Source organism: Aulonocara sp. 'chitande type north' Nkhata Bay, linkage group LG10, assembly GCF_057382095.1.
Source record: "Aulonocara sp. 'chitande type north' Nkhata Bay isolate Kocher_YH1m ecotype deep benthic linkage group LG10, A_spYH_male_GT1.1, whole genome shotgun sequence".
Classification (NCBI taxonomy): Eukaryota; Metazoa; Chordata; class Actinopteri; order Cichliformes; family Cichlidae; genus Aulonocara; species Aulonocara sp. 'chitande type north' Nkhata Bay.
This window is the reverse complement of record NC_141353.1, coordinates 10,450,632-10,521,265: the sequence shown is the minus strand read 5'-3', so window position 1 is coordinate 10,521,265 and position 70,634 is coordinate 10,450,632. Positions and strand designations below refer to the sequence as shown.

Here is a 70,634-nt window from a genome sequence, read left to right as displayed (position 1 = left end):
TGTATTTAGAGACCATTATATCCGCATTTAGAGAGAGACTAGGATACCAGTCCTAAAGTAAATTTACAAACTATAAAAATATGTCGACAATCTGTCCCCCAACACCTTCCTATAAATATATCAAACATAGAAACGTCTGAAACTGGCTCATCCAAGTCAGGAAATCTTTGTTTTCCTCCTTTTTTTCCATCTTTAACACATTTCATCACTAAATTATAGAATAGATCTTTATTGTCACAAGAACAACGAAACAGTTTGGCATCTCTCCGTAAGCAGCATGTAGATTTTTTACAGTAAAATTCCTTTAGAATAAGAGAAACCAAAAAATAAACTTAAAGTTCAGTCTGTAGGTACATACATACCTAAACAGCGAATGTGTGTAATGACGCAAGTATCTACACAGATATGTACAAGTTATATATGCCATATAAAAGAGCAGGTGCAGTGTAAGGAGCAATATAAAAATCTTGGAACCAGTTCAGGGAGGAAGCATCAGCACGTCCATAAACCAGAGGCTGTAAACAGCCTCCTTTACAGGCTATGGAACAAATTCAAGGACAAATGTGCGGCTTTAAAACCTTAGCCTGATCCATCCTCCAAACATTCATTCACTCTCAGAGACAAACATCAGCAAGCTCTTCATAGAAGAGAAAACCCACCAAACCCACAGTCTTAATTATTCTAATGAACATCGATTCTTCCAAAATGAGTTTAGTTCCCAAAACTCAGACCTGCAGATGTCAGATGCCGTTCTCAGACTTCATGTTTGCTTTTAACGCGTTTTTTTTCCAGTATATAAAATTTAATTTACTGGCAGATTTACTCTACATGTACTTTGTGAATTTTCAGAGTCACAGAACCTGAACCTTCTGTGTTTTTTAAAACACTGTGGCGGCGAGCAGACCTGAAACAACCACAGTGTGACACAGATAGCAGCGAGGGAATAACAGAAACTCTGAGAGTGATGATTCAGACATGATCTGTGATACTCATGAGCTCGTCTGTCACGCTATACATGAGTCGTTGTGTCCTTGGGCAAGACACTTCACCTGCCGCCTACTGGTGATGGCCAGAGGGGCCGATGGCGCGATATGGCAGCCTCGCTTCTGTCAGTCTGCCCCAGGGCAGCTGTGGCTACACCTGTAGCTGCCTCCACCAGTGTGTGAATGTGAGAGTGAATGAATAGTGGCATTGAAAAGCGCTATATAAATCCAATCCATTATTATCATCATCATCATCATCGTCATTATTATTATTATTATTATTATTATTAGGGCTGTTTGATATAACGATATATATATCGGATGACGATATAAAAACATTTATCGTTTCATTTTATGCTATCGTTTGTTTCGTGGTGTCACAAAATAAACTGTTTACGGCAATATTTTTTCACACGCGATGGTTTTACCGCGTGTCCACTTGTTTATTTTCCCCATGAACCTTTCACAATAATGCTCAAGATCCTGTTGAGACTTTTCAAAATAAAAATAATCACGTGAAAGAGCATGCAGAGAGTTTACAGAGGAGAAGCAAAAAAGAGCCGTCAGGTGCTAAAAAGTAAACATTAGACTCAAACGTTAGAACAGGCTTTTCCCTGCAGCACGCCGTGTAATAAATACTCACAAAGAAAAAAGCGGTCATATCGCACAGCCCTTATTATAATTATAATTATTATTATAATTATAATTATAATTATAATTATAATTATTATTATAATTAGTAGTAGTAGTAGTAGTAGTAGTAGTAGTAGTATCATCCACCCCGAGAGCACCTGAAACTGATATCACTTCCTGGAAAGTCAGAAAGTCATTACATAGGAGGGAGAAGAGCACTGGAAGCAACAGCGACTCAGAGTGGGAGGTGAGTGAGTTCCTGTAGTGGTGGTAAAGGTCAACGGTCTCATCTAAAATATCAATAAACACTCCAAATATAATATTGACCTCGAAGATTAAACAGACAAAGCTGCCCCTCCCTCCTCGACCGATGCATTTACTGGGAACTATTTTCAATTTTGGATGAATCCACATGTGGTCTTTCCATGAATACTAATAGCATCAGGGCTGAGCCCGGATAAACCTTATAAGTCAAACATCAGAAACACCTGACTCTGCTCACCTGCTCTGGTGTGTCCGTTGTTGGCCAATCGGAGGAGGGCTTTCTTCTTGAGAATGACACTCCCACCAATCAAGAAGGCCGACAGCAGGGCGAGGGTCAGGCCCAGCCACAGGTTGTAGGTGCTGTTTGACTGTACATCTGGAGACAAACACGACATCACTGAGTGTGTGTTTATCAGGGTGTGTGTGAACCTCAGACTGTGTGTTTATCAGCGTTACCACACCACGCAAATGCTGCCCCACACATACAGGTCTGAGGTAAACTGGCACCACAGCTGGTGGGGAAGCCTCTTGAATTTCCAGCTAATAAACTAGTGGTGGCTGTCCAATAAGAAGTGGCCCTGGGGTCATTAACCCACTTTACCCATCAGACCTCTGTGACACACTGCCCCACTCCATCATGTGAGCACAACAGGATACCTTAGCTCATGTGACGAGCTCCTAAGCCTGGCAGAGTCATATTATCCGAGCAGAGCCCGCCGTCTGAGAGAGCAGCGCTTACTCACAGTTCCTGAAGTTTCTATAGAAACGGAGGCAGAGCCTTCAGCCGTCAGGCCCCTCGCATGGAACCAGTCTGGATTCAGGCGACACCCCCTCCACTCTCTGAGGCTTCATTGTTTTATAGGCAGGGCTGAATCAGGTGACCGTGAACCCTAAACCAGTTATGCTGCAGCGGGCTTAGAGTGCTAAGGGACCTCCCATGATGCACTGGGAATTTCTTCTACGCTCCTGTCTCTTTGTCCCCAGGTGTTTTTACGGCGCTTCGCTCTGTCAGTAAGTTTTGCATCTCTGTGCTCTTCATTCCCCCCGCTCACTGAGCCTGGCTCTGATGGAGGTCACCGTCACTAAAAGCTGTTGCTATTTCAGCTGTGAGGTGACTGAATGTTCAAAGATGAAGAGCTGACACTGATGCTATTGTTTCATTTAGAAAAATAACCTGTACCGCGCACACACACATACAGAAAGACACCCCACCCCCCAACCACCGATATGCATATGTGGCCTCTGCTTGTGCACCTGATCTCGCTCACAGCGGTGATGGTCACGCTTTAGTTCACCTGAACGAGTCTGTGCTGCGTCCGACTTCCTCCTCCATTGTCTGTACTGAGGAAGTGTGGAGTAACCTTCCTCTCTCTGCTTCTCTCTTGCTATTTGATCTACTCCATGTTTGGTCTGCTCATCATCTTCAACTGTGCTTCGGTGTGCTTGGACACATCCTGCCTGTCAGGCTACCACGATACCAACACTGACGTGACAGATACAGTTACACACGTCCTGTGGAGTTCATTTCCTTGTTCCTCGTGTTACATCTGATCTGCTACACAGTTAACCCTGATAGTGCGAGGAACCGATCACTTCCTGGAAAGACAGTTTCAGGAACTCGTCTCCAGAGACACGGAGAACAATGGAGACAACAACACAATCAAACAGTCATTAAAGTTGCAGCTCATTAGCTTCCTGTAGGGGAAACTTCTAATGACATCATCCACAATGTCAACAAATAAAGAATGATTTTTTTCTTTCCCAATAAAGGTTTTTCATCTTGGAAACACTTGTGCATATAAACATTAACACAAGCATTGGCCACTGCATCCTTCGAGTCTGTGTGTAACCTGAAGTCTGTCAGCAGTAATCAGGATTCTCATACCTGAACTTATTTGGGCTTGTTAGTTTATCATGTTTGCTAATACTCATAAACTAACAGCGTTACAGCTAAATACATAACATGACTAAACATGGAGGCTTTACCCTTTTTAAACAGATTCTGATTCACTCTAGACAATGATAATATTTCCGTGGTGGGCGCAGCTCTACCAATCATTGGGTTGGTGGTTCGGTCCTGTACGTGCTAAAGTATCCTTGAGCAAGCTGGTGAACCCCGAGTTTCTCTCCGATGTGCTCGTCAGAGTGTGACTGGGTGAAGGAGGCGTGTCGTATAAAAGACTGAGTGCTGAGGTGGAAACGCTACAATGAGAAAATAGTGCATTTTTATTTTTCTCACAAAGAAAAAGGCCGACGACACAGAGTGTGTTAACTCCTTTAGACAAACAGATTATTTGTGGACCCCCTCCCCCCCTTAAACATTGGCTGATGAGTGGAAAATCCACTCATCAGCGCCTCATTCGGCTAATTTAACCTGCAGCTGTTGTTTACCTGTTGTCTCAGGTTTCCGGCACAGCACTGCTGACTCAGCAACACTGTAGTCATGGGCAACTAAGAACTATGTGAAAGTGTCAGATATCAGATTATTATTCTGAGGAAAGACTCGATGGATGAGACTCACGTGAGCCCTGACAACCATCAGGGTGGGGTGGCTGTAGCTCAGGTGGCAGAGCAGGTCAGCCACTAATCAGAAGGTCGGTGGTTCGATCCCAGGCTGCCTCCTGGCTGCATGCCAAATATCCTTGGGCAAGATACTAACCCCATGTTTGCCTACTGGTGGTGGTCAGAGGGCCCGGTGGCGCCAGTGTCCGGCAGCCTCGCCTCTGTCAGTGCGCCCCAGGGCAGCTGTGGCTACAATGTAGCTGCCATCACCGGTGTGTGAATGTGTGTGTGAATGGGTGGATGACTGAATGTAGTGTAAAGCGCTTTGGGGTCCTTAGGGACTAGTAAAGCGCTATACAAATGCAGGCCATTTACCATTTAACACACAACAACGAATCTTTAAACACACTGATATTTAACCCTAAACAAACTCCTCGTGCCCACTTACACAGGAGAGTGTGTGTGTGTGTATACCTGTCTGTGTGCCATTGCTCAGGTGTGTGTTAATCAGCGTTTCTCCAGTGACCAAACACACTGTGAACTGAGAGCCACACCACAACCTCACCGCCGACCCTGCAGAGACACAAACGCGACACATTTTTACATCCTTTATGTTTCAGCTAATTATTTATTTTTTACTGATTACAGCCGCGTCCATGGAAGCACTCTCGTTAACCAAAGGTAGTTGAAGCAGGAGCGTCCTGTTGAATTTAGCAACAGTGACATCATTAAAAAGACACTCAAATGCGTTTTATTTTGAAGATTTAAACACTGCTAACAAACATTGAAAACAACTTTCCCAAAGCTCTGGGAGCTGCACGACTCTGGGGTAAAACACAGGCGTGACTTTCACCAGTCCAAGATGGCGGAGCTTGACTCTGTCTGCGTGAAAGACTCAGCGGAGACGTCAGCGGTGGGACAGTATGAGACAGTCTGCTCCAGCACCAGCTAGTCGGCTGTGACTGAACTTTCAAAGTAAAATTCTTGGATAAATACAGAGTCTCATAAATACAGAGCAGTGTGCTCTGAACTTCAATTTTCCACATGAACTCCTCAAAGCATGTTTCAAACATAAAACAAGACGGTGGACAAAACACAGCAGAGAGAGGACGCTGCTGTGTCTGAGCTGAAGTGTTCAGGAAGCTGTGGAGAAATGTATGACTCCCCAAAGAAAGACTGTGACAGCACATGACCCTGGGTGTTTCTATCACTGGATCGATTAGTTTTCATCATAAATAAATTTAATAAATTAAATGAATTACATTTTAAAGGCAAAAACCAAACAGGGGAATTTTTCAGCAGCAGAAGAAAACAGATGGATAGTGTGAATAATCGGGCACTCCTTACAGGACAACAGGAGCTCTGTTTTAAACAGCATTCACATCAGGAAGCGTCTCCGGGGCGTATGGTTCGAAGACGCAGCTGCAGGCGTGTAACACTGACCCGACCGTTGTGCTGCTGCAGTAACAACACGCAGCGGAGAGGACGAGTAAAACCAGGCAGAGCAGTTTAATATTTACACTGTCAACAGTGAGCGCTCGTACACGCGGGCCACCATAAAACACACCCCACAGCAGTGTAGGGGACAGATCAACAGCAAGCGCAGAAAAACAGTGTTTGGATTTTAGACTCAGGATGTAATTAAGAGACAATTAAATACAACAAAATCAAAAATACTGAGAGGGAGAAACACGGACGTCAAGGTCAAATCCTCACAACACACTCGGGCCAAATTATGGAAAAACGGAACTGATTTTGAGGAAAGAAAGAAAAAAAAAAGGCAGAAATTTAGCTAAAAGCCACACGAACATTCACATTTCCCTATTGGCCATGAATTAAACAAAATAATTGTCCATCTTACGATGCTTTTACATGATGCCAAGCTGTCTGTTTCTATGGCGCTTCCTCAAAACAGCAACTTTTATCTAATTTGGCCTGAATTACAGGAGCAGGCCAGCATCCCTGAACAGCAGCCGGCTGCTTGGATTTTAAGGTCCGGACTCTTCTACTGCGAAGCTGTGTGGATTCTCTGTCAGCCCCATGGCTTCACAGTAGAAGAGTCCAGATGTTGGGCCGGGCTGCCTACGGCTCAGCGCTTTCGCCAACATCTGGAGCATGACGAAACCCAAAATGTAACAACGATGAGCCGGGACTGCCGAGCAGCTAGACTCCTCCACCACACAGGAACGGGACAACATTTACTCATAAAAGTCCAGCAGCTGCTCTCCTCAGCTACAGCTGTTTATGGGCTGATGTTAAAAGACCACACAGTGGGAAACATCTACTATCTAAAATCTATCATAAGATAATATCCATCTGAATAGAGCCCAGAGAAATGTGTGAAAACAGCGAGATCAAACCGAGCTGCTGTGAGATATAATCAAAGAGTTTCATCAGGAAATACGAGAACATAAATTTCATGTTCATCAGAGCAGGTGCGCTCAGTCTTCCATCATATTTCTGAGATTTGCATCATAAAAGCTCAGCACGGGCTGGAAATCATTAACAGCAGCCTCCATGACTCAAGCTGAACATGATGATGGGAACTAAGCTGAGCTGAAGCATAGAAAACAAACAGAAGTACAACTGCTGCTTGTTTCTGTGCTGATTATTACCCAGCTAACACACAAAGTGTGTTCCTGCAGTGTTGTTAATGTCAGTTATTGCCTTCAAATATATCTGTGACCGAGTATCTCCAGGTCACTAATCCAAGGAGCCGGGAAAGAAAAGCGATCAGATTCTTTAAGTTTGTTGGAGATGCTTCATCCCAGAAGCTTCTTCAGTTCTGAAACCAAATGGAGCAGAGTCCCAGGGACTTAAGCCTGAGTGGGAGTTGACCCTTAAGAGTGATTCATCAAATGATTCAATGTGTGAAAATGGGTGTGGGTCATTGTCAGCAGAGGTTTCAGGTGAAACTATTGTGAGACCTTGCCTCACTCTGTCATGTGACTTATTGAGAACACTTGAGCCAGGATGTGAGTGGGCGTTAAGGCGTCTGGGAGGCATCTCAAAACCACCTGTCTTCTCTGTCCAAAATGTGAACATCCTCGTAGAGTGACCTTTGACCTTTAGATGTACAGCCGAGGTGGCTCTTCTAGGTTCTCCCATGTGTTTATGAAGTGTTGGGTTTCTGTAGAGGTCTGAGCTCTCCTTGCTGCGCTGCACAGGATACTATTGCTGCCACAAACGATTATTTTGATAGTCGACTAATCAGATCATCATCCATTGTACTTAAAACGTACAGCTTATTGCACCAGCATGTATCTGCTCTTATATAACCATCACTAGCTTACAGCTTGAAGTGTTTAAGGTCTGTGCTAACTAAAAATAAAGACAAGATGGTAGTTTATTAGATTTTAATTAAATGTGCAGATTGTTTCGGTGAAGTTTAATAAACTCACCGGTTTACTCAGGAACAAATAAAATACTGAAAAAAAGCCAAACAATAACATGTTTAAGTTCTCTAAGTGACTTATATATCATGTTTAACCTGAGTAGCGAAAGACGGCGGTGGGTTTGAAAATGATTTGCGGGGAGTCCGGTGTTCTCACGGCGCTAGTGACCTAGCCCCCGGCTCGCTATCGAGCTAGTGGGTAACAGACGTCTCCGAAAACGTCGGAGCGCTTTTGAAAATATGTGGTGTCCTGATAAACTGAGCAGATATTTGAGGTTTACACAGCTACATTCTCGCCTGAAAATATGTTAAACGTTTATTTTGTGACCCAGAAAGAATAATAAGAGTAATATTAAAACTAACTAGCTGCCGCCATTGTTGGAAACTGAGCTGGGCTGCGCTATGAATTCTGGGACACAGCTTCTTCTTCTTCTGGGTTTAACGGCAGCTGGCATCCTTGTACATGCAGTGCTGCCATCTTCTGTTTCAGTCCGTTATTACACTCTTAAATCCTGCTACTCATTCCTGCGTCTTTTGCGATCTTACAAAGCTTCAAACGACGCGTCGACTATTAAATCAGTCGTCGACGATTTTGATAGTCGACGTAATCGTGGCAGCCCTACAGGATAAACCACCAGCTCTGGTCTGAGGGTGTGGCTGGGTCTGAGGTACACTGGGATGTCGTGTTTGGAGAACACTGAGTTTCTCTGATTAACCTGCTACATAACATATGATAGTGCTGTCCCAGTGTAAGTGAAGAAGCTCCTCAGAGGAGAGGAGAACAATCTTCAACAAACTTCAACAAGTCTGTGGCTGTTCTTCTCAAGCTCCTCAGAATTGTGACAGAACACCAGAGATGATGGCAGCTAAACTACAACTGAGCTCCACAGCAAGTTTACACGCTGGATTTATTTTTGATCAACTATTTGTCAATCTCTCTCTCCCGCTGTCTCTCTCACACACAGAGCAAACACTCGTGGAAACGCCCCTGTCCATCAGGCTGAGGAGAAGGAGCAGTTTTCCGGATCGTTGTGAGTCATTTTTAAACAGAGCGCACCCGTACTCTGCACTCGTTTCCTGCTCCACAAACAAACACCTGACTGTGACACACACACACACACACACACACACACACACACACACACACACACACTTCTTTCTGACTTCTTACCGTTTGTGCACGTCTCATTGCTCAGGTGAACATCTCGCATCGTGCTGCTTTGTTGAGGCTTTCACAGAACCGGAAGTAGCCTGCGGACTCTGCGCATCCACAGAACTCAAATTAATTGTCCGGAGATGTTCAGAAAGCGAGCAACAGCGTCGCAGCCAGCATGGAACCCGCAGCCCGGCTCACTCACACCACAGCCCCGTCACGGAATCAGCGGAACAACGACTGAAAGCAGCGGGGCAGGTGAACACCTGACCCCGCCCTGCCGGCACGAGCCGGTCCCGCCCTACACAGGCGGAGCAAACTCAGCAGAGGCCCGGGGCAAACATGCGCCGTGGGGCCCCAGTTTCTATGATTTTCAATTGATTTAAGTATTAAGTAGTATTTTGAAACTTATTTGATTCCTTCAAAGTCAATAGATTGAGCTGACAGTCAAGTGATAATAATGCTAAATATTTCAAACTATGTTTCTTATTGGCATTATTTGAATTGACAACATGGGAATTCTAAATATTCCCATACTTGGACCTCTGACCTCTTCTTCAAATGAGGTTAACTTAAAATTAAAACTGCTTAAAATTCTTCTGATTTTGTTTTTTTATTGGCAACATTTAGGAAATAATACTGGTATATGGGAATTCTAAATAGAGCATTGTAGTTTGCATCCCCACTGTATAATCATGAGGACCTGAATAAAAAACACTGACACTGAGCTGCTGAAATAAAGATGACAAGGGATTGTTGGAAAAAGGACATCATGTCCAAGTGCATGATGTGTTTATATCCTGTTCAGAGAAGTGACACTATAAGCTAAACACAAATATTTGAAAAGTGAAAGCTCAGCAGTTTGTGCTGGATAGCAGCAGGTACCTAACATGCTTGAGTTTTCAATGTAATCAATTAACTGGATTCATCACAACAAAAGAACACACTTTTTTGCCTCACGTCGTCACATTTTGCATTTTTATTTTCTTGGAAAATTAATTTTATCCATTTCTCAGCACTTCATTTGACAGCAGTTGGTTTTCAGAGAGAGGACAGCTGTGGCTCTCCTCTGAAGCAGGGGGGGAGGTGGGGTTGGGACTCAGACCTGATTAGCCGAGCCTGGTTCGACTAAACAAAGTCCAGCAGAGCAGTGTTCAGTTGCAGTAGTTCTGCAGGTCAAAGATGGTACAGGGTTTGTGGCAGCATTCCTCCACAATGCCTCGCTTCACCATCATTTCCATCTGGTCTTTGAAGGTCACTTCATTCTCGCCACCTTGCACCACAGCGCCACCTGCCTTTGGAGGGAGGAAACCTGATGGGATGAAGAGCAGGTGAATGTTCAGATCTAAAATTATGGGAATTTATATTAAATAATACATTTTAAACATATTAGAACATAAATTACTAATTCTAACACAAAGTGTTACAAAATCAGCGCCATTAAATGATGCAGGTGTTGAGACAAATGACAATAGATGTAAATTAATCATGTAGGGTCCATAAAGATATGGAAAATTACAGTTTCCAACATGAAAGCTGATTTAAAGTGAACTGAGAGAAAGAAAAGCTGCCCTCAAATTCTTGTCTAGTGTTTCTGTTCATGGTTGGCGGTCTCACCAAGCAGAGGGTCCACATCTCTCCTGGGGTTGTAGAAGAAGCCTCTGTCCCCACAGACCAGATACAGGGCGTCCACCAGGTGAGAGCCGCACAGGTGCTGTGGCCCACCGACGGCCTGGGAGCCCGGCCACGAAACCATCATTAAGACGAGCAGGGAGAAGGTCTGGAGCCAGAGCGCTGCCATGCTGGAAAGAGCTGAACACAAAAGCACATTCACGTTAGCATCACAGTCGCTGTCCTCACAACCAAACCTACAGCCAGCACTCACCTGCACAGGCAGAGAGGAGGAGGTAACTCTGAGATGTAGGGCAGGAGCAGCTGTGTGAGGCAGAACCAAGAGCCTTCTCGCCATTTATACTCCACCAGCACCACCTGGACACACCCCCTGCTATTTCACCCACATTGTGGGGACTTGTGTATGATTACGGATTATGGGGACTCTGCAAACCATTAATATGATTTATTAAACCTGAGGTGAAAGATTTGGTTGAAGTTTCAGGAAATGAACAGCCCTGTGAAGAGATGGCGTGTGTGTGTGTGTATGTGTGTGTGCGTGCGTGCGTGTGTGTGTGCGTGCGTGCGTGCGTGCGCGCGTGCGTGCGTGCGTGTGTGTGTGTGTGTACAAACATATGCGCTGCCATCAGCACATATTAAGTGACAGTGTGTTTCTGATTGACTGGTTACAGCACTTAGTAAAACAAACTAAAGCTAATGAGCCGACATGATCTGATCAGCTATTAACCTTCTGCTCCATCTGCTCAGCTTGTTAGTTTAAAGCAGATAACAGTCGTAGAAATCATTTTTATTTAGGTTTTTTACAAGATGTGTTCACATCATGCAGCATCTCCTATCCTCCATCACATCTGACGTTAACAGGCATGAAAACTGAAAATAAGTCCAAGCTGTCTTTATGTCAAAGAGCTGATATTTCTGATCAAATGTGAGGACTGAACGTTTGTAAAAAGAAATCAGGATGTGCAGCAGAGCTCAGAGTGAAGTGAAACATGTCAGCAGATTTAAAAGTATTTCAAACTCAGTCGTATAACTGTGAAGAAGTTTAATTACACATTTAACCCGTGACAGAGCTTAATATCGGGGAAAAAGCAATTTCAATAGTAAGTCTCAGTTTTTTGTTCAAAAAATAAAAAAACTTTGCTAAAAAGTCCTGTAGTTATAAAACTGAAATTTTTGTTAATTACAAAGAAAATTTGAGATTTCTTTATTTTTAATGTGGACAAATGGTATAAAACTACCTTTCTATAGCATATTATAGCAGTTTGTTTTATTACTTAATAGCGGCCGAGTTCTTTATCAGCTGGAAAAACTGTAAAACTCATGAATATGAAGTTAAAACTCGTGCCCTCCATCACATTGTTCAAAGTCATTCAGTGAGGTGGCTTAGAGACTTTGGTGGGCCAATTCTGGCCCCCGTGCCTTATGTTTGACAACCCTGAACTATTCAGACAGCATGAAACACAAAGACAAAAGCTTGACTGTCCTGATGTTCCAAATATTTTATTGTAGTTATGGGTCTGAGATGACTTCAGCTTTTCAGTGAGAAAGAGCCAGAGCCTCATCAAACCATCTGCCATGCAAAGAGTGCTTAATGGGTGTCAGAGGTGTGCTGACAGAGCTCTTGTTCCAGCTTGTTAGTCACTTAAAGAAGAAGCTCAACTGACCGAGAAAGAGCGTTACCATGACGAGCTGTCCGTGACGAAGGAGGACGCGTGTTTCGGACAACTTCTCAAAGTGTTTTTCATCTGCATCTACAAATGAACCAGAAACCAGAGCCGCTGTCACCCCACAACCAAACCATAAAAACATTTTCTGCACAATGGATGGAAATTCACTCCATTAAACACTAAATACTACAGCTCAACTTTTATCATTTCTGCTCTTGATTTTCTTTTTCTAATTTTCTTTTAATTCATATTTTGCATTCATTAGAGATACTAGGAATAGGTGTCAAGAAGATGCATTATATTTATGATAAAGTGCAGTTTTAGCTGATATATGTCAGAAGATTATTGTAGACCTGTTTCATTATTTTCTATTGTAATGTTTTCTGTAGTAGATTGTGATAGATTAAACAAAAATAACAATGGCGTCATGTGTAAAATGTAAATCAAATAAGAATTTTTTGACTGTTTCTTATACATTTTTATCACTGAAACCAGGAAAAATATTTAAAATTTCTTTCAAAACTCGTGTTTTTGTCAGGGTTCCTGGGTGGTTCACCCAGTGTTTTCAGTTTTGTTCATGTTCAGTTTATTTTGTCACTCGTTCTCATTTCCTGTTTTGCTGTTCCAGTTACTTCCATGTGTCTTTACTCAGATTAAGTCCAGCTGTTCACTCACCGGTTTCTAATTACTCATCACCCAGCCTGTACTTAAACCCTCAGTTTCGCTCAGTCCAGCGTCTTGTCATTGATGTTGTCTGCTCCGCATGTGTGAGCTCGGTTCAGCCAGCTTAAGTTCTGCTCGTCCCCTCATTATAATAAACTCCAACTCTCACCATGAGTCCTGCGTTTGGCTCATCTCTTCCTCTCATCCACACACATCCCTGACAGTTTTTAGTTTAATTAAGCGTACAATTTCCCTTTATAAAGTGAAACCTGGTATCCTATAGTCAAAAAACATATCCAATAATGATTTCTTATATTAATTTAACATTTCTAAAAGTGAGACTCAAGAGAAATACAAATCGAAAATGCAAGGTGGTTTATTTTGTTCATAGTGAAAGGTAAGGAATCTCGGAGAAATTAGGCATATTTAATTGTAATAAAATATTGATTTTTTTAATCACTGTTGTGCTTTTTTAATGTAAACTTCTCATGTTTTGCATTCAGCATCCTAAAAACATACAAATTACCAAATATATCACATGAAGTGCATTTTTTTAAATTAAATATTATATTTAAAGTGAATATGAGTTTAATATGTTGTCTTTGATATAGTGAAACAAAGACAACATATTAAATGTTTTTAGAAACATATTCTATTTTATTTTGATTGTGGTAACTTCATAAAAATGGCAACAAAAGACTGATGAATTTATAATACTAAATAAAAGTATTATACAGTACTGGAACATCTCATAGCTAACATGGCGGGGTGTCATAATCAGCTGAGGAGGGCTTCCCTCCCCCCTTCAGTGCTGTGGGGGCGGGGCATTAGAACACATGGGGAGGAGCAACTGTATCTGAAAGTTTAGGAACAACATGCGCTGCAGGGAACGTCTTGATTCTGCTCTAAATGAAACATTTTTCAGTATTTTACATGTCGTCTTTTTCTGCAGTACTCTGTAAATGATTTGACATAGATCTTTTTTTCACTTTGTTTCAGTTTTGTTGGAAATATAATTGTGTTAAAGCATCTTCATGGTGTTTTTTTTTTTGTTTGGTTTTTTTGTTACAGCTATAAACTGTAGATTTCAGATTCTAATTTCAGATAAAGCTCCATTGTTGTGTGTCTGACAGATGATTTTAATATTACTTCTGTGGTCAGTGATTTGATAAGATAAGACTTTATTGATCCCACTGTGGGGAAATGTGTGTGTTACAGTCTGGCTCGTTGTGTCCTGGGCAAGACACTTCACCCGTTGCCTACTGGTGGTGGTCAGAGGGCCCGGTGGCGCCAGTGTCCGGCAGCCTCGCCTCTGTCAGGGTGGCTGTGGCTACAATGTAGCTGCCATCACCAGTGTGTGGATGGGTGAATGACTGGATATGTAAAGCGCTTTGGGGTCCTTAGGGACTAAGTACAGCGCTATACAAATACAGGCCATTTCCCATTTACCTCAGCTCAGGTAGAGATAGCAGACGGAAAATACAAAAAATACAAAACAAATAAGATAATACACTACATACAATGGCAGCAAACGCAGAATGTGATTATGGATACAGGGTTGTGGAAATATGCAAGAAATAAATGTAATTAATCTACCATCACTATTACTAAGTAAGTCATAGATATCTATAAGTATGTATAAGTATAGACACTGGTCCAGTATGGTTGCACATCTGAATATGTTTATGATATGTGCACTAAAAATAACAGAACTTTTCCACTCCACATGTTGGCGTTATTATTACCTGGTTTCAGTGTGTTGATTATGTGTCCAAAGAGGGGCTGTTTACACCAAGCTTTCAGCTACACAAGTAAAAATGATGAGAATATGTTAAATTTGGAGTCAAATGGTTTGCTCTTTTATTCTTTCTTTTTTTCCTACTTGATAACTGACCACATGATGGTGCCATTGTCCCATCGTACTGTAAGTACAGAGTATGGCTGTGAACTGGAAAAAGATGGAGAGAAAAGAGATATTTTAAAGTGCCTAATGTGAATCAACTGGAAAGTAGAAGCTGAAGAGAATGGAGAAAGTAAGTAAAGTGTCAGGAATGACATTGTAAAAGAAAACCAGAACAGGAGACTGACATCAATAAAGAGCTGAGAGCTCTGCTTACAAGTCTCTGCAATACTAATTCCACACATAACACATAACTTTCAGGCTCTTCCATTTACTGATCACTACTGTGTCTTAAGATTTTATTTGAATTTGGATTTAAAAGGAGTGTTTTAGTTATTTTAAGTGAACCAAACAATTTCTAAATGCCTAGAAAATTCCTACGTGACAGGTTTTTATTAATCATTCATAAAAGATGAACTAACTCGATCTTATACTGTAAAACTGATAATTATCAGCAGGAGATAAAAGCTGTCTATTGTTTGTTTACTTTTCCTGCACAGATTTGATTCATATTTTTTCTCTTGTTGATCCATGTACATGGACATATGTAATATTAACATTTGAATGGATTCATGTTTTTATAACTAAAGAAAACTATATTTTTATACCTGAATATGCAGTGATTTTTCCATTGTATATAAGAGGTAGCTGATACTTTATTATTCATCTTTAAAATTAGTCATTGGTCATTGTTATTAATGTTCATGTGATATGATCTGAATGGATTGTTTGCCAGCAAAGTAATCAAACACGATCATTGTGGTGATACAGATCTGGGTTTAATGATACATGACATTCAAACATATTTTCAAAGAAACCATTCTCTACTTGATCAGGAAGAACAAGAAAAGTAGATGTATTAAAGACATTCTTGTAGTGGGGCGATGGTGCAAAACACCCCCACTGTACTGGCCTTGCTGTGGTTGTATAAAACCATATGTTTGGGAAACCTGCAGTCAATATTTAAACATGTGAGTTGGAGCAGAAAAATGTCTAAAATATTTTTTATTAGATTAACTTTGGAAAGAGAAACTAACTCAAACCCATTTTTATTACTGTCTATTATCACATGTATGTAATCCAGATATAGATGCAAATATAAAAACATTTCAACATTGTAAGTCAGCAGTTTTAGAAACACACACACACACACACACACACACACACACACACACACACACACACACACACACACACACACACACACACACACACACACAAAACCTTGAACCAATCCAATCTGTTTTACTTCTGAAGTGTGAGCTCCAAACAGGACGTTATAGAGCTGTCCCACTGGTCACATGGTGAAAAGTAGGTGACCACTGAAGGTGGTGTGATGTCCTTGACTATCACGTACCCTTGCATTAGCAGAGAGACGTAAAAAAACATGATCTCCAGCTTCTAGAAGCAGTGAGGCTCCATTAGAGGAAGTCCAAAAATGGGATGGTTGAAGTTCAAGTATAATAAAAATTTTCTCTCCATTCTTGAACAACTCAACCCGAGTCATAATGTCTGCATATCCATATGCATGGCACTCAAAGTGGTAGACTCCTCTCACTGGTGCAGTGAAAATACCTGTGGGACATTTGTTTTTGTCATGTTAAATCAGCTGTTAGAACATCTGGAACATCAGCCTGACATCAACATAGCCGAGAAGTGACATTCAGTGTTATTACCTGTGTGTGGGTTGTAGGCATTTCCAATGTTTGTGACAACCTGTTTAAATATCAGAGTAGTATCTGTGTTAAAGGGTCCAATGTCTAGAGTGCCTCTATCCAACAAAGAAGTCGAGAAAGCCACCTGTTTATCTGAGAGAGAGAAATGTCTTTTTTTTGTTTGTTTTTTAACTTTATGCTTTGTAATTAAACGTGTCACAAACATCCACAGTTACCTTTTCATAGAAAAGATCAGACTCATGACTTGCACACATTACCTTGTAACTGTTGCTTCAACTGGTCAATCTCAGTTGTCTGCCTGTCCAGCTTTGTTGAATGATCTAAAAGTGTAAAAAATAATTTTACGAGTTTCACTTCACTGCACAGCTAATTTTAGAGCATTGTCCATAAAATAAAAGAAAGTATGCTGATTAGTTCAGGGTTTTTTCTTTCTATCTGGACATTTTCGTAGTGACATTGGCACTTTTATAAGACAACAGTGAATATAGAAAAATGAAAGCATATGGAAGGTTTCCTGTTACTTCTCTCACTACCTGACATGATACTGTACCTTGATTTTCTTTCTGTAGGATCATGATCTGTGCTTTCTGCACAGCCAGTGAGACTGCCATCTCTCTGAGCACAGCATGGATGTCCTGTTGACAGGGTTGTTGGTTTGAAATCTGCTGGTCAACAATTTCATTATCTGCCTCAGTCGGATTTGTGGAAACGGAGCAGACCAGAAGCAGCAGCGAGAAAAACACCATGATCTCCATTCTGTCAGTGAAAACTCAACAGTATCTGTGTCATCTGCAAACCTGACTGACTTTTATATTACACAGTTATGGTTATGTAGTAATGATTTCATTGGTTTCAGAGATTCTTTGATAACTGAAGGCATAAGTAATCTTAGTGAATGAATCATTAATCATTATGACTTTCAGTCAGAAGGACACAAACGCGTGACTATCAGTGATTGTCTGCTGACAGTAAATTGTGTCGGGACATGTGCTGGTTTAGTTCATAGCAAATAAGAGCAGTTTAAATGACTCTCATGAAGTTTTCTACTAATTCAAAAAGGTAATTAGTCTGGAAACACAGATGTAATGGAGTAATTACCTTTTCCATGTGTGAATCCTGCCAACCTTTGTTTAGAACTTTCACATCCTTCAATGTTGCTGACTCTGTACATTTTGCAGTTATTCATTTAATTATTAATCAGAGATCCACATTAATAATTTAGTATATTTTTGATGCTTTGCTGGTGTATTGTTTGTTTGCAGCTGAATGATGCAATTCTGAGTTTTCACAGTTTTCAAATAGAGATTCCCAATACCAACAAAAACAGGAGTTTAAGCAACAGTGGAATCATTTCTCTGGAGCTGTTTTTCACTGAGGGGCGCTGTTAAGAACTGAGTTTTGTAAAAATGTTTCGGAGCCACATTTGAATCCGTTTCAGGTCTCCTGCTGAGTTACTTCATAAAAACACACTTTGAAACATGATTATAAATTTTCTTTAACCAAATTGAAAAGAATGAGAGAAAACAGTTCACATTTTCAGTCACTACATTTGTTTTGGTACCAGTGCAGACAAAGTTTGCTCTACTTTCCTGAACACCACAACACTCGTACCATGTGAAGATTATCCACGTGCACCCTCACACCACCTGAGCTTTATATTGCACAGTAAAAAGAGGCATGGAGGAAATACGTGTCTCTGATTTTAATGATGCAAAGTACAGCTGATAATGGTGTGAAATCTTTGCTTTGACTGTAAATGCTTAATGTGTCAGTAGTAGATGCACTTATCATTATTAGACTTTATAAATATGGTTTTCATAACAGTCGGTGTACAGCTACTGTTGTAGCCTGTTTGCGTGTGTTGTGTGTTTTTGTATTGAACAAGTGGATTTAATAAGTGTTGAGGTAAAGCTGATGATCTTGGACTGTTATAGGATGCCTCAAATTGTTCTTTATGTAAAAGCTGGATGACAATGAGTTAGATGTAATTTGTTGTCTGGAATTGTTGTTTTGCTGATATTGCAATAAAAGTTCAGGAGAGAAGACTCAGAGGTGTTGTTGCTGTGATGCTGAAACCTGCTGTAGAATTGGCTTTCCTGCTTAGTTTGAAGTTCTTATTAATGCAAGTCGGATCCCATAGCATAGGATCAGACTCAACCCTATGCTATGGGATCCCTATGGCTGTAGCTCAGGAGGTAGAGCAGCTCATCTGCTGGTTGGAAGGTTGGTGGTTTGATCCCTGGCTCCCCCCGGCTGCATGCCATATATCCTTGGGCAAGTTAATAACCCCAAGTTGCTCTCCGATGCATCCATCGGAGTGTGAATGTAGTTGTAGAAAAGACTTAAAAAGCATAGAAAACACTGCTTGGGTGAATGTGGCATGTTGTATAAAGCACTTTGAATGCTCCAGGAGAGGAGGAAAGCACGATATAAGAATCCATAACAGCCATATCTTTAAAAGACTGCCACCCTGCCAGTTTAAGCATTTAGATCATAGTACAGCCTCACAAAGCTGCCACCATGATGGCAGCTCCCAGTATGAAAATATTTATATATTTGAAATGGATAAAAAACTAACATTGTTATTTCAGTGATTGTTTATTGTTCAATAAAAAGACAATTTCTTTGTTTATCATTATTAATATTTTAGTTTACAATTTTGACATCATAATGTGCATCTGGATCTGGATTCACAGACAGATGAAAAAATAAAACATGTTCAATTTTTGTTTTAATTACATAAAGTCTTAAGGGTCACCAACTGGAAACAAACAGGAGGTTCTGAAGCTGTCACTCTTCTCACATGGTGAAAAGCAGATGACCACTTTAGGTATTATGGTGAACTTGGTTATCATAAATCTTTGAATTAGTCCAGAGACGTAAAAAGACCTGATCCCCAACCTCCAAAAGCAGTGAGACAAAATTAGAGGAACTTGCAGCATCAGATGGCTGAACTTCATATGCACTAAAAATGTGCTGAACAACACAGCACCATTCTCAATGCCTCCGTATCCATATATTTTCCACTCAAAGTGGTAGGCTCCTCTCACTGGTGCAGTGAAAATACCTGTGGAACATTTTTTTGTTAAATGGAAAATCAGCTGTTAGAACACCTGGAACATCAGCCTGACATCAACATAGCTGAGAAGCAACATTCAGTGTTATTACCTGTGTGTTTGTTGTAGGCATTTCCAATGTTTGTGACAACATGTTTGAAGATCAGAGTACTCTGGATCATGATCTGTTCTTTCTGTTAAAGGGTCCAGTATATCCTTCACCTTGATCCAGCAGAGAGGCTGAGAAAGCCACGTGTTTGACTGAGAGAGAGAGAAATGTCATTATTTGAAACTGTTTTCCAGTTAGACTCTTCCCAAAAGAGTCATCATTATCTCCAATGAAAGAAGTGTTTGACAGCCAGAGATGGGCAGTAATGCGTTACAAGTAACGCGTTAGTGTAATCTGATTACCCTTTTCAAGTAATCGGATTTTCAAGTAATGAGTAAAGTAAGGGATTACTATTACAAAAAAGGTAAATAGATTACTGTTACTTTCCCGTAAGCACGCTGCGTTACTGCGTTATTAAAACTGTGATTTTTTTGCGAGAATGTCTCACGACAGTGACGTAAGCGAGTGCAACATTTGTGACAACAGCTGTGTGCAGATCAACAATGGATCTGGTGGTGGAACTGGTGGTGGTCAGAGGGCCCGGTGGCGCCTGTGTCCGGCAGCCTCGCCTCTGCATGACTAACTGCACCCACCCCACCATCCACACATCTTCCAGACTACATAAGACGGTAAACGCCCAGGCTGAGATCTTCCTCCACCTCTCCTGTATCTCCCCCTCCCGCAGAGAGTTCCTGAAGAGAAGAAAGCTCCTGCAAGATGTGACCATCCCCCCCACCAGATGAAGAGCCCCCCAGGCGGCTCGACGCACCGGCGGCACCCTGCTCCAGGGCCGGGCCCCCATGCACCCACCCACCCACAACTCCGGCAACACACCAACCAGGACCCAAGCCCCCGAGGCCCGGCCCGGGCCCCAGCCCAGAGACGGAGCGCCCCCAGAACCTCACGCCCATCCCGGACCCACCCAGGGGCAGCCAGGTTGCCAGGTCAGTAACCCACGTCCGTCAGCACAGACCCTCCCCTAGCCCCGCTGCACGCAGCCGCGAGGAAACAGTCACCTGAGAGCCAACAGAGCCCCCAACCAGACGTGACCGCTACCCCGGTTTGAGCCCCCCAAGGAAGATGCCTCCGGGGAACCCCCCGACGCCTAAGCCTGTCCCTACCCCCTCACCAATCACAACAGTGAAGGCGGGACCAAACTATGACCCCCCACCCCCACTAGGTGATGGAGCTGATAAAAGGGGCCCAGAGCAATTGATCTGATGTGGTGGCAGAGGCTGTGTCAAGACTAATGTAATCTAATAGATAATTTCTATATTGGTTAGAATTAAGATTATTTTTATTTTTCCAGTTCATGAGGACTGTTTTCTTGGCTATGCATAGGGCAGTGAAGATCATATGGGCTATATTCTTTTCTGAAGTGACATTATCTAAGCTGCCCAACAAACACACTAAGGGGGAAGTTGGAATGTTACATTTCAGACACTTTGATAAGTCTTCACATATCTCGCGCCAAAACTTTTGCACTGGTGGACAGAACCAAAGAGCGTGGATATAATTGTCTGGTGTATTGCCTTGACAGTGTGAGCAGTTGTTGGAAGATGTAAAGCCCATCTTGAACATCCGATGACCTGTATAGTGCACTCTATGTAGTATTTTGTATTGTATTAATTGCAGACTGGGATTTTTAATTAATTTGAAAGTTTTTAAGCAAATCTGAGACCAGAAGTTTTGGTCTAGGTTGACTGATAAATCTGCTTCCCACTTTGCAGTAGGAAGGGATATTGATTCATCTAATTTAGAAAGTGTTCTGTATATTTTAGATAATAATTTGGGGGATTTAAGAGTAAGGAAATGTGCCGCACTTGGTGGTGTTTGTAATTCAACTTGACTGAGGTTAAATTTCTTTTTTACTATGGATTTAATTTGTTGATATTCTAAAAACCTTGTCTTGTTGATCCCATATTGTTCAACTAGTCTGTCAAATGGAATAAATTCTGTTCCCTCTAATATATGTTCTAAGTATTTAATTCCTTTACAACTCCATTCTGGGAAATTAATCATATTATTGTTTTGTAATATGTCAGGGTTATTCCAGATAGGTGTACGTTTACATGGGATTAATGAAGACTCCGTTATTTTTAGAAACTCCCACCATGCTGTCAGAGAAAAGCTGATGTTGATACTTTTAAAGCATTCATGTCTTTTGATGTTTGAGCTAATAAATGGTAGGTCTGAAATCTCTAGATCCTTGCATAGTGCCTGTTCAACATCTAGCCAGGGCTCAACTAAGAAGGTATGTTTTAACCATTCTGAGATGAACTGAAGCCTGTTGGCTAAGAAGTATTGGTGAAAATTAGGCAGATCTAATCCTCCTCTATCCTTGGTTCTTTGTAGCGTTTTTAAGCTAATACGCGGGGGTTTATCTTTCCAAAGGAATTTGGAAATATATGAATCCAGAGATCTGAACCAATCTTGTGATGGTTTGTTAGGGATCATCAAAAATAAGTAATTTATTTTTGGCAAGATCATCATTTTTATAGTGGCGACCCTTCCCATGAGTGATATGGGTAAAGATTTCCATCTAGTCAGATCGCCTTCTACTTTCTTTAGAAGTGGAATGTGGTTTAGTTTAGTTAAGTCTGAAAGCTTAGGAGAGACATTAATACCTAAATATTTAATATTTCCGGATTGCAGTGGGGCAGAGGAAGAATTATGGAAGGAGCAGTTAATGGGGAGAACTGTAGATTTTGGCCAGTTAATTGAATAATCTGAAACTCTTGAAAACCAGTTTATTAAAGTAATTACCTCAGAGAGGTTGGTTTGTGTGTTTTGCAGAAAAAGCAACACATCATCCGCATAGAGACTGATTTTATGTTCTATGTTCTTACATTTTATGCCCTTAATTGTTGTAGCCTGTCTAAATGCTGCTGCTAGAGGTTCGATAAAAATTGCAAAAAGTGAAGGGGAGAGTGGGCATCCCTGTCTGGTGCCCCTCAGGAGACAGAAGCTGGAGGATGTCTGGTCATTTGTTCTGATACGAGCCGTTGGGGAATTGTATAATATTCTTATCCAGTTTATGAAAGAGTTTCCAAAACCAAATTTGTGTAAAGTTGCGAATAAAAATTTCCAATTAACTCTGTCAAATGCTTTTTCTGCATCTAGAGATAATATTATGGTTTCGATGTTTTTATCGTATGAGTAGTCTATTAAATTAAGTAATCTACGAGTGTTTGTTGAGGAGTGCCGACCTTTTATGAAACCAGTTTGGTCAGGATGAATTAAGAGGGGGGTCATTTTCTCTAATCTCTTTGAGAGAGCTTTGCAGATTATTTTAAGGTCTACATTTAAAAGAGAAATTGGACGATAGCTTGAGGGAAATAAAGGGTCTTTGCCTGGTTTTAGCAGGAGACTAATGTTGGCAGAATTCATATTTGGTGGTAGTCTGCCCTTTTCCTCGATTTCCTGCAACATGCTGTGGAATACTGGTGCCAAAATTGTCCAGAATTCTTTGTAGAATTCTGCAGGGAAGCCGTCTGGACCTGGAGCCTTATTATTGGGCATACTTATCAGGGCTTCCTGGAGTTCACTTGGCGTCAGTGGCGAATCCAGTTCCATTGCTTGACTGTCTAGTAATTTTGGAAGAGTTACGTTGTCAAGAAACAGATCAATTTCATTTTTAGATGGGTTTATTTGTGGTGAGTATAAAGTTTCATAGAAATCCCTAAAAATGTTGTTTATTCTTCCAGGATCATATATTATGTTCCCCGATAAGTCTTTAGCAGCACATATAGTTATTTTTTCTTTATTTATTTTTAGCTGGTTAGCTAGAAATCGACCTGATTTGTTACTGTGTTCAAAATTCTGCAAGCGAAGTCTTTGTATAAGGAATTGTGTTTTTTTATTAATAATTTCATTTAATTCTAGTTTTGTTTTGCATATTTTGTTCAATGTTTCCTGATCTTGGTGGGACGCGTAGGCTTCTTCTAGTGATTTGATGTTTTTTTCTAATTCCTGAATATTTTTGTTTTCTTCTTTCTTTTTGTGTGATGAGAAAGAAATTATTTTACCTCTCATCACAGCTTTCCCTGCTTCCCATAGAACAGAAGCAGATATTCCGGGAGTGTCATTAAAGTCTAAATATGAAGTCCATTCCTTTTTAAAGTATTTAATAAAGTCTTCATCTTTAAGTAGTGATATATTAAATCTCCAGTTTTTACTTGGCGTAGTATTATTCTTGTGCATTAGTGTTAAAGATACAGGAGCATGATCGCTGACAGCTATAGGATGAATCTCAGTGTCTGAAATGTCACACAGCAGTGAGCTGCTGACCAAAAAATAATCCAGACGAGAGTAAGAGTGATGAACATGCGAGAAAAAAGTATATTCCTTACTGGTGGGGTGAAGAGAGCGCCATGCATCGCAAAGACCAAAGTCGTTCATATACTGTTTGATTATATTTGTGGACTGCCAATTACGCTGAGTTCCTGTTGTGTTGAGCCTATCCATTTCTTCATTTAGTCCAAGGTTGAGGTCACCGCCAAGAATGAGTGTGCAATCAAGGTGTTCAGAGAGTGCACTAAAAAATCCGTGGAAGAATGAGGGTTCATCAACATTTGGACCATATATACTTACAATACATAGTTTTTTGTTCAATATTGATAGTTTAATAATTAGAAATCTACCCTCTGGATCTATAACTGTATCGAGTACTGTAAAATTAACATTTTTATGTATTAAAATTGCTACTCCCCGTTGTCTAGAATTATAACAGGCTGCAAACACGTTAGGAAACTCAGGTGTTTTAAGTTCATTTAAACCTGTGACAGGTTTGTGAGTTTCTTGTAATAAAACAACATCTGCCTGTAGTTTTTTAAGCTGGTTAAATATTTTTAACCTCTTTCCTCTGGTGCCAGCTCCATTTACATTCCATGTGACAAACCTCAGCATGCCCTTAATTGTGCGTGTATGTTTAATGATGTATGCTGGGTGTTTCGTTTAGACAGGTGGAGAGAATGTGGAAACATCCCTTGTTTGTAAATAGAAAGAGAAAAAGAAGTGTGGTGAGAGACTCCATAAGTCTGACTATGTGTGTAAATATTCACTAATATGAACAAGCGTGGCTTGCTTATGTGTCCTGCAAGTCTGTGCGTGCTGTGAGGCTGTTGTGAATGTGCTGCCGTTGAGCTGATGTGTTTGCGTGATCGTGGTGTGAAAATATGGAGAAATAGAGGGTGTTGTTTGTAGGTGAGTGGGGAAGTAGGTGACCACAGCAGTGAAAGACAAGAGAAAGAAAGAAACCACATGAACTGTGAGCGACAACAAAAAAAAGGGAAACGAAACGGAAACATTCCAATTAAAGCAATGACGGAGGGTGACGGTGTTATATCTGCTATGACATCATATTGATATTACTAGCTTAAACTCATGTTAAAGGAGAGAGTGTGAATGAATAAGAAAAGAGTGTAGCGGGTTCTTATCTGGAGTGCAGTTAATATAACCACGGTGTGGTGCCGAGGTCGCGGTAAAGCTGTCCGTCCACGTAGAGCCGGTCCACGGCGATGACAGCACGGGAGCCTTTCTGGATGAAGCTACGTCGAACTGGGAACAGGACCTTGCGTCGTTCCAGGATCTCTTTGGGGAACTGGTCGTTTACGCTGAAGTCCGTTCCTTTCAGCTCTCTGCCGCGTCTCTTCACCTGTTCCTTCTGTTTGAATTGATTGAATTTGGCCACAATAGGCCGTGGTCTCCCGGTCCGCGGCCGCGCGCCCCCCAAGCGATGTACTCTATCGAAGTTGATGTTCTTTACGGTGTCCTCCGGCAGCTTCAGGTGGATTTTAATGAAGTTTTTCACCGTTGCCTCTGCGTCCTCTCCGGCAGTTTCTGGAATACCAGAAAACACAAGATTATCTCTCATGCTACGGGCTTGTAGATCGATAACGGACTCTTTTATTTTTTTATTTTCAATGTTTAGCTGGGTCACGTTATTGGTGAGAGATTTAACCGAATCCCGTAGCGTGGCATTTTCAGCGGCAAGCGTTTCCACCTGCCGCTGACTGAATTCCAGGGATTCTCTCAGAGATTTAAATTCCCGGTGTAAAATCTCCACCAGGGACAGCCTCGCATCGAAACTGGACAATCGCTTGTCGATTGACTCCAGGATTTCTGCGATGTCTTTGCCGGCAGGCGATGTTGTACCGGGGGAGTCTGCCTGGCGACTTCTCTTCGATGACGGCGTCTCGATTTTGGCCGGGGAAGATGCACTCTGGGCCTTATGCATTACTAGATCTTGAAAACAGCGGTCGATGTAATCTTGGAGAGCGTCTAAACTCTCCCCGTTGTCCTCCAGGGTGTTAGACCACTGCGACACACCTGCACCAGGGCAAACCTCCGCCTGCCCCACTCCTGCTATACAGGTGAAAATAAACAGGACTGCCAAGTCTTTGATTTTATCTATTTTCTGCTGTGTTTTACTTGCATCTATTTGAAAGACTGAGTGTAAACACAAAAAATATTTTATTTTACAGTGGGGCAAAAAAGTATTTAGTCAGCCACCGATTGTGCAAGTTCCCCCACCTAAAATGATGACAGAGGTCAGTAATTTGCACCAGAGGTACACTTCAACTGTGAGAGACAGAATGTGAAAAATAAATCCATGAATCCACATGGTAGGATTTGTAAAGAATTTATTGGTAAATCAGGGTGGAAAATAAGTATTTGGTCAATAACAAAAATACAACTCAATACTTTGTAACATAACCTTTGTTGGCAATAACAGAGGTCAAACGTTTACTATAGGTCTTTACCAGGTTTGCACACACAGTAGCTGGTATTTTGGCCCATTCCTCCATGCAGATCTTCTCGAGAGCAGTGATGTTTTGGGGCTGTCGCCGAGCAACACGGACTTTCAACTCCCGCCACAGATTTTCTATGGGGTTGAGGTCTGGAGACTGGCTAGGCCACTCCAGGACTTTCAAATGCTTCTTACGGAGCCACTCCTTTGTTGCCCGGGCGGTGTGTTTTGGATCATTGTCATGTTGGAAGACCCAGCCTCGTTTCATCTTCAAAGTTCTCACTGATGGAAGGAGGTTTTGGCTCAAAATCTCACGATACATGGCCCCATTCATTCTGTCCTTAACACGGATCAGTCGTCCTGTCCCCTTGGCAGAAAAACAGCCCCATTGTCACGGACCCGGTTCCGGGGACTCGGGGTTCGTGAACAGTGTGGACCTTTATTGTTATTAGTGTATTGGATGTATGTTTGCTGCACTGTGCTCTTGTGTTCCATGCTGGTGTGTGTGTGTGTGTGTGTGTGAGGCTGGAGGATGAAGGACAGCCACCTGCAGGCCTGATGGGTGTGGCCCTGCCAGCTGCTGGTCACGCCTAGCTTACCACACACCTGCTTCTGATCAGGATCGTCGGGGGAGCTACTTAACAGAGCGATGGAGCTTCCTCCGGCGCAGGATCGTTGAGTTAGACTCCATGTCAGTGTTTGTAGTGCTGGTCAGTGTATGCCTGCTGGAGTTGGTGCCATAACGGCTGTGTCTGTGTTTTTTCCTCAGGAGAGTGGAACACAGGACTGCAAGACACACGGGGTGTGTGAAGGCACAGGGGCAGAGAGCACGGGATACCAGCACTTGGGAGAAGACACGTCACGGGAGTCGAGGGAGCACTTTTGGAGATTCAATGTGTGGTGTACATTTACCTCACTGTGAATAAACCCACTGTTCATTTCATTAAGTCCAGCGTTTGGGTCCTTTCTCCAACATCCCCCACGGTCTGCCCCCCAGACCGTGACACCCATAGCATGATGTTTCCACCCCCATGCTTCACAGTAGGTATGGTGTTCTTGGGATGCAACTCAGTATTCTTCTTCCTCCAAACACGACGAGTTGAGTTTATACCAAAAAGTTCTACTTTGGTTTCATCTGACCACATGACATTCTCCCAATCCTCTGCTGTATCATCCATGTGCTCTCTGGCAAACTTCAGACGGGCCTGGACATGCACTGGCTTCAGCAGCGGAACACGTCTGGCACTGCGGGATTTGATTCCCTGCCGTTGTAGTGTGTTACTGATGGTGACCTTTGTTACTTTGGTCCCAGCTCTCTGCAGGTCATTCACCAGGTCCCCCCGTGTGGTTCTGGGATCTTTGCTCACCGTTCTCATGATCATTTTGACCCCACGGGATGAGATCTTGCGTGGAGCCCCAGATGGAGGGAGATTATCAGTGGTCTTGTATGTCTTCCATTTTCTGATGATTGCTCCCACAGTTGATTTTTTCACACCAAGCTGCTTGCCTACAGGGAGTGCAGAATTATTAGGCAAGTTGCATTTTTGAGGAATAATTTTATTATTGAACAACAACCATGTTCTCAATGAACCCAAAAAACTCATTAATATCAAAGCTGAATGTTTGTGGAAGTAGTTTTTAGTTTGTTTTTAGCTTTAGCTATTTTAGGGGGATATCTGTGTGTGCAGGTGACTATTACTGTGCAGAATTATTAGGCAACTTAACAAAAAACAAATATATACCCATTTCAATCATTTATTTTTACCAGTGAAACCAATATAACATCTCCACATTCACAAATATACATTTCTGACATTCAAAAACAAAACAAAAACAAATCAGCGACCAATATAGCCACCTTTCTTTGCAAGGACACTCAAAAGCCTGCCATCCATGGATTCTGTCAGTGTTTTGATCTGTTCACCATCAACATTGCGTGCAGCAGCAACCACAGCCTCCCAGACACTGTTCAGAGAGGTGTACTGTTTTCCCTCCTTGTAAATCTCACATTTGATGATGGACCACAGGTTCTCAATGGGGTTCAGATCAGGTGAACAAGGAGGCCATGTCATTAGTTTTTCTTCTTTTATACCCTTTCTTGCAGCCACGCTGTGGAGTACTTGGACGCGTGTGATGGAGCATTGTCCTGCATGAAAATTATGTTTTTCTTGAAGGATGCAGACTTCTTCCTGTACCACTGCTTGAAGAAGGTGTCTTCCAGAAACTGGCAGTAGGACTGGGAGTTGAGCTTGACTCCATCCTCAACCCGAAAAGGCCCCACAAGCTCATCTTTGATGATACCAGCCCAAACCAGTACTCCACCTCCACCCTGCTGGCGTCTGAGTCGGACTGGAGCTCTCTGCCCTTTACCAATCCAGCCACGGGCCCATCCATCTGGCCCATCAAGACTCACTCTCATTTCATCAGTCCATAAAACCTTAGAAAAACCAGTCTTGAGATATTTCTTGGCCCAGTCTTGACGTTTCAGCTTGTGTGTCTTGTTCAGTGGTGGTCGTCTTTCAGCCTTTCTTACCTTGGCCATGTCTCTGAGTATTGCACACCTTGTGCTTTTGGGCACTCCAGTGATGTTGCAGCTCTGAAATATGGCCAAACTGGTGGCAAGTGGCATCTTGGCAGCTGCACGCTTGACTTTTCTCAGTTCATGGGCAGTTATTTTGCGCCTTGGTTTTTCCACACGCTTCTTGCGACCCTGTTGACTATTTTGAATGAAACGCCTGATTGTTCGATGATCACGCTTCAGAAGCTTTGCAATTTTGAGACTGCTGCATCCCTCTGCAAGATATCTCACTATTTTTGACTTTTCTGAGCCTGTCAAGTCCTTCTTTTGACCCATTTTGCCAAAGGAAAGGACGTTGCCTAATAATTATGCACACCTGATATAGGGTGTTGATGTCATTAGACCACACCCCTTCTCATTACAGAGATGCACATCACCTAATATGCTTAATTGGTAGTAGGCTTTCGAGCCTATACAGCTTGGAGTAAGACAACATGTATGAAGAGGATGATGTGGACAAAATACTCATTTGCCTAATAATTCTGCACTCCCTGTATTGTAGATTCACTCTTCCCAGTCTGGTGCAGGTCTACAATACTTTTCCTGGTGTCCTTCGAAAGCTCTTTGGTTTTGGCCATGGCGGAGTTTGGAGTCTGACTGTTTGAGGCTGTGGACAGGTGTCTTTTATACAGATGATGAGTTCAAACTGGTGCCATTCATACAGGTAACGAGTGGGGGACAGAAAAGCTTCTTACAGAAGACGTTACAGGTCTGTGAGAGCCAGAGATTTTCCTTGTTTGAGGTGACCAAATACTTATTTTCCACCCTAATTTACAAATAAATTCTTTACAAATCCTACCATGTGAATTCATGGATTTTTTTTTCACATTCTGTCTCTCACAGTTGAAGTGTACCTCTGGTGCAAATTACTGACCTCTGTCATCATTTTAAGTGGGGGAACTTGCACAATCGGTGGCTGACTAAATACTTTTTTGCCCCACTGTATGTGCAGGAATGTGCAGAAAATAGGTTTAAACGTCAAACAAATTTCTTACAGTCAGAGAATGTTGCAGATAATTTAATGTTTGCTTGATGCATAAAGTTAAACGATTAAAACTAATAAAACAAGTTTTAAAAAGATACTTTTCTCATTTGATTACATTTTATGTTTTCTTTATATTTTATATTTTATATGATGGATTATCATGTTTTTAAAAGTGACTAAGTAACTAATTACTTTTGAAAATAAGTAATCAGTAAAGTAATGGGATTGCTTTTTTTGGGAAGTAATCTGTAATTAGTTACTGATTACTTTTGGAATTATAGAAAATTGGATTCCATTTTCAATTTTTCTCTTAAAATTTTTTGATGGAAAATTGAACTGATGAGTGTTATATCACCTCTCCATCTGTGAATGAACTAATGACATAGAAACACAGAATCACCACCTTCTGGAGAAATTTATAGGATTGCCATATCTTGATCAGCCACACATTCACATAACTGGATATTATGGGCTTCCACTTACAGGTGGTAGTTTTCATAAATTAGCCACAATCATGTGGAGTGGTCCCTCGCTATAATGCGGTTCACCTTTCACAGACTTGTTGTTCTACAGATTTTTTTTGTGTGCAATTTCGCATGCTTTCTCTTTTTTTTAACAGCGCATTGTGTTCTGTATCCTGATTGGCTGTAAACCATTGCCAATCAACCTCGTCCTGTGTCTCCAGTACAGTAGGAAATGCGTTCAGCTTGTCAAATTTACATAAATCTTTGATCGCTAGCCGTGTGACTCTAAAGTGCTGTACTGTATGTTTGTAAGTTTTCTCCCCAGCAAACACAACAATGCCGATGAAACATTTTGCAGAGGCAAAGGCTCCTGCGGTAGCACCCAAAAGACAGAGGAAGATGTTAACCATCGCACAAAAAGTTGGACTTCTGAACATGCTAAAGGAAGGTAGAAGGTATCGTATTTTTCGGACCATAAGGCACACCTGCCTCGCCGGCTGACCCCGTGTTAAGCAACATGTTTTGTTTTCTGCTCTCTCTCTCTCCTCTGCTGGGGCCCACGCTCCTGCCCGACACACCTGTGTCCAATCTCCTCACCTGCTGCTGATCTCCACTAATCCTGAAACCCTACTTAAGACAGCAGCACTTTGCTACTCATCACTGGATTGTTGAGCAATCTACATCAGTCACTCTGAAACCTGAAACCTAGAAGAAAAGTCCGACTCGACTCGACCCGACCCGACCCGACCTAACCTTTCTCTACTTCCGTACCATTGATTCATTAATGTTGAATTCTCTGGCAGCAGCTCTATTCCCATGTTCTGGACCTGAAAACATGGTTTGATCTTTGCTTTCATTCTATAATACTGGACATATTTTTCTACAAAGGTTTGAACTCTAAGAGGTTAAACAGGAGAGAAAAGTGTAAAAATGTTCATGCCTGTCTGAGAAAAGTACATAAAGTGTGTAGCGAGGGGTTTTACAGCCTTAAAACATCTATAATAATTCTAAAAAATAAAGTTGGCTACTCTGCTAATTTCACCTATTGCAGATTATTTTTAGAACGTAACTCCCTCGATAAACGAGGGACCGCTGTACTATTGGTTTAAACTATTTTGCCACAGTGAGGCTATGTGTGCTTTTTAACTCTAAAACACACAAAAACCAGCTTGTGACGCTGATATACTAGAGGAGTTTTTAGTTTTATTATCTAGGGGAAAAATAAATACTAATATGATGAAATTAATTTTCTTATTTACAATGAAACAGTCATAGACATGCAAACATGAGTAAAAAAATAAATAAAATTCACACAGTACCTTGTAGTTGCTGTTGAAGCTGGCCAATCTCAGTCTTCTGACTCTCCAGCTTTTCTACATGATCTGAAAAGTACAAATTTATTGCTAAAACTTTATTTGTCTATATCACATATACACTCTAAGAAATAACATGTTGTATTTACTCCACCCAGTTATGTCAACCGGTTCCACACAACTGGGTTAGTGAAATATAAAATGTATGATATATTTAGTTTGAACAAGAAATTTTAAGTAAATCTGATAAATCTACTCACCCAAAACACGCTCTACTGAAACTATAGGATTAAATCACTTTAACGGAATTGCAATTTACTCTATTTAAGTTTAACAAAATCGAACACACGTTTATTCAGTTAACCTAACTTTAATGACACTTTGTGTAAAACTTGTTGAAGCACACTTTGAGCAATTCAAATGCTTCTAGATCTTTTTTCCTAAACAATCTTTACATATATTCAAGTGCATTTTAAGCGCAGGAAGACAAGATGCAGAATGTCATGTTAAACTGAAATGATTAAAACTGGGAAGTGTTGTGATTCCAACATTTTTAACATTAACATGACTTAATTTAAACTTGATTGGGCTACAATGAAAAGCCCACAATACAGCCCTGCAAACAGCAGGTAGAAATTACTGTAGTGTCATTTTTGTCCATATTTAGAAAAATAACCTTTGCTTCAAAACTTCAACTGAAGTCCAAAGTTAGGAGCAGTCTTTTTCAGTGTAGTTGGATGTTGGTAAAGGTTCAAGAACAAAGAACGCAGAAAAGTGAAAGGCCTTGCAGAAGTTCTTGTGGCAATTCAAACTGAACAGTTTATGAAGTGCAAGGAGAAGGGTTCGAGAACCTTAAAGTTCAGTGTCCTCTATAGTTCAGTGCAGGCTGTTTCACTCAAGCAGTTTGTTTTTCAGAACCTGCACCTTCATGGATAGCTTGTTCCCATCCAACTCCATCAGCACCTTCTGAAGAAATTCAAATGTGTATTTTATAGACTGTAGATTAGTCCAAGCAGGAGGGCACACCCCTTTGCCACATCACTAAGAGCTTGCAGCACAGTGCATCCTTCTACGATGACACCAATGTCCTCAGGTGTATCTGCAGAGTTTGCTCCTTCATGTCTGACAACATAGACTCCCAAAGTCAGCTGCTCCGTTTCTCTGCTTGCTCCAAGATCCACATCCTTTAAATAAAAATAAAAGAAAAAGATAAGTTAATTGCATACATATACATATGGACAAGTAAGTCCACCTTCCATTTCCAATCCTAAATTAAAAAAAGGAAAATAACTGATCGTTTTCCTTTTTTAACTTACCAAGTATTCCTTGAACAGGTCATCTGGCTTTTCATTTAAGTAGACACAGACAGCTTTCAGAATGCATTCCCGTCGAACATCAATGCTGGGATTCTGGTGGAGATAAGAACTCAATATGAGAGAAGTTTCCTATTTTGGTTCCTTTCAACCTCTTTACAAAACAAAGTCAAAAATATTAACACATAATCCAGATAAGTGATTAAGCAAAGTTTCATAACTCACATCAGTGACGTGCAGTGAGGTTCATGATTGTTAAGGCACTGACTCCTCTGAGTCAGATCAACAAATGTATGAACCCCAAAATCGAAGCTTTTCAATTTTGACATTACGTGAAAGCTTTCATTTTTGCTTTAATCAATTCTAGATTGTTCAACAATATATTTAATATTTCTGCCCCTAAAAATATTAAAATTAAATAGAAGATTAGAACTGGGCAATATGGACTTAAAATCCTATCATGACTGTTGTGATATTTTGATACCATGGTAGCATTTACAGGATATTGTTTTATAGTGATATTATACAGGAAAACTGTTACTCAATAAGGCCCATTTACTAGTTGTTTTTCTCTTTCTCTCTGACCCAAGAATTGATGTGTAAGAATCACAGGCTGGTACCCCAAGGTCGAAAATACCACAGAGACGAGACCACTTCCTTACTCCCATCCTCCTTTCCTTATCTTTTAGAAAAGAGCTTGTTAAAAAGCCAGGTGGTTTGTTTCAGAATTCACTAATGAAAGAACTCTGTATTCTATGTCTAGGAGTGTATTTTGCTGGGATGATCATAAATTGTAGCTGAACTGATAAACTACACAAAGGATACTTCTTTGCTCAGAAGGCAGGAAGACGTTTCCTTATTTGGTCTGTACCGGTTTGAACTGAGAACCTGCTGACACACGAACCTTTTTTTTCCTCTATATAAGCTGTTTTGTACTAAATAAACCTTTGAGTTGGTTTGGGAAGGCAACCTGAAGCAGTCTGTGTTTCCTTGTTCTCCCAAGCTACTCCCGGCGCTGTAACTAACCCAGCTGAACGGCATACCTGAGTGTTACTTTGAATAATTAGGAATCTTATAAGGAAAGGACAAAACTCTGCTTATCGCTCACGCCACGGAGGAAACCCGGGACGGCAATTTCCTTCAATGACATTTTGTGGTATTTTTTGCGATAACAATAAGTCTGTGAAGGTTCTCAGTCATCCAGGGTCTAAGGCGCTTGGAAAGAAAAGTGAAGCTTCTTCAGTGAAGAAGCTTCTCGGATGAGAGATGAAACGTCTTCAAGCAACTTAAAGAAGTCCAGACGCTTTTCTTTCCAAGCTTCTTAACAATAAGAGTTACAATAAAAGATCATAATAGTATTTTTGCCTATAAATCTATCAATGCAGCCTCACAAATACAAATACTGCAAATTAAATTTAGCAAATGTGCTATTTAGACAAACCAGAAGTTATTTATCTTGTTGAATTGATGATAAGTTTGACATTAATGGAAGTAATAGTCTCAACTAATTTATCATATATATATACTCAACAGTATCTGTGTCATCTTCAAACCTGACCTCTTTATAACACTGCAAAAAGAGGCGTTAATGAGGAATTTACTTCCCCACCCCTCAAACACACACATGCACAGTCCACCAATAAATCTTGTGAAAAGGTGCCTTCCTGAACTGTAACACGTATCCACACAAATTCTCTATCTCTATCTTCCATGACTCCTTGTTCATCCTCACCCCTACTACAGGTACTGGCTGCTGAATGATTAATGAATCAGTGTTGTTTTGCTGCATTATTGAACAAACTGGGTCATGTAAACAGAGCAGGAATGAAGAAATACTCTCCTCTGAGATCTGTGTGATTGAACTGTGTCATAGTTAAACAGAGCTCATGATCTCTGCAGCCCCCCCCCCACACACACACACCACAACATAGTTTGTGTTACTTTTTGCCACTGGCATCAGACAGATGTTTTACAAAAAAAATTGAAACATCTGTAACTCCGGTAACTCTTGAAACATTTGCTTAATTGAAAGAATTCCAAAGGTTTCTGCAAGCAGTGACTCTGCACGTTTCTGGGATATTAGGGTCATTACGGTAATCCACATGCACAGTGTGGCAGCAGCTCTGTGAAGGTTGGTTGAGAGAGTGAGTAAGTGTGACTGAGCTCTCCAGAAAACAGATACAGTGGGGCAAAAAAGTATTTAGTCAGCCACCGATTGTGCAAGTTCCCCCACCTAAAATGATGACAGAGGTCAGTAATTTGCACCAGAGGTACACTTCAACTGTGAGAGACAGAATGTGAAAAAAAAAAAAAAAAAAAAAAAAATCCATGAATCCACATGGTAGGATTTGTAAAGAATTTATTGGTAAATCAGGGTGGAAAATAAGTATTTGGTCAATAACAAAAATACAACTCAATACTTTGTAACATAACCTTTGTTGGCAATAACAGAGGTCAAACGTTTACTATAGGTCTTTACCAGGTTTGCACACACAGTAGCTGGTATTTTGGCCCATTCCTCCATGCAGATCTTCTCGAGAGCAGTGATGTTTTGGGGCTGTCGCCGAGCAACACGGACTTTCAACTCCCGCCACAGATTTTCTATGGGGTTGAGGTCTGGAGACTGGCTAGGCCACTCCAGGACTTTCAAATGCTTCTTACGGAGCCACTCCTTTGTTGCCCGGGCGGTGTGTTTTGGGTCATTGTCATGTTGGAAGACCCAGCCTCGTTTCATCTTCAAAGTTCTCACTGATGGAAGGAGGTTTTGGCTCAAAATCTCACGATACATGGCCCCATTCATTCTGTCCTTAACACGGATCAGTCGTCCTGTCCCCTTGGCAGAAAAACAGCCCCATAGCATGATGTTTCCACCCCCATGCTTCACAGTAGGTATGGTGTTCTTGGGATGCAACTCAGTATTCTTCTTCCTCCAAACACGACGAGTTGAGTTTATACCAAAAAGTTCTACTTTGGTTTCATCTGACCACATGACATTCTCCCAATCCTCTGCTGTATCATCCATGTGCTCTCTGGCAAACTTCAGACGGGCCTGGACATGCACTGGCTTCAGCAGCGGAACACGTCTGGCACTGCGGGATTTGATTCCCTGCCGTTGTAGTGTGTTACTGATGGTGACCTTTGTTACTTTGGTCCCAGCTCTCTGCAGGTCATTCACCAGGTCCCCCCGTGTGGTTCTGGGATCTTTGCTCACCGTTCTCATGATCATTTTGACCCCACGGGATGAGATCTTGCGTGGAGCCCCAGATGGAGGGAGATTATCAGTGGTCTTGTATGTCTTCCATTTTCTGATGATTGCTCCCACAGTTGATTTTTTTTCACACCAAGCTGCTTGCCTATTGTAGATTCACTCTTCCCAGTCTGGTGCAGGTCTACAATACTTTTCCTGGTGTCCTTCGAAAGCTCTTTGGTCTTGGCCATGGCGGAGTTTGGAGTCTGACTGTTTGAGGCTGTGGACAGGTGTCTTTTATACAGATGATGAGTTCAAACAGGTGCCATTCATACAGGTAACGAGTGGGGGACAGAAAAGCTTCTTACAGAAGACGTTACAGGTCTGTGAGAGCCAGAGATTTTCCTTGTTTGAGGTGACCAAATACTTATTTTCCACCCTGATTTACGAATAAATTCTTTACAAATCCTACCATGTGGATTCATGGATTTTTTTTTCACATTCTGTCTCTCACAGTTGAAGTGTACCTCTGGTGCAAATTACTGACCTCTGTCATCATTTTAAGTGGGGGAACTTGCACAATCGGTGGCTGACTAAATACTTTTTTGCCCCACTGTATTTAATCGGACATTTGAGATGAGATTGAGTGGGAGCAGTTTTAAAGGGTTAAATGCAAAACTGAGGAAACGAGCAAAAATGGGAAATGAGCAGCGTCTGGATTTCAATGATTTTGGAGACAAAGCAAAGCTAAGCACAGAATTTTGTAAAAAGAAGAGCTGGTTGAAATGATACCAATGTGGAGGACAAATAAATGCATAAAAATAAACGTTTTTATCAGCACACTGAAAAAAATGCTTCCTAACACACAAACCATTCATAATTCCTAAATTAGGATCAAATAGAAGGATCCAAATGAAGAATCATTTGGAGGCCGTAACAGCTGACTCTTGTAAAGGAGCCCAGCCAAAAGATCTGAATCTCTGAAACGATCCAGACCTTCCCTCATGAATGTTGAGGATACTGGCTCTCCTGGTGAAAAATCAGACTTAAAAATATTAACTGGAAGGCTGAAAAGCAACTCCTCAAATTTTCTTTCTAACAACCAGACTCTGAAACAGATGATACACCTCACACTCACCCCTGCTCACAGAAACCCACAATAAATAATACACCTTAATCAAATGTAAACAGGCTCAACCAAATTATATTAGTACTAGTTATAGTAAAAGTCTGCCCTATGCGCGTGTATGAATGGAATGAAAACAAAGTCCTTGTGACTGAACCTTCCAGGTTGAAGGTTTAATGGATCCAGACGGAGAGGATGGCTGTTTAATGGACCATTTTACCAACATGGTTATCTCACTGCTTTCTGTGCACGTTTTAAACTGCTGGAACATGTTTGAAATAAAGATATTGAAGTTTTTATCTTGATGTGCTGATCAGCATGTTGTGCAGCTCTGAGGGTGTTGGATTTTTGCCCAAGGCTAATTGTGCCGTTTAGATCCAAAGTCCAGTTTTGTGTCCAGAAAACACGATATTTGTTTGTGACGGGGTGACAAGAACTGTTTCCTCATACTTCTTGAGCTTTGTCAGACTGACTGATTCACTGCTCTCTTCACAGAGCAAATGTTTGGGGTTTTCCCACTTGTGCAATTAACCAAAGTACAACCTGATAACACTTTTTACTTTGAGGAGAATTTGGAAAGACATCTTTGTCCTCACCTCACCTGCTGTAAGTGCTTGTTACCATAACAAGAAACATACTAGCATGTTCAGATCTGGCTTCACTTGTTCTTGTCACACACTACATTAAGACACTGTCAGCAAAATAATACAGACCCTGAAACGGTCTAAATTAAACATTATATCAGAGTTCTGTGGTCCCTTTGTGAAACGAGCTACATGGCTGTCTGCTTTAATGACGCTGTGATCCACCTCCTACATCGATCCCTCGCTCATCTTGAAAGTGCTTTCAGTGCTATCATGCACACAATGCTGAGAGATAACCTGGAGTATACAGGTGTGAGTGGATCATGGAAGGATCCAGAACTGTGTGTCTGACAGGGTCGTCTGCAGTACAGGCGCTCAATGGGGAAAAGTCCTGGCTCCATTTATATTTACCATACACACCACAGACTTCTACAACGCTGCGCTGCAGTACAGTACACTGCTTAATGCAAAAGTTCTCTGTTGACTCAGCAATCGTTGGCCTTATCACTGACGGGATTACAGGGACTACAGAGGACTGACCAAGGATTGTTTAACAAACAAAAAAAGGTTTTAAATAGTCCATGTCCTGAGGAAACATCTGCACCCAGAAACAAAGATCTCTGTTTACATTACTTTGATCTGAGTATAATATCTGTACTTAGGATGTGTTACATCACCGTTTTGTGGTGATGTCCATATCTGAAACAAATACAAACAGGAAAACTCCACAGATGTCTTTCAATTATTCTTTAATAAATACAAACAGAGTGTCAAAGGGCAGAACTCATTAATTAAGCGGACCCAAACACAGCCGCTCGAGGCTGGTAACGGGTTTAACAGAAAAACAAGCAGTTTATTGAGGCCAGGAAAAAACATTCAAAAAAAGGGCAAAAGAGGAGACAGATGAAAATAAACTAAGATCAAAACACAAAGAACGTGGAAAAAACTTCAGACCAGGAACACGGGGAGACAATCAGACGACCTGACAATGAACACCTGGGAACACACCTGAGACGAATATACCTAACCACACAGGAAGCAAAACTAAACACAATGCACACAGGACGTGACACTTTCAAAGTAAAACAGGAAACACTGAGATCCAGACTAATTCACACAACTTGACATAGGAGCTGGGCTTGGGAGACAATGGGAGTAGTTTTCCAGGAGAGGGGAATGTGGAAACAGTTAACGGAGATGATACAGAGAGAGAGGGAGAGGGGCACATGACGGGCTTGGGAGAACACACATGAAAGCACAACACAGACGGAGGAGCCACAGAATGAAGCACAAGCATGGGAACATGTAAACAGGATAGAGACACAACTACACGACACAGGGACAAGAACACACGGGCCGGGAGTATAATCAACTTAGCAGGAAAAAACATGACTATAAACTAAATGATAGACAAGAAAAAGATTACAAAGAAACCAGAACAAAACATCATAAACTCAGAATGGAGTTCGAATGACCCAGAACCATGACACAAACAAAAAAAGAAAAAAAAATTATTATTTTGGTAGAAATATGACTGCAAACTGTTACACTGTATCATCGCCTTTATCTAAAAATGTGAATGGTTTAAAAACAGAAGACAGGTGGTTTACATTTACCATCAATGACATGAATGCACTTAACACATAATTCTCAAACAGCTGAGCAAAAACAACATGAGGAAGTGCTTCAGTCTCACATGGTGAAAATCAGATGACCGCTGAAGGTGGAAAGATGATTTTGATTGTCGTAGATTTTCGCGTTAGTAGCGAGATGCAAAAGCACCTGATCTCCAACCTGCAGCAGCAGAGAGGCTCCATTAGAGGTGGTTACATAATGGGACGGCTGGACTTCATATGCTGTGAATATACGCTCTCCATTTTTAAACAACAGAGCATATACAGCATGTGAAGCATCTCCATGTGCACCTATGTGCCACTCAAAGTGGTAGTCCCACAGGTAAAATACCTGTGGGACATTTGTTTTTGTTAAAGGGAAAATCAGCTGTTAGAACATCTGGAACATCAGCCTGACATCAACATAGCTGAAAAGTGACATTCAGTGTTATTACCTGTGTGTTTGTTGTAGGCATTTCCAATGTTTGTGACAACATGTTTGAAGACCAGAGTAGTGTGGTCATTAAAGGGTCCAGAATATCCTTCACCTTGTTCCAGCAGAGAGGCTGAGAAAGCCACCTGTTTGACTGAGAGAGAGAGAGAAATGTCATTAATATTCACAACTTGCAGTAAAATAACAATTTACAGTTTTTATTGTCATAGAATCAAAAAAGAAAAACATTAGCTGTTTTCTGTGTTTATGGGAAATGATTGTTGTGCTGACCAAATATCTGAAAAGACCTTTGCATTCATTTGAGCTGTAACCAAATGTGTCACACGTACATGACCACCCACCACTTGTCTCATTGTGAGCCATTAAGAGGCATTAAAGGAAGATCTTCATGTCGACACGAAGCCAGTTTGTGGTTTATTTAGCAGATATGAAGGCACTTAAAACATGAAACAATCTGCTAAATAAATCAATTGAAGACTTTACAGTCAGTGTGTCTTGTAAATGTTTACATTAACAGTCAGAGTCATGGTGATTTCAGTACCTTTCAGCTCCTGCTTTAACTCGACAACCTCAGACTTGTGAGTCTCCAGCTCTTCCAGCTTTGCTGCATGATCTGAATAAAATGAGTAAAGGAAAAAGTTTATCATTTTCTCTAGACACAACATTAATATTTGTGTAATATTAACCAGCTGAGAGTCGTTGGTGTTGCTTGGAGCTGGTGTGTTTGCCTGTGTGGGATGATTACCTTGCAGCTGCTGCTTCAGCTTATCAATCTCAGTCTTTTGACTCTCTGCTTCTTTCAGTTTTGCAACAAGTTCTGAAAAACAAATTATAAACAACTTTACATTTAAGTTTAGTGGCCCGTGATGTAGTGATTCACCTTAGAAACACAAAGATTCTGTGTCCCAGGAGGAGATGCAAATATTTTGGATGTTGTGTCAGGAAGACCATCCGTGGAGCTACATGCTGTGATACTGGTACTTCTGTAATTCCCAAAGGTAATATTTTACCTTTGTTATGTTCTTTTAAGGTTCTGATCTCCACTTTCTGTTCGGTCAGTGAGGCGGTCATCTCTCTCAGCACAGCATGGATGTCCTGTGGACAGGGTGGCTGGAGTGGAGTCTCAGGCTGATCTGCTGAAATAGAGCAGACCAGAAGCAACGGCAGGAAAAACATGATGATCTCCATTCTGTCGCTGGATAACTGCTGTGCAACTGTACTGTCTCCAAAGTGAAGCTTTTTATAACATAAATGAGGAGGTTACTGCACCACCTCTCAAACACACACCCACACTGCCCCCAACACATCCTGTGTAAAAGCTGCTTGTGTCAGTAAAACACAGGTATGTAAGTAACTGTGAGTCTCATTCTGTTCATGCTACACTGAGCGGTGGTCTCCTCCACGTCCCCTCAGCCTCCACCTCACACACTGCAGAGCCACAGGACCACACCTCCTACAGGCGGTGAATTATTATTATTATTATTATTTTTTTTTCTGCCTGTCCCATTTGGTTCTTTAGCCGTCAGAATTGTTGTCTGAAGACCAACAAGGAGACCCAATGGATTTATTTTGCCAAATGGATCATCGTGGCATTGCCGTATCGGTCCATTTGATCGACCTTCGTTTTTATTATTTATTTTATTTTATTTTCAGATGTTACAGACGGGACAGACATGAGTGAGGGATAGGAAAGGGAGAAAGAAAGAGGAAGGAAAAGAAAAACAGAAGGGGAGAGGGACAGTGAGAAAGGAAAAAAAAATCTCCTGGATCACCTGTTGAGAGAAGAAGAATAGAAAACAAGCAAAAAAAACCAAAGCAACATACTAAACACAACACCATCGCATTAATCTAGCTAAGTGTAAACAGCAGTAAATACTAAATATTCAATGTTGTTGTGCAGCACGCAGGACAGACAGCGCACAATGTGCTTTGAAGTAGCAGCCAAGAAAGGTGTAATTTAAGTCTACGAGCAGTGAACACCTGTGTGGATCAGCACGCTTGTATTCAAATGGTTTCCACATGTAATGGTCTGCAAGAGGATGTAGCGAGCCATAGCCCCGCCCCCAGGGTATGAAGCAGGCATGGAGGAGATCCAGGCCCCAGACATCCAGAGGCTCCCAGAGCACGAGAGCCCAAGGAGGACCACCGGAGGGGCATCCGTGCCACCCTCATGGGAAGGGCTGAGGATCCCCAGACGAGGTGTCACCCAGTAGCCACCGAGCAGAAGCTAGAGGGGGCTGCACCGGCGTGCTCGCCGGCTCTGCCAGCAGCCAGCTGTGCCAGAGTGAACCGAGCTGCAGGCCCAGAGGCCGGAGGCCCGAGGGCCCCCCGCACCCCGGAAGAGGCCTGACCGAGCAACAGGCGCCAGGCCCCGCCAGGTAGCCACCGGGAGTGAGCTGGTACATACCTGAGCGCCCAGCCCCAGACACCAAGAACCACCAATGCGCCGACCCCTGAGGGCATCAGTCACCGGCAGGGAGTGTGGTGAGGGGAGATAGGCCTCCACACTTTGGAGGGCCTGGGAGTTCCCAGAGAACGTGGCGGTGAATTATTAAAGAAGCAGACTTTGACTGGGAATTCTGGGGGGCAGAGGTCCCCCCCCTTCAAAATGGTCAGATACAGATACTGAACTGAAAACAACAGCTTGTGAGAAGTCCTCCAGAAAACGTGGAGAACTGTTTCTCAAAATGATTTTCTAACATTTAAAGATAGTCTGGCTTGGAAGCAAATTATAGAGAAATAAGAGGCTAAACTGGTAGAAAGTCATTTCATGGAAATCATTTATATTCTTCTTGTTTACATTAAACTTCCAAAGACAGCACATGCACTGACCCATTTTACTGCTGACTGACAATCGTTCACAGTAACTTGTTTTCCTTGTAGCCTTTTAAATGGTACTCATAAACATTACAATAGCCAGTGATTTATAAGGCATAGTAATGTCCTCAGTTATCTTAGGAAAGGTGGCTACGTCATCTTTGTACTGTGTAATATAAAAGTCAGTCAGGTTTGCAGATGACACAGATACGGTTGAGTTTTCACTGACAGAATGGAGATCATGGTGTTTTTCTTGCTGTTGCTTCTGGTCTGCTCTGTTTCCACAAATCAGACAGAGGCAGATAATGAAATTGTTGACCAGCAGATTTCAAACCAACAACCCTGTCAACAGGACATCCATGCTGTGCTCAGAGAGATGGCAGTCTCACTGGCTGAACAGAAGATTGAGATCAGGACATTAAAACAAGATAATCAAGGTACAGTAGTGTGTGTTTCCTATGACCAACGTTTGTGTCACAGTGTCATTTCATAAATATTCACAATGACAAAAATGACATAATGATGGATTGGATTTATATAGCGCTTTTCAAGGCAATCTTCAAACAAAGATCTAAATAAAGTTGTTTTTTAGAGCATGTAACAAAACTAGAGAGGCAGATGACTGAGTTGGAGAGGCAGAAGGCTGAGATTGAACATCTGAAGCAGCAATCAAAAGGTAATGTAATCAATTAAGTTATGATTGTTTCAGTGAACTTATGAATGCCCACATCATAAATATTTTCCAGTTGTTAAAGAGGAACAACCCCTAAATATCTCAGTGTAATCCTTTGACCCGAATGTAACTATCTTAGTCTGCTGTTTGCTGCTTTTAAACACAATCGTATAGTTGGTGATCAAATCCATAGTTTTATTATCTGAAATGCTTTTTTGCCCCACTGTACAACCTCAGCAACTATCAAATAATAAAGCTAAAACAAATAAGCTGATAGACCTTAAAACAGGAAAAAATAAAAGCCTAAAAGAAGCAGAACATGAATCCAGGTCACTAACGTGGGGGGTGTAACTGGAAGAATATTTAGCATTTATGATATTATAAAGGAGGTCACCACACATTGGATTATTGTACGTCTTATCACTTTGTGGAGCTTATAGGTTTCTTTTAAAGTACAACATCATATTTAGTACCCAACACTTAATCTAATTAAATTTAGCTGGTGAATAGGCACCAACCATGACATGACTACATCACTGCATAACAAAAACATTTATGTCAGCAAATTGTTTTTGATTCTCAGAAAAAAAAACAATAGTCCCATTGCACTGTGTTAACAAAGAAAACATTAAACTATGAAAAAGAAATCCTCAATTGAAGGAAAAATGTTTAAATCAAAAACAAAAGTTTAAAACAATCCACCTTCCTTCTCTCTCAGTCAAACAAGTGGCTTTCTCAGCATCTCTGTTGGAGGGTGGCTATGGATATACTGGACCCTTTAATGTACAGATTACTTTAGTCTTCAGACGTGTCATCACAAACATTGGAAACGCCTACAACCCACAAACAGGTAATAATAATGTGTATCTTGTTCCTGAAGTGTTGATGTCAATCTGATCTGTTGTAGATGCTCTAACAGTTCATTTTCTATTGAACAGGTATCTTCATTGCTCCAGTGAGAGGAGCCTACCACTTTGAGTGGCACCTACATGGACATGCATACAAATCTCATCCTATAGCTGGTGTGTTGTTCAGGAATGGAGAACACATTTTTCTTGCATTTGAACTGCAGGCATCTGGTACTGTGAGCACTTCTTGTGGTACCTCACTGCTTCTAGAACCTGGAGATCAGGTGTCTTTGCGTCTCTGGGCTCATGCCAGGATTTTTGATGGTGTTAATCATGACACCAACTTCAGTGGTCACTTGCTTTTCACCGTGTGAGATGTGTAAGAACTCCAGAACAACTTTCTGTTTCAGCTTTCCTGTATGGGTGAAGCTTTAAGTAGCAATGCTTAAATACGTCTTAGAATAACTTCTAAGAAGGAGTCATCAGCTATTTGATCTATTTTGTGTTTAGTTTAGATTTCTACCACTCCTCTGCTGACACAGATAATGTTTAACTTCCTTTTATGTCCTTTTATGTATCCTGCTTTCGTGTGTTGGTCAATTTCTTTAACCTGAACTTACCTAGCCTAGCAGATGGTGAAGTTATTTCAGTTATATTGGTAGTACACAGATTATTAACCATTATTAACCATAGTTGAGTTTAGACCCTTTTAGAAATCAACCACCCCAAATTTCATCACAGCACCCCTAAAAATAACAATAGTAATAGTAGTGAGTGTATTTTTGTATTATTTTCTGGAATTATCTTCAAATGTATTATTTTCCCAACTTTTTTATTAACAACAAAATGGAATGCTGGAACATTACTGTGACTTATAAAGAGTCTGCTAATTAGTATTTGTTCTCTAAATAGCATCAAAAATATTAACTAATGTAGCTGAAATCACTAGAGATTATTGGCTAATTTGAACCTTCTAATCCACTAGTTTGCTGGGATATTGTGAGTTGCCAGTTAAGAAGCTGATATACTTTATCATTTTAGTTTGTTAAAAAATTCTGTTCCTATTCTGGTCAAATTGGGCTTCAGTGTTTGTTTACAATACAGCTCCAGATCCAGGTGATAGGAAGTCAAACTGATGTTACCTGTCAGTGTCCAGCAGTAGCCAGTATTCAGTTTAAATATTGTTGCTAACTGGATCAGTTTATGTCTTCTATACACTGTAACATTTCTCTTTTTTGGGGTGACGGCACAAAGACTGAGAGAGAATAAGGGAGAGAGCAGGATGAAGACAGAGAATAGGAAGAAGAAGGGAGCAGAAAATAAAGTAGTTTTACGTGTATTTTATGCTTTGTGTATTTTCTAGTAGCACATTTAAAGATATGCCAGTGGACATTGTAAACAGAGCATATTGACATGAATGGCAGCATTTTACAGGATTCACTCTAAACATGCCTCCAACAGGATGGATGTCACCATATTGATGTGATTGACTACAAATCTATTCTCCACTCGTGAAATTGGGGTACATGATGCTCTTTGCTGAGTCGGCATAATAAAGGAAGTGTTTGTATGAATTCAGGAACTTTAATATAAAAACAACTATTACTTCATATACAGGTCAGTGGCGTGGCAACATGATTTTACAGTGTCTGTACTGAATAATACTACTTTAGTGGACTGCCTCTGTGTGATTAAGAGGAATAATGCTGGGCATGTTTCTCATCTTTTCTGCTTTGCAACAAATAGTTCTTTAACTTCTTTAATGACTGAACAGTCACAATCTGCAGAAGCAGACTGTGTGGAGTGAGGAGGTGGACCCAAGTGCAGACACACGAAAACAAAACTTCATTTTAACAGAATGTGAGCCGTTTATTAAGGCTGGTTTAAACAGTATCAAAAGGGCAAGTGTGAAACTAAGCAATAACCTAAACTGGGAGAACTAAAGCAAAACATAAAAAACATGAACACAAACAGGGAGATGGAAACCTGTCATGAGAAACCTGAAACACGACGACTTGGCATAAATACATAGAAATTGGGGTACAGGATGGTACAGGAAGAGTCTCAGACCAAGATATTGAACTATATCTGCAAAGATATTGTGAAATCCTACAACCACCTGTTAAACCAGTCGATAAGTTTGGCCTTTGGTATGGAGTGAGGAAATTTAAGGTGCAGATGAGGAGAGATGAAGCTGGCAACATGGTTGTCATACCTAGGTCAATTTCACTAGGACCCTACCATGGACGAATTATATATCCCAGACAAGTAAATAGGTGTTTCATTTGTCAAGCGCAAGACCATCAAGTGAGAGATTGCCCCACCTTTAAGTGTTGGAAGTGCAGAGGATTGGGTCCAGAAGCAAAAGAATGTCAAAATGAAAGCAAATGCTCATGTGTTCAGATCAAAGTTAATGGAAGGTTGACTGAACAAATAAATGTAGAGAGTGGAGTTAATTTCGGTCGGCGTCTCCCTGTAAGAGGTGTTATAAGGTGGAGTTGTTTTGTGACGACTAAGAAATGCCCTATGGATATGTGTGAGGATGGTGAAACCTTGGATCACCTGCTAATACACTGTTATAGAACGGTGGAAATACGACAGAATGTGGAAAAATTAGGTTTTGATATAAAAAAAAAACAGCATAAAAGCAGTAAGATATGGTATATTTAGAGAAAGATGAGTGAAAATAAAAGAAGATAGTCTTGGTTGGTGATGTGCATTATAAATGTACAGATATGGAAAAGAAGGGCTAAAGAGGTTATAAGACAAAGATAAGTGGCTCTGTAGTATGTAAACACATTATAGTGGACCTGAGGAGGAAAACTAGAAATATGATATTATGTAACGGTTTGCCGTGGGAGACTTTATCATTGTGAAAAGTGCAGCTCTATATGTTTTAGCAATAAATCCGTTACTCAAGATAATCAATTGTGATAGCCGTTTTACTGGATACGTCCTAAACGACTTATGCAAGGTGACAGCCCTTGCTTATGCGGATGATGTCTCAGTAATTATTAAAGACCAAAAGGAGCTATTAATACTCAAGGAGTTGTTAACAAAATATGAACAAGCCTCCGGTGCCAAGTTAAACCAGGAAAAGACTGAAGGAGTGTGGTTTGGACAAAACTTGTCATGATCCTGGGTCCTTTTGACCCAGCGTTTTGTGTTTTCTCTTCTTGTGATTTTGGTTCTGTTCTTCCTCTGTTTAGTGTTTACTCTGTTCTGCCCGTGTGTTCCTGTATCTAGTCCGCGTTTCTTAGTTTGTGTCCTTTCATGTGTAAGTTCCTGTTTTATTGTGAAGGTCTGCGTCTTATGTGAGTGTTTTCAGTTGCCTCCCTAGTCTCGTCACGTTAATCACTCCCAGCTGTGTCCCCCACCTGTGTGTAATCTCCCTGTGTTCTCTGAGTGTATTTAAGTTGTGTCTTCTGTCATAGTCGTTGCTGGTTCGTCTGTGTTGTTTTCCCTCGGTCTCCCTGCAGCTCTCCATGTGTATTTCCCCGGACCTCCCTGCATCTTCGTTTCTGGTTTGTTTTGTTAGTTTTACCCAGTTTAGGTTCCAGTTTCATGTTCCCAGTGCCTTTGTTGTTTGTATTTCCTTCATTAATAAATACTCACCTGCACCAGAGCTGCCGCGTCCTGGTCCTAAATAATTCCACACGGCTTGCAAACCGTGACAAAACTCAAAAGAACCTGTAATTGATTTAAACGCTAACAAAGAGATGAAGAATATAGGTATTTGGATTGTATTGTATTGTATTGTATCTTTATTTGTTTCAGACATATAAAACAAAAAACAATATATACACACTACATATATTTTCATTTACAGATACGAATATATATGTAGATATACACACACACACGTATGTGTTCAGATAAACAAAAAATATATAATGAAATAAAACAAAATCGTCTGACATAATGTAACAATGTTTGGTCTGAAAAGGAGTAGGAAGAAGTATGAACATACTTATTAATTCCTACCCCTGCTCAACATCTTATTGATCCCACATAATTCACCTAATTCCCATCATCACATACTCCACACGATACACGAGGAGAACCTATATAAACTTGGCTACCGTGATTGATATAATTTGGATATAATTTGATATTTTTATACATACAATGGGTCATCATCTTTATCGGTATCATATTCTTCCAAAATCAGTTTTCGAAGTATTTTCATGAACTTACTAATTCCTGAGCATTGCTGTAGATCTATAGTAAAACTATTCCACAGTTTTACCCCATAAATAGTGACACAAAAGGTTTTAACCTTTGACCGTGCTTTAAGAATCCTTAGATTCAATTTCCCCCTCAATTCATAGTCTCCTTCTCTGTCATAGAACATCCTCTGTATATTTCCTGGTAACATATTGTATCTGGCCTTGTACATAATTTTTGCAGTTTTATATTTTATAAGATCCATAAACTTCAGTATTTTTAATTTCAAAAACATGATGTTAGTATGGTCTCTAAATCCTGCTTTATTAATCATCCTGATTGCTTTTTTTTTAAATTTTACATATTGGTTGAAGTGCAGTTTTATATGTGTTTCCCCAAATTTCCACACAGTATTCCAAATATGGCAATATAAGTGAACAATAAAGTACCCGGAGTGATTTGGAAGGCAAAAAATATTTAACTTTACTTAGTACGGAGATGCTTCTTGACAGTTTGGCTTGTATATGCTTTATGTGAGGTTTCAAGCAGATTTTGTTATCTATTATCACACCCAGAAATTTTGTATCCGCAACTTGCTCTATTTCAACATTGTTTACTAATAATTTTGCTTCTGCATCTTTTTTACAATTTCCGAATAACATAAATGTAGTTTTTTCCAAATTTAATGATAGCTTATTTCTATCAAACCATGTTTTCAGTTTAATCATTTAATCATCAATTTCCAAAAGCTGCTGTAAGTTCTCTCCAGCACAAAAAATATTTGTATCATCTGCAAATAGAATAAACTGTAGTATATCTGATGTTCTGCATATATCATTGATATAGAGGATAAACAGCTTTGGTCCCAATACTGACCCCTGCGGAACTCCACAAACAATGTCCATACACTCTGATTGATATTCCCCAATTTTCACAAATTGCTGCCTGTCTCTCAAATAACTCTTTACCCATTCTAACACCACTCCTCTAATGCCGTAGTACTCCAGTTTATCAAGTAATATGTCATGATTAATTGTGTCAAAAGCTTTTTTTAGGTCAATGAATACACTAACTATACATTGTCTTTTATCTATATTGTTGGTGATATTTTCGATCAGTTCCATTAATGCCAATGATGTTGATCTATTTGATCTGAAACCATACTGACTATCCATTATTATTTTGTGTTTATCTATAAATTTGTCAAGTCTATTACTAAAGACTTTTTCCAGTATTTTTGAAAATTGAGAAAGTAGAGAGACAGGCCTATAATTTGTGAATTGGTGTCTGTCACCATTTTTAAACAGTGGTGTTACTTTAGCTGTTTTCATTTGTTTTGGGAATGTACCAGTTTGTAAGGACAAATTGCAAATGTGTGTTAAGGGTTTGGAAATGCCCTCTATCACTCTCTTAACGATTTCCATATCAATGTCGTCAGAGTCTGTAGAGTTTTTTGTTTGTGATTTCCCAACAATATCAATGATTTCCATTTCTTCCACCACCGTTAAGAACATTGAATGAGGATTGCGGTCAATGAGTCTGGTTTCTTTCTCTACAGAATCTGTTATATCAGGAATTGTTTCAGCCAAGTCTGGCCCAACACTTACAAAGAATTTATTGAACTCATTTACCACATCTCTCATATTAGTAATATTTCTATCATTATTTGCGAAATACGAAGGATAGTCTGCCTGCCCCGAGCCCTTTTTGATGATGGTATTTAATGTTTTCCAGATCCCTTTAATATTATTTTTATTCATAATCAGTAATTTTTCATAGTATTCCTTTTTACATGACCTTAAAATACTCGTTAATTTATTTTTATATTTCTTGTATTTATTTTCAGCTTCTGTGCTTCTGTTCATTATAAATTCTCTGTATAAGGTATTTTTCTTCTTACATGCATTTTGCAATCCTTTTGTAATCCATGGGCACTCTGCATATTTTTGTTTTTTACTATATTTCTTTACTGGGCAATGACTATTATATAACAGTTTAAATTTTCCTAAAAAAATCTCATAAGCTTTATCAATATTTTTTTCCTTATACAGCATCTCCCATTCTTGCTTGAGTAAATCACTTTTGAATGCGTTTATTGACTCTTCTGTTCTCACTCGTTTGTATTTTATTGTGTTTTGCTGTTTAACCTTCCTGTAATTGCTGTTATACACTATAAAAACAGGTAGATGATCACTGATGTCATTAATTAGGAGACCACTTATGGTTCTATTTTCTATTTCATTAGTAAATATATTGTCTATTAGGGTTGCCGACTGTGCTGTAATCAAGCTATACATTGTATTAATAAATTCCTCTGTCGCTCTCTGCTTGTTTGGATTTAGTAGATCTATGTTAAAATCCCCACAAATGAACATGACTTTTTGATTTGTCCTAATGATGTTTTATCTACCCACTCCTTAAAAATTTCAATATTAGAACCTGGTGTTCTATATATACAGCTTACAATGACATTTTTCTCTTTTCCCATACTAATTTCTATTGTTACACACTCTAATATATTATCTACCGCCATCGTCATTTTTTCTACCATCTTGTATTTTAAATTTTTATCCACAAACAAGGCCACACCACCGCCATTCTTATTCTTTCTATTTGTAAGATTTAATTCATATCCATCTATTACAAAGTCCTCTCCTTTCTGTTTATTAATCCATGTTTCAGATACTGCAATCACACTGAATGGATGTGTAAATTTGCTTAAATATTCCCTTATTTTGTGAAAATTTGCATATAAACTTCTACTATTAAAGTGGATTATAGATATTTTGCCGTCGACCTTGACAGTTTTGTTGAATTGTTCTTCAGTATGATAGTAGCAGGTATTTTTGATGTTAAAAAAGTTCAGTTCTGGATCAATGTCCTGCTCTGTGAAGTGTGTTTTGTATTCCGTGTTTACTGGTGAATTTATCTCCTGATTAGCAATCCTTTGTGGTAGCAATGTATAATTCCCAGATAATGAATTAATTGATTGTTTCATCCTTGAATATGTTACGCTTTAGCTTCCGTTGTTGTCTTCTATTACCTGCTTTGATGACTGTAGATTGTTTGTCCCGCTCCTTGCCTTTGTAGTCAAGTGACCTGTTAATATTTTTCCAGATCCTGGATGCATTTGATGACCAGCACCTTGGCTTCCTCCGGTGTACCGTTGAGCTTTATAAATATTTTACAGTTTGCAGTCCAGGTGTTCTGAATTTTACCCAGTTTCTTTAGGTATCGTGCTTTCTTCGCTATGTCAGCATTGGATTTGGTTAGATGGTCATTCATGTAGACGTTCGATCCTTTTAGTTTCCTCCCCTGCTTCAGCAGTGCTTCTTGTGTTTCCTGTTTACAAATCTTATGATGATAGCTGGTTTATCACTAGCATTTCTCCTGGGCAAGGGGTGGCATGCCTCGATGTTATTACAGTCCAGGTCAATCCCTTTCGACTGCAAGAAACCAGCTACTTGTTGCTCCGCAGAGCTCCCATCCAGATCTCCTTGCTCCTCTTTACTGCCAGCAGTCACAGCCCGAGCATATGACCGGGGTTTTATGTACAGCCCTGTGATGATCACGTCGTTCATTCTGGTATATTGCTCCAGGTCCGCGACCCTGCTCTCCAGATAGACGATCCGTTTCTCCTTCTCTGCATTCTGGTTACGTAGCGACCTTATTTCCTCGACTAAGTCTAGGATATATTTCTGTTGTAGCTTGATAGCCGATGTTTCCTCAGTTAGAAAGTCCAATGACTTTTTGATGTCCTCAATTTCATCGGCGTTCGGTGTTCTCTTAGGCCCCATTGAGCTTGTTGTCTTGCTCGCTCCGTTCACCGTCTTGTCACTGTTGATTTACTTGTTGGTGCCTTGCTAGAGGATCCTGGGCCCAGTGGCTGCTGGAGGATCCTGGGCCTGGTGGAGCAGTAGGATCCTGGGCCTAGTGGCTGCTGGAGGAGCCTGGGCCTGGTGGCTGCTGGAGGATCCTGGGCCTGGTGGCTGCTGGAAGAGCCTGGGCCTGGTGGAGCAGTAGGATCCTGGGCCTAGTGGCTGCTGGAAGAGCCTGGGCCTGGTGGCTGCTGGAGGATCCTGGGCCTAGTGGCTGCTGGAAGAGCCTGGGCCTGGTGGAGCAGTAGGATCCTGGGCCTGGTGGCTGCTGGAGGATCCTGGATTACTAAAAATGATCCATGTCTTTTGAATTGGAAAAAGAAAGAGAGTGAAATAGAGAATAAAATAGCTGAATGGGACAACAAAAATACAAACTATAAAGTGCGTGTGAATATTGTAAAAACATATGTAGTCTCAAAGTTACTTTTCCTAGCTACTGTCTTTCCCCCTCCTCAGAAAACTGTTATTAAATTAAGTAAATTGTGTACTAAATTGATTTGGTGGACAAACCGCGAAGTAACACAAAGGAAATTAATGTACAAAGGCAAAGAAAATGGAGGATTAGGAGCACCAGATCTCATTTTGGGGTATCATTTTGATGATTCCCTTTTTGAAAAATATATATAGCGCATTAGAGCGAAGCACCCACTGGATCCAAGGGGAAAACATGAAAGGGAGAGCCCGAACGGGAGTGCCATACTTTAAACTTGTGTTCGGGGATTTTGTAGATCAGTGTGTGGTTTAAATCTTTTACAATTAAACTCAAAACAAATATATAATAAAATCAATCTGGAAGAAAAAATGAAGGTATGATACGATATACGTTTGCTGAAAAAGATGAAAATCAGAAAATAGTTAAAAACATATATGACAAAGTAATATCCGAGAGCATGAGAGATACAGTGTGGCTTATCTCTGTCGGATGTCTCCCACTAAGAGCTGTGGTTCTGTGGAGTTGCTTTGTTACTACAAAGACATGCCGCATGGAGAATTGTGATGAAGACGAAACTCTTGATCATCTGTTGCTATCATGTTACAGGACGGTTGAAATAAGACAGAAGATGGATAAACTCGGATTTGATATTGAAAATAATATAAAAGCAATAAGATATGGTTTGTTTAAAAAAAAGATGAGTGGAAATAAAAAGAAGATTGTTTTGATTGGTGATGTGCATTATAAATGTATACATATGGAAAACAAGGGCTAAAGGGATATAGAACAAAAAATGATAAGTAGTTCTGTAGTATGTAACAATATTGTAGCGCACCTGAGGAGGAGGAAAACGACTTGCCGTGGCCGTTTTTATCATTGTTAAATGTAAAACAATATAATGTGAATACTTTGTGCATGGTGTTTATGTGATGTGTATTTGTAATTTGCGATTTTGATATTTAAATAAAGTATTTTAAAAAAAAAAGCAAGGGTGGTAAGGGTGGTGGACTTGGAGTTATGTAATCATGCCCCCGTGTTCACCACTACCTTTTGCATCTAACTTCAACAATTTATGGGTGAGACTTAAATACATCGGAAACGGGGATCCTCCGTCCCGTGATTATGTTGCTGAAGAGTTACTTCTACAAACAACATGGGTGAATGTACAAGACATTTATTCCTTCATTGCTCTGCCTAATAAACAGGACTTTGAGCTGTGCTTTACCCAAGAGGCGCCTTTACGTCGCTTCCTGGAGATATCACTTTCCAACGCATCGCACCCAAAATGGAAAGACTGGCAGTAGTGGTGTGCAGATTGATATTGAAATATCGATTCCTCCAATACCAGTTAATTATGTTCTAGAATCGATTCTCGTATTAAAATATCGATATTTTATAAATTCTGCGTAAATGTATATTTTATCATTAATAGGAACATAATGGAATGAAATTATACCACTGGGATCGTCGAAATTGTAAGGAACTATTTCCTCTTCCGCCTTTCATAGTCATCTGTGAAATACGGCTGTATAAATGTGTCGCAGACCCTTGGCGTGCAGCCATGCACACTCAAAACAATGGCCGACCGCAAGCGAAGCCATGTGTGGACATATTTTACCTCCACAAACAGCCAAGACGCAGTATGTGATGTATGTGGGAAGACAGTGAGGTGTTGTGGCAACACCACTAACCTCGTAAAACACCCCAGAATTAATCATAACACAGAATATGATGAGCTCATGTTGAGGCGAACCGAAGAGGAGGAGAGGAGAAGGTGCTGCTAGGGCGAGACAGACGTCTCTCGCGGAGTCCTTTAGTGCTGCAGGCAGGCACTATCCAGGTACAGAGGAGGAAAATGTAGGGTACATAGGCTAGGTCGCATTAAAATATACAGAGTACTTGCAGTAAAACAGGAATTGTAGTCTTTAAAACATAAAAATTCAGTTGAAGATTATTTCATACATAAGAGAAACATTTTATAGATACTATTATTATGTATTAGTTTTATTATTATTTTCACTCAGTTTAATTTTTTTGACTGATAGTTATTTGAATATTTTAAAATGCAGGTATTGACGAACTTATTTATTCCTTTAATTGTGTATTATACTGACAATTTCATTAACACAGCATTCTATTTAAAAGTATATGTAAACTATCAATTCCTTTCCCCTTGGGCTATTTTGTCAGACTGCATACATAGATGATTCTAAAAAGATTAAAAATTCAGTACAGTATACCCCATCTTTTGTTTTGTCCTTTGTATTTTACTTTTTATGTAGATGATTCCCCAAGAGCAGCAACACTCACTAGATGCCTTGTAGCGATGATTGTGAAGGACCTCCAGCCTCTGTCCATAGTTGAGGACCAAGGTTTCCAGGGATTTTTGAGAGCTCTTGACTCAAAATATAAACTCCCAGGAGGAAAACCACTGACTGAGACTCATCTTGTAAATTTGTTTGATGAATGTAAAGGCAAAGTAAGAGCATATTTGCAAAATGCTTCCAGTGTTGTTCTCACCACTGATATGTGGACCTCAGTGTCCACAGAGGCCTATTTGACTGTAACATGCCATCTCATTGAAAACTGGCAAATGAGAGAATTTGTCCTGGAAACTCCTTCCATGGGCAGCATACAGCAGATAATATCACCTCAGCAATTAAGCAAATCACAGAAGAATGGGGCATAACTGAGAAGGTGGTTGCAGTTGTCACAGACAATGGTGCAAATATGGTTCCTGTAGTGCACAAAGCTGGATGGAGGCATCTTCCATGTTTTGCACACACACTGAATTTAGTTGTAAAGGACAGTGTAAAAGCTGTCCCAGAAGTGGTGCAGGTGCTGGAAAAATGCCGTGCGATCGTGTCCTTTTTTCACCACAGCACAAAGACTACAGAGAAGCTCAAGGATAGTCAGCAACAGTTGAAAGTGGCAGAGCACAAGCTAATTCAGTCAGTAGATACCCGCTGGAACTCTGTCTTTTACATGTTGGAGCGGCTCTGTGAGAAAAATGAAGCCATGACCACAGCCCTCTGCCTTTTAGGGAAGAATGTATTGTGCTTAAATGTGGGAGAATTATCGCTGATCAAGGAAACAGTTGATGCACTACGGCTGTTTGAAGAAGTAACACAGGAGGTTTCATCTGAAAAACATGTTTCAGTCTCCAAAGTTATTCCACTTGTGTCACTCATTCACAGGGCTGTAGCAGCCTGTGAACATCAGGGCAGCGCTTTTTCCACACAACTGGCACAGCAATGCCAGCGCAGATTCAGGGGTATTGAGAGCATTCACTGTCTAGCTGCAAGTACATTTCTGGATCAGTCAAAACACACATCTCCACACTGAAATGCAAGAAGTCTATCAGAGAGGACAGTCTGCTCCCACTCTAACTGTAAGCTCAACACCTACTGTTAGCTCTGCCGCAGGGCCTTCTACTTCAGGGTCTATCCCGAGTCCTCCAACCGCAGGTCTAGCTGCAACAAAAGGAGGGATATGGACAGATTTTGACATGCAGGTTGTGTCAAGCCAACATCAGTGGTCAGCTTCCAGTGATGTACTCATTGAATTATGCCAGTAAATAAGGAGATAAGGATCCATTGGTTTGGTGGCAAGAGCATGAACAAACCTTCCCATCCCTAAGCAGACTTGCTGTGAGACACCTAGGAATCGTTGCTTCTTCTGTACCTGCAGAGAGAATCTTTTCAAAAGCAGGAGAGGTTGTGAGCAAAAAACAGAGCAGACCTAAAGGGAAAACTGTAAGTATGCTGTTGTTCCTAAACAAAAACCTCTGAATAAGGGAAAGTGGTACTGTCAAATGTTTTTGTTGAAATGTCAAGGAAAGATAAATGTTAAATGACATGTTAAATTACGTGTTGAAATAGCACACAACTTCAGGTTTTTTTATTTGTATATAATAATTCTGCATTATTAGCACGAGCAGCACGCTCCGTTTTGCGCAACTATTTTTAAATCCCGGTAGCTCTGCAACCACGTAAGCTAGCGCAAAAAATTTTTTTGCATATGAAACCGGAGGAGTTGTACTTAGATCTTATGCCATCAGCTTGTCCTCGGTCACGGTTTCCTTCCACATATAGCTTTGCAAAAACTGCATAAAAAGCACTTGCAGCAACAAGAACATAATATTCCAGAAACACGCTTTGCCGATCCGATCAGCTGCTTGTAACACTTCCTACGTCCATCAGCGCGAACTATCGCATGTCCGCCATGACCTGCCCGAAACCGGAAGTGACGTCACTTTGCAGAAATGTAGTTTTTTACCATCAGGGCCTCATGAGCCTATACTGGTGGTTTTAAAAGTTATGTTTGACTTTCTGATTTTCTGTGTCGTTTCTGGGATGCACTGGTATCGCACATCACTAACTGACAGGTGGAGTCTTCTGTCCAGGTAGAAGTGGTGACTCAAGCCAGTTGACAAATTCGGGGCCCCTATAATGGCAGGATTATCTACCCTGCCCAAACAGTGAGGTGTTTCACTTGCCAATATCCAGATCACCAGGCGAGAGAATGCCCAACAATTAAATGTTGGAAATGTGGTGATTTGGGTCATAAGGCTAAAGACTGTCATAATGAAAGTGAATGCTCCCTCTGTGGTGTGAAAGGGCACACTTTCTTTAAATGCCCCAAGTCCTTTGTTAACATACTGAAATCCTCCCAACAACCTCGACCCTCAGACACTTTGGTTTTTCCTTCTTTGGAGGAACCTTCCCAAGCAACAGACGCCCCCGTGACTGCTCAAGAGAGAGAAGCTTTGTGCCTTCAAGAGATGAGATTAAAAACACATACGGATATAAATGAATTAAATAAAGTGTGGAACCCTGGCCATTCAATAATATCAATAGGGGAAGACAGCTTGACAGAGTGGATATTTTCTTCAAAAAAGATACAGTGAATATGATCAAAAGTAGAAACATAATAACGGGACGACTCCTCCTTGTTGATTGCTGTTATTACAGGCAAAAGCTGCGTTTTATTAATGTATATAATGCACCCGATCGAACGAAAAAGATGCAATTGCTGAAAAAAATGTATTTGTTAGAGATTGGTTTTAATATTATTTTATGTGGAGATTTTAATATTGTTACTGAAGCGACTGACAGGATATCCAATGTTGAGTTTAGAGAATCGCGGCGAGAAAGTAAATTGTTGGTTCAAATTTCCTGTTGCTCCCATGAATTTTTGAACTATTGGAAACTGAATACATCTTTGTTAGCAGACGGGCTGCTTGTGTCTGAAGTTAAATCTGAAATTAAGAAAATATTACATCGTAAGATTTTTACTGCCTCTTTCTTGGAACTTCGGGAACTTCGGGAACTTCTTGAACGACGCATGTGTAAATTTTTTATATTTAAAGCGAGAGAATTAAATCATGCTAAGAATATGAAATACAATGAAGAAGTAAGTAGATATATATATATATATATATATATAAGAAATAAGAAGGAGAAACAAGGAGAGGAGGAAAATCAAATGATATCTCTTAAGGAGAGTACTGATCGAGTCAATAGAGAAGTTTTATTTAATATCTTGAGATGTACTGAATTTTATGGGAATAACAACTATATGATTCTAAATAATCAAAAGAAACGTGGAAATGATTTCATTGTCTCAATTAAGGACAAACATGGAAAGTCAGTTTTTAAAGAAGAAGGGAAAAGACAAGTTATTAGGGACTATTGTTCAGAGATGTTTTCACCCATAGTTACAAACAGTGACGCTGTTAACAATCTTCTAAGTGAGGTTGAACCATTAAATTCTGTTATTTATGAAACCTTGGTTGGGGAAATTAAAAGAGAGGAAGTGGAATCAGTAATTGATCAACTTGGCATATTTGCTGCAAGTTGTTTTACAAGTAAATTTTGGGTTGTCAATCTTATATTTTCTTTTATCCCATTGGTTGATGTAAACCTATTGTTCAATCAGATGTAAGTAAGGTGTGATCTAAGTGAGGCGAAAGAAAAAAAAAAAACAACACTAACTAAGCTGGTGAGAGTCGGCAGCTGCACATTAGCGGAGGAGGTTGTATACCAGAGCTAACGGGAGAATAGTTCAACAATAGCCGTGGATGCAGAGTCTACGTTCCTGTTATGGACTGTTTTACCCTGTGATGATGGACCGAGAGGAATTCTCTGGACCCTTCTGCTGTGGATAGGATTTCCGTGGTTTCGTCCGAGTGTCCTCAGCAACCCGGCCATGCAGCTAATTCCAACCACGTTGCCGAGTGGAGGCCGCATGGTCACAGACCGAGCCTGCCCCTCAACTTGCCTTCGCAGTTAGCCCAAAGGATTTGTGAGTAGACTTGAGCAAGGGCATTTTATTTTCTGCTTGTTTAACAAGTGAAGCAGCCATTTATGTGTTTTCTGATCCCAACGAGCCCAAGCAACGACCAGGTCTGCAACGGTTTCAGTATATGAGCTCACAAAGGTTACAAATTTGAACGGAACTTAAAGGGGAGTAATTTGGATAAATGCGTTTTCTAAAACATTGAATGTGAGTTGTGAAGAAAAAAACACCCAATTTAATTGTAAGGAAACAGTTTAGAACTTGAAATATTGTATTTATTTTATTTAAATCATATTTTATTTGACTAAATTTTACATTTTGAATTTAAAGTTTTGTGTTGTGTCATAATTATTATTTACAGAGTTTATAAGTGGTAACGGTTACTAAAAAGTGAAAAGGGGCTTAACACATTAATCTTCACTAAGAATAATGGATTTATCTAAACAGAACTCACTGTTTCCACTGAGTGGAGGCACCACCAATATTAAAACTTCTAAGTACAAAGGTTAAAACTGGTTAATTATTGTTTCTCCTGTTTACCAGTAAAATTAAGTGACGTACCCAGGGCCCCCGCTCATAGTACTATCACCACATTAACCGAGGGTTAATGTTAGGATGCCTGGGTCGTTGACCCAGGGTTTTTGAGTTTATTATATTATTTATCATTTCTAGTCTTTGGTTTCTTTGTTAGAGTCATGTCTTATGGTTTATGTCTCTGTGTAATCCTTAGTTGCTGTCTCCCCTGTCTGCTATATCCCCGTGTCCAGTCAGTGTCTGTGTCTGCCCTGGTCCCACGTCTCTGTTCCCTCTGTTGTAGTGCCTGCCTGTGAGTCTGTGTCTGTAAGTTCAGTCTGTGTTATGTTTCCTGTTTTATTTTGAAGGTCCATGTCTCATGTTAATGTATCTGGTTTTGCTTCCCCAGTTTCGTTAGGCCTGATTTGCCCCAGCTGTGTTTCCCTCCTGTTGTCCATTCCCTGATTGCTCCCTCTGTGTATTTAAGCCCTGTGTTTCAGTTTGTCGGTGTCATGATCTACCCTCATTTATGCTGTGTGGGCTGCCTGCTTGTTTATAAGTTTATTTGCATTTCTGTTATGTTTTGCCATCCAGCAATAAAAGCTCAGTTTGAAGTACACTTTTGCCTGCTGTGAGTCTGCACTTTGGGTCCACTACTCCTGCCTGCACACAGCGACACTTGACAGAAGATTGCGACCAGAACATGGACCCAGCAGATGTTGAACTGCACAAGCGCCGGCAGGTAGCTCTCTCCCAGCTAGAGGAGGAGCTCCGGTGGAGGCCATGGCTCACCCCCGACTACGGGCACATTTTTTCATGGGACTCGTTTAGCTCTGGGGGGGTCCCCAGAGTTGCCATGCTGCTTCGCCTGCACTTGTGCTACCTACACTACAAGTGGGAGGTCTTCGTTTAACTTCAGACACACATTTCTTGCTGGAGCCACAGCGTTGCTCCTCCCGAGGAAAGCGGCGCCCACGCCACCGTCATATGGACAATTCTGAGCAACTTGTGGTGGTGAGTTGAAATGACTACCTTGCCCACACTCCTGAGCCAATAAACAGAAAGGACTATAATCTCACCTCAGACACCTTCGGGATCTCTTCTCGCGATGATGATTTGGATTGGAAGGCCAGTTTTGGTTAGCGCCTCACGAGCTAGTTAATGACAATATGCATTCCTCTGAGATTTTTAGTCCTAATACTGTTCATCGTGGTGGAAATAAGCTAAAGCCCACTTTTGCCAAGTCTGTTTTTTTTTCTAAACCTGGCCACATAAAGTCTGAGACTGAAAACTGTTAAATCAAAGACTGAGACTGCTAGACGTGGTGGTGGTAGGAAGCTAACAAGCATTTTTAGATGAGTCTGTTTGCTGAGCCTGCTCCTTCACCCCGTTGTGTTCCTGCTCCCAGTGCAGCTCAGGCCCAGCATTCCCCTGCACCTGTTTCAGTGCTTCGGGTGGGGGAGGCTGAGGTCCACCTGGTCCCTGCTCCAGTGTCCAGGCCGGCTGAGGCACTGCCTGTCGCTGCACCCGTACTAGCTCCTTCTTCTTTTGTTCTAAAGTCCTTCTCAGGTCTGTAAGGATATTTTTGCACACAGCAACACTATCTATCATTTTTTGCTCAATGACCACCTTGGCTCTAGTTTTCCAAATGTGGGTGTTAATGACACACATAATAAGCCAAAAGAGGAGTCTTTTACTGTCATTTTTTTTCTTTAAACAGACCATATTTTATAGCTTGTATGTTATCAATTTCAAAACCCATTTTAGTCATCTGTTGTCTGATTTCTACTGTTCTATAACAGGATAACAGTAAATGTTCAAGGGTTTCATCTTCGACACATCGTGGCATTGGACATTCTTTGGTGGTAACATAACAGCTCCACTGCACCACCGCTCTAACGGGGAGACGTCCAACAGAAATCAACCACACCGTATCTCTCATATTTTCAGAGATTAATTTGTCATATATATATTTTTAACTACTAACAGGTATTCTTCTACGCCCACGCCCTTATATTTTATCTGTCCTTTATTTTTACTATTAATTATATTGTATACTTGTTTAGTGCATACTTGTGTCCAGTTAATGCTCAAGTCTTTCCACTGTTCCGTAGTGTCACCAAAAAGGAGCTTATAATAAGGTATATTGGATCTAGCCCTACCTTTTAGTTTTCCCCATTGTACTTCGTTACCTCTAATCCACGGAGTTCCCCTATTAAGAGCGCTAAAAACATTTTTAATAAAAGGAATTCTCAAAGTGATACGGAGATCTGGCGCACCCAATCCACCACACTCTTTGCCTTTATACATTAAGGTTCGTTTCGTTACCTCACGGTTTGTTCCCCATATTAATTTAACACACAATTTGTTTAAAAGTAAAAGTGATTTCTGAGGAGGAAAAACCATGGCAAGGAAGAGAAGTTTAGATACTATATGGGTTTTAACTATATTTACTCGCGCTTTATAGTTAGTATTTTTATTTTCCCACTTAGCAACTTCTTCTTTAATTTCACATTCCTTTTTAGACCAGTTTGACAAACAGGGGTCCCCTTTGTTGATCCAAATTCCCAACACTTTCATTTCGTCATTTACTTGTATGTTTATTTTCGGCTTTTGTAGTGAGGAACCAAACCACACGCCTTCTGTTTTTTCTGGGTTTAATTTAGCCCCTGATGCCAATTCATATTGTTTGAGGTGAAAAAACAACCTGTCCAACTCATCCTGGTTCCTAATAATAACTGTAACATCGTCGGCATAAGTCACTCTATAGCCATCATTAAAACAGTAACCTTTAATATTAGTGTCTTTATTAATTAGTTTCAATAAGGGATTGATGGCTAAAACATAGAAAGCAGCGCTTAGTGGGCATCCCTGTTTCACTCCACAGGAAGCATGGAATTGTTCGGTCAAACTTCCATTTACCTTAACTTGTATGATGGATTTTTTTATATAACAATTTTACCATGGCGATGAAACCATCCGGCATCCCATAGGCTTTCATAACTGCCCATATATACGAATGAGAAAGATAATCAAATGCTTTCTTTTGATCTAAGCCAAGAATAAAAAAAGTCAGTCTCTTCTGGAGTATATTACCTGATTTGATTTGATTTTGATTTTATTGATTAGCATTCAAATTCAAATCTCAGTGAAAACAGTGGGGAAAAAAAAAACAAACAAACAGTGAAAACAGAACAAAAATCTACCATAAAGAAAGAAAGCATGAGACAAGGCTAATCAAAAGGTATTGGCTGAAGCATTTGCTTATTACGCCAACCCTTTTCACAAAATATCTTTTTGTATGCAGCTCCTGTACACAGGGCTTGAAGAAAATAATAAAACAAAGCAAAAACCAAACAAAAAAAAAAAAAAAAAAACTTTCCACCTTAGATAAGTAACTACATCAAAGCAAAAGAATCAAGAGGGTTGGTTTTTTTTCTCCTTTTTGCTCTTTTCATTCTTGATTTATATATTTTTCTATTACTCTATTTTTAAACATGTTTTTAAACAAGGAAAATGAACTACACCTTTTTAAATCCCTGTCAGAACTATTCCACAGGTTACCTCCTCTAACAGAAACACATCTCTGCTTTATATTTGTCCTTATCTTGTTTTTTTTTTTTTTTTTTTTTAAAGAAATCTGTTCCCCTTAAGTCATATTGACTCTCTCTGACTTTGAACAGCTTCTGAGTACTGGGGCAAAGCAAGTTATTTTGTGCTTTATACATTATCTGTGCCATTTTATATTCAACTAAATCATAAAATTTCAGGGTATTCAGATTAATAAACAAAATGTTAGTTGGTTCTATATAGTTTGATTGGTTTATAATTCTTATAGCTCTTTTTTGTAACTTGAAAATATGAAGAGTGTTCGTTTTATATGCATTAGCCCACATCTCCAGACAGTAAGTCATATATGGAAGCAACAGAGTACAATAAAGTGTGTATAATGTTTTTTTGTTTAGGACATGCTTTGTTTTATAGAGAATAGCAATGGTTTTTGACATTTTTGTTTTCACGTGGTTTATATGAGACTTCCAACTCAGCTTATCATCAATTATCACTCCAAGAAATTTATTTTCGTACACTCTTTCAATTTCAATTCCATTAACCCTTATTTTAGATACATTTTTCATTTGTCTAGTGCCAAAAATAATCAATTTTGTTTTCTTTATATTTAATGATAACTTATTTACATCAAACCAGTTTTTTAATATATTTAACTCCTTTTCCGCTGTAGTCAGAAGCTGTTCTAAGTTTTTACATGAGCAGTACAGAGTGGTATCATCAGCAAACAATACACATTTTAACAGTTTGGAAACACTACATATGTCATTTATATATAATATAAATAATTTAGGGCCCAGCACAGAGCCCTGAGGAACACCACAAGTTACCTTCAACTGCTTAGATTTTACATTATTGAATTCGGCATATTGATATCTTTCATCCAGATAACTTTTCATCCACTTGTATGCTATCCCTCTTATGCCATATCTCTCTAGTTTATTCATTAATATAGATCAATTGTATCAAACGCCTTTTTTAAGTCTATAAAAACACCAACAGTATATTCCTTATTATCTATTGCATTAGATATCCCTTCAACAAGTTCCATCACTGCCATTGAAGTGGACCTTTTCACTCTAAAGCCATATTGGTTATCACTTAGGAGATTATGCTTCTCAATATATTTATCAAGTCTATTAACAAATAACTTTTCTAAAATTTTTGAGAACTGTGGGAGTAGTGATATTGGCCTATAATTGGTAAACTGACATCTCTCTCCGTTTTTATGGATTGGAATAACTTTTGCTATTTTCATTTGTGAGGGAAACACACCAGTTTGAAAGGACAGATTACAAATGTATGTGAAAGGTTGCACTATATATTCTATAATACTTTTAACTAATATCATGTCAATACCAAAACAGTCAGTGGACTTTTTATTTTTAAATGTCTTCACAATGTTAATTATTTCTCTATGAGTTACAGCACCAATAAACATGGAGGACACATTCTGAGTAATATGTTTATTTAGGTCGTTATTATTTCTTGACTCTGGAATTTCTTTTGCTAAATTAAAGCCAATATTTACAAAGAAATCATTAAATTCATTTGCAATGTCTTTAGTTTTATCAAGCACAATATCTTTATCTTTTTTAAAATAATCTGGATAATTCTTATTTTTTGAGCCCTTTTTGATTATACTGTTTAATATCCTCCATGTTTCTTGTGTGTTACTTCTACTTTGCTCCAATAATTTGTGGTAATATTCTTTCTTACTTGTTCTTATAATATTTACTAATCTATTTTTATATAACTTGTACTTTATTTCAGCATCTTTTGTCCTCTGTTTTATGAATCTCTTATATAGATTATTTTTCTTTTTACATGCATCTTCTATCCCCTTTGTGATCCATGGCTTATTTGATCTGTGATGCTTTCTAGTGATTTTCATTAAAGGACAGTGTTTTTCATATAGTGAAATTACAGTTGATAAGAATGCATCATACGCACTATTTGAATCTTCATTTGCAAAAACCTCATTCCAATTGTGTTCCTTTAAGTCCACCTGGAGGGCAGCAATGGCTCTTGTTGTTCTATGTCGTATCATATCAAATATTTGATTCTTTTGTTTAGTTTTAATCCCAAAATAATTTTGAAAAATTGCAAAAACAGGAAGATGATCGCTTATATCAGTTATAAGAAGTCCACCTACTATTTCATGGTCAATTTTATTTGTGAATATATTATCTATCAATGTAGCTGTATCAATTGTTATTCTACTTGGTTTTATAATTACAGGGAAAAGGGAGTTACTATACATTGTATTTATGAAATCTGTTGTTTTCTGATGTCCATTTGGGTTTAGCAAATCTATATTAAAATCACCACAAATTATTTGCACTTTTTTATCATTTAGGTTGCTAAACATAGCAGCAAGTTTTTCATTGAATATCTCAAGGCATGAACCTGGTGTCCTATAGATGCAACTTATAATTATATTGTTAGCTTTTTCAACATGAATTTCAATAGTGACACATTCCAATATGTTATCTATGGTGCTTGACATGCATTCAATCAGACTACATTTCAAAACTTTATCTACATATAAAGCAACACCGCCTCCTTTTTTATTCACCCTGTTCATTGTAAATAATTCGTATCCTTCCAGTCCCATTTCACTAACTTTCTCATTATCGAGCCATGTTTCTGATATTGCAATTATGTTAAACTTTTTTTAACTTACTTAAACATTCTGTAATTTTAGAAATATTTTATACAGGCTTCTACTATTGAAATGTATGACCGACAATGCATTTGCCATTTTAATATTCACATTGAATTGGTCATCTGTATAGTACTCACAAGTATTATTGGTGTTACTGTAGAAGTGGGTATCTGGGTCAATGTTACTTTCAGGGTCATGCATGTTGTGCTCTGCATAGTTAAACGTTTTGAAGTTCGTTTTCTCAGCGTGTGTGGCAAAATAACCACCTTGACAGTCCTTTTCATAATCAAAGTCTTCCTCTTCAATATCTCCGAATGGAAACCTATAATCTGTGTCCAAACTTGTCATTTATGTGTTTTTGTTGTTGTTGTTGTTTCCATTGTTTTTGAGCCATAAGGCCAGAAACACTTTCCATACCCATTGTTCATTATCCAATCGTCACTTTTCCAATAGATTCCATAGCAGATTCCTGATTATTTATATTGCTCTAAGTCTTTGAGTTCTCTTATCATCACAACTTTCGCTTCTTCGGGATTGCCATTTAGTCTTATCATTACTTTGCAGTTCCTCGTCCATGTCGCTTGTATCTTATTTTGTTTTCTCAGGCTGTGCCTGTCTTGAAATTTCAGCAGTCTTTTTCGTTAAATGTTAAATGTTCATTTAAATACACACCAGGGTGGACAGATTATCCCACATCTGGCGACCTTTTATAGCACATGTCTGTTCCCTCACAATAATTTTATCTAATATATCTTCTAGTCTATTCATTATTATTTTAGCTAATATTTTATAATCAACATTCATTATTGTTAATTGTCTATAATTATTTATATCACTTTTATCACCTTTTTTATATAATAAACACATCAGGCCAAAATAGAAAGACTCACATAATACTCCTTTTTCAAGCCCTGAATTCAAAGCTGAGGTTAAAAGTTCATTTACTTCTGCTATACCCAACTTGTAGAACTCAGCTGGGAGACCATCTAAACCTGGAGTTTTATTGTTATTCAGTTGCTCGATAGCAGCTGCAACCTCTTCTTTTCTTATCGCCCCAAGGAGTGAATCAAAAACAGAAGGTTCAAGAGGTTCAATAACACTTAACAATGATCGTAAAGCATTACTGTCTGAAGGTAATGTAGAAAACATGGAAAGGCATTGTTCTCTGACAACGTATCTTTTCTCGCTCTCATTGGCGGTTAATTTTCCACTTCCATCTCTAATAGAGGGGATAAAGTTGCTACCACGTCTCCTCTGACCAGTGACAATCGCAAAGTCAGTGTTTCCGTTTTCATCACACCCTGCTGTTATCTGCATATTAAATAATAATTCTTTATTTATCAATTCTATTTCTTTTTTCAACTCATCCATCTGATGTTCCTCTTCTTCGTTTCTTTTTTTATACTTTAAACTTATATATGCTTTTACATCTTCATTATATTTCATATTCTTGGCATGATTTAACTCCCGACATTTAAATTTGAAGAAATCTTTCAATCGGCTTTTAAGCAAATCCCACAGTTCTATCTCAGAACTTACCAGAACTCTTAATTGTAATATTTTTTTAATTTCACATTTTAGTTCTTGTATTAGCGCCAGATTCCTCAAACACGCTGTATTTGATTTCCAATAGCTTTTAGGATAGTCAAGACCACACTGTATTGTGGCTTTAACAATCATATGATCAGATAGATCAGTCATATAGGTGTCATAGTTAAGGGCGTGTATTGAAGAAGAAATATAAATCCTATCTATTCTAGTCTTGACATTTGTGTCAAATCTAGTAAAATGAATCTTTGTGGGATGTAATATTCTATAGAGATCTCTAAGGGAAGCATCTGCGCAAACCTGCGCTAAAAATTTACCTTCACGATTGACCTTAAAAGGTGTTGTAGCCACTCTATCACTTTCCTCTGTTACAATATTAAAATCGCCACACATTATTAAATCAAAACCCACTTCCAAGAGCTGCTTCATTTTCTTTAACAGCCTCATTTTCTTTGTCCTTTCAGGTGCAGTATAAACATTGATGATCCGCATCTTCTGTCCATGATAAAAACAGTCAACTAAAAGGCGCTCCGTCTCTGGGCTGGGGCCCGGGCCGGGCCTCGGGGGCTTGGGTCCTGGTTGGTGTGTTGCCGGGGTTGTGGGCGGGTGGGTGCATGGGGGCCCGGCCCTGGAGCAGGGTGCCGCCGGTGCGTCGAGCCGCCTGGGGGGCTCTTCAACTGGTGGGGGGGATGGTCACATCTTGCAGGAGCTTTCTTCTCTTCAGGAACTCTCTGCAGGAGGGGGAGATACAGGAGAGGTGGAGGAAGATCTCAGCCTGGGCGTTTACCGTCTTATGTAGTCTGGAAGATGTGTGGATGGTGGGGTGGGTGCAGTTTTCTCTGTGGTGGGGTTGGGTGGACTGTCCAGGGCTCTGTGGAGCCGGAGGGCGCTACTGCACTGGGCCCCGGTCTGATGGGCCTGGGCCCCCCTTCCCTGGCGGGTCGCGAAGGGTGGGAGTGCCTACTGGGGTCAGCGGGGGAGCTGGCCCCAGGGAGGGGTTACCTGCCCCTCCCTTCCTTCCCTCCCCATCTCCAGCTGCCTCCCTCTTCCCGCTCCTCCACAACCACCCACACATGCAGGGCCTTGGAGTGGGGGTATGTCACCAGGGTGCAGAGGAGGCTACCCCCCCCCCCCCCCCCCCCCCCCCGTCCCCTTCTGGCTGCCTCTGCCTCAATTTTATCCCACAACTTAGACATTCACATTATTCACACTCTCATTACACATACATATAGGATCTTGGGGGTGGGCACAATCACGGAGTCCAAATCACCATCAGGGTGTACACCTCACCCCTGACGTCGTTGCCCACCTCTCAATTTTAAATACACTTAGTCATTGAGGGCTAGCAGGAGGGACTATGCGCTTACCTGCTGCTCCTTGGCAGGTAGCTCCATGCCCTCCTGGGTTTTAATTGCACCTTAGAACACACATGCATCAACACTACAATGAGCGGGTGGAGGGAGGTTTGGAGTCTTCTCTCACCCCCATTCTCTGCGGCCTGCTGGAGCGGGAGGGCTAGTAGGAGGAGTTGGCCATCCGACTGCGGTCTGGGGTGTGGGGCCTCCCTGCTGCTGCGGAGTCGGGGTGGTCTGCCTCTCCCCACCGCAGGGAAAAGGGTAACACCACCTGGGTCTGGGTGCAATTCCCCCCTCCAGGGGCAAGGGTACCTAGACCCGGTTTGTAGAGTACGCTTGGGGAGTGTGATTGTGTGTACAGCGTCTCTTTATGTCTGTCTCCACGTTGGTTGAGTGTGGAGTGAGTGCATAAGAGAGCATGAGGGTGGGAATGGATGTTTGTGTCTGTGTGTGCCTGTATGTCTGTGTCTATATGTCAGGTTGGGTATCAGACGCCACCTCTCTGGGGACACCTCAGGCCCTCCAAGGTTTGGAGGCCTATCTCCACCCACCACCACTTCCCCTGCCGGTGGCGGACTCCCTCAGGTGTCGGTGTGTTGGTGGTTCTTTGTGTCTGGGGGTGGGCGTCCGGGTACACACCGGCTCACTCCTTGGCGGCCGCTTGTCGGGGCCTGGGGCCTGGGGCTCGCTCGGGCCCCTTTGGAGGTGGGGTGCCCCCGGCCTCTCGGCCTGGGGCTCGGTCACTCAGGCACAGCTGGGGGCCGGCGGAGCTCACGGGCGCGTCACTGCAACTCCCCCTGACTTCTGCTCCGCGGCTGCTGGGCGAGCCCTCATCTGGGACTCTCCTCAGCTCTTACTGGAACAGTGGCGCGGCTGCCCCTCTGTTGGTCTTCCATGGTCTCTTGTGTTCTGGGGGCCTCTGGATGTCTGGAGTTTTGATCTCCTCCATACCCGCTTCACACCCTGGAGGACGGGGCTGTGGCCCCCCCACACTCCCTAGCAGATCATTACATGGAGAAACCTTTGGAATGCAAGCATGCTGATCCACACAGGTATGCACACATGGGTATTCACAGACGCGGACTAAAGCTTTCTTGGCTGCTGCCTCAAAGCACACTGTGCGCTGTCTATCTTGCGTGCTGCACAATATCGTTTATTATTTAGTAAATATTGATATCTATGACTAGCTAGTTTATTGTGATGGTGCTTTGTTTTCTCTATTATTATGTTGCTCTTTGTTGTTTGCTGTCTCCTCTGTTTGTTTTTTTTTTTGTTTGTTTGTTTTTTCTCCATACAGGTGACCCAGGAGTTCTTTTTTTTTTCTCTCTCTTCCCCCCCCTTCTCACCGTCTTTTCTCCCCTTTGGTTTTCTTTCTTTCTCTCCCCCTCTTTCTCTCATTCATTCCCCCTGTCCTATTTATTAAAAAAAAAAAAAAAAAAAATGACAAAGGATGAACTGAAGCTCTGCTATCACGTAATGTCGCATACTGCTGTTTCTGATGTCATTTAGAAAAAAAAAAAAAAAAAACTAAAAGAAGTCTTCCAGGGATAATGTCTCTTCATTTTATTATATTCACATTTGAGTCTTTAAAACAGATACCAACTCCATCTGCACTATCCTCCCCGATTGAAATTATTGAGTGCCCCGGACACCACATTTGAGTTAGTGCAGATATATCATTGTCACTTTTCAGTCTCATCTCTTGTAGACAGAGAATATCATAATTTAGCTTTGATAAATTTTCAACTTTCCTTTTTCTTAGTCTTTCTGATTGTAACCCTCTAACATTCCATGTTATTATTTTAAGAATACTCATATTTATGTAGTAGGAGGTTATTCGGTAGAGGGAGGGAACATTGTAGATTCA

At 40.4% G+C, this 70,634-nt stretch overlaps 6 protein-coding genes and 1 pseudogene across 14 annotated transcripts in view; 1 reads left to right on the top strand and 6 right to left on the bottom strand.

Moving 5' to 3' along the window:
- LOC147320309 (magnesium transporter NIPA2-like) overlaps nt 1-9,223 on the bottom strand; it is a 16,687-nt gene extending 7,464 nt beyond the window's left edge. For both annotated transcript variants that reach the window (XM_086308145.1, XM_086308147.1), the window contains exons 1-3: nt 8,948-9,223; nt 4,857-4,955; nt 2,119-2,256 (exon numbers count right to left, since the gene is read on the bottom strand). In XM_086308145.1, coding sequence (XP_086164271.1) covers nt 2,119-2,256; nt 4,857-4,955; nt 8,948-8,987 — 277 coding nt within the window. In that variant the 5' untranslated portion in view covers nt 8,988-9,223. The remainder of the gene's footprint in view (nt 1-2,118; nt 2,257-4,856; nt 4,956-8,947) is intronic.
- Nucleotides 9,224-9,600: 377 nt separating this feature from the next.
- Nucleotides 9,601-10,863, bottom strand: ins (preproinsulin). Its single transcript, XM_086307439.1, has 3 exons — nt 10,815-10,863; nt 10,547-10,741; nt 9,601-10,241 (listed from the first exon to the last, which is right to left on the bottom strand). Exons 2-3 carry the CDS (start codon nt 10,728-10,730, stop codon nt 10,084-10,086), a joined length of 342 nt encoding a protein of 113 aa, XP_086163565.1. The 5' UTR covers nt 10,731-10,741; nt 10,815-10,863; the 3' UTR covers nt 9,601-10,083.
- A 5,225-nt stretch (nt 10,864-16,088) lies between these two features.
- On the bottom strand, nt 16,089-17,222 carry LOC147320307 (complement C1q subcomponent subunit B-like). 3 transcript variants are annotated; one of them, XM_086308182.1, is made up of 4 exons: nt 17,018-17,222; nt 16,720-16,787; nt 16,468-16,645; nt 16,089-16,366 (listed from the first exon to the last, which is right to left on the bottom strand). In XM_086308182.1, the coding sequence occupies exons 1-4, from the start codon at nt 17,220-17,222 to the stop codon at nt 16,089-16,091; spliced, it is 729 nt and encodes a 242-aa protein (XP_086164308.1). The 3 variants fall into 3 exon arrangements, with proteins under 3 accessions (XP_086164308.1, XP_086164306.1, XP_086164307.1); XM_086308180.1 differs by having other exon boundaries at nt 16,468-16,599; nt 16,725-16,787; XM_086308181.1 differs by lacking the exon at nt 16,720-16,787 and having other exon boundaries at nt 16,468-16,599.
- Nucleotides 17,223-39,202: 21,980 nt separating this feature from the next.
- On the bottom strand, nt 39,203-41,212 carry LOC147320306 (complement C1q-like protein 4). 3 transcript variants are annotated; one of them, XM_086308185.1, is made up of 5 exons: nt 41,011-41,203; nt 40,746-40,817; nt 40,542-40,613; nt 39,973-40,133; nt 39,203-39,880 (listed from the first exon to the last, which is right to left on the bottom strand). In XM_086308185.1, the coding sequence occupies exons 1-5, from the start codon at nt 41,186-41,188 to the stop codon at nt 39,626-39,628; spliced, it is 738 nt and encodes a 245-aa protein (XP_086164311.1). In that variant the 5' UTR covers nt 41,189-41,203; the 3' UTR covers nt 39,203-39,625. The 3 variants fall into 3 exon arrangements, with proteins under 3 accessions (XP_086164311.1, XP_086164312.1, XP_086164310.1); XM_086308186.1 differs by lacking the exon at nt 40,542-40,613 and having other exon boundaries at nt 41,011-41,212; XM_086308184.1 differs by lacking the exon at nt 40,746-40,817 and having other exon boundaries at nt 41,011-41,188.
- A 1,807-nt stretch (nt 41,213-43,019) lies between these two features.
- On the top strand, nt 43,020-44,712 carry LOC147320305 (collagen alpha-1(VIII) chain-like). Of its 4 annotated transcripts, none has more exons than XM_086308177.1 (4): nt 43,020-43,254; nt 43,428-43,493; nt 44,209-44,340; nt 44,429-44,712. In XM_086308177.1, the coding sequence occupies exons 1-4, from the start codon at nt 43,050-43,052 to the stop codon at nt 44,710-44,712; spliced, it is 687 nt and encodes a 228-aa protein (XP_086164303.1). In that variant the 5' UTR covers nt 43,020-43,049. The 4 variants fall into 4 exon arrangements, with proteins under 4 accessions (XP_086164303.1, XP_086164302.1, XP_086164304.1 ...); XM_086308176.1 differs by having other exon boundaries at nt 43,410-43,493; XM_086308179.1 differs by having other exon boundaries at nt 43,041-43,259; nt 43,436-43,493.
- Nucleotides 44,713-51,529: 6,817 nt separating this feature from the next.
- LOC147320304 (uncharacterized) lies at nt 51,530-52,385 on the bottom strand (annotated as a pseudogene).
- An 8,582-nt stretch (nt 52,386-60,967) lies between these two features.
- LOC147320303 (uncharacterized) overlaps nt 60,968-70,634 on the bottom strand; it is a 15,998-nt gene continuing 6,331 nt past the window's right edge. Inside the window, exon 3 of the mRNA XM_086307623.1 lies at nt 60,968-61,200. Within this exon, the coding sequence (XP_086163749.1) occupies nt 60,968-61,200 (233 nt within the window). The remainder of the gene's footprint in view (nt 61,201-70,634) is intronic.

Coding starts and splice junctions, on each gene's coding strand:
- LOC147320306 (XM_086308185.1), bottom strand. CDS start 41,188: ATGGAGATCATCATGTTTTTCCTGCCGTTGCTTCTGGTCTGCTCTATT. Junction 40,614..40,745: donor GCTGAAGCAGCAGCTGCAAG/GTAATCATCCCA, acceptor CATTTTATTCAG/ATCATGCAGCAAAGCTGGAA. Junction 39,881..39,972: donor CTGAATGTCACTTTTCAGCT/ATGTTGATGTCA, acceptor TACCTGTGGGAC/TACCACTTTGAGTGGCACAT.
- LOC147320307 (XM_086308182.1), bottom strand. CDS start 17,222: ATGGAGATCATGGTGTTTTTCTCGCTGCTGCTTCTGGTCTGCTCCGTT. Junction 16,788..17,017: donor CCTACAGAAAGAAAATCAAG/GTACAGTATCAT, acceptor TTACACTTTTAG/ATCATTCAACAAAGCTGGAC. Junction 16,646..16,719: donor AGCAACAGTTACAAGGTAAT/GTGTGCAAGTCA, acceptor TTAATTACAAAG/CATAAAGTTAAAAAACAAAC.
- LOC147320305 (XM_086308176.1), top strand. CDS start 43,050: ATGGAGATCATGGTGTTTTTCTTGCTGTTGCTTCTGGTCTGCTCTGTT. Junction 43,255..43,409: donor ATTAAAACAAGATAATCAAG/GTACAGTAGTGT, acceptor GTTGTTTTTTAG/AGCATGTAACAAAACTAGAG. Junction 43,494..44,208: donor TCTGAAGCAGCAATCAAAAG/GTAATGTAATCA, acceptor CTTCTCTCTCAG/TCAAACAAGTGGCTTTCTCA.
- ins (XM_086307439.1), bottom strand. CDS start 10,730: ATGGCAGCGCTCTGGCTCCAGACCTTCTCCCTGCTCGTCTTAATGATG. Junction 10,242..10,546: donor AGATGTGGACCCTCTGCTTG/GTGAGACCGCCA, acceptor TCATCCCATCAG/GTTTCCTCCCTCCAAAGGCA.